Source organism: Accipiter gentilis, chromosome 9 (assembly GCF_929443795.1).
Source record: "Accipiter gentilis chromosome 9, bAccGen1.1, whole genome shotgun sequence".
In the NCBI taxonomy this organism is placed as follows: domain Eukaryota; kingdom Metazoa; phylum Chordata; class Aves; order Accipitriformes; family Accipitridae; genus Astur; species Astur gentilis.
Genome location: NC_064888.1, coordinates 29,041,707 through 29,105,650, shown reverse-complemented (window position 1 = coordinate 29,105,650; position 63,944 = coordinate 29,041,707). Strand labels below are relative to the sequence as shown.

Genomic DNA, 63,944 nt, shown 5'->3' with positions numbered 1-63,944 from the left:
CTTTTTTGACCTTTACTCATGGTTAGCTGGGGGAAAGACCTGCTCTTGGTGATATGTGGGTATGGTGTGGAGATGGTCCTGGTTCTATCTTGGCACGTGCTCATCTGATGTCCTGGTTCCGCTCCCTGTGCCCAGCACAGCTCCCCTTAGGCTGGGCTTTCCCCTATGTGTGGGGCTGGAGTGTGGGATTGGGGTCTGACCCCATGGGAAGAGGGGGATGAGCTGGAGCAGGCAAATAACCCGTGCTGGGGCACAACCTGCAGAGAGCACAGGTACCCTTCAGAGAGCGTCTGGGGCGGGTTATCTTGGAAGCAAGGATGTGCTCAGCAGGGACCTGCCTTATCGGAGCGCTGGTTGCTGTCTCTCCTCGCAGCCCTCTCTGCCCCGGGGCTGCTCTCTGTCACTTCTCTTCTCCGTAACAGCCGGAGGCAGGAGGAAATGGGAGCCCCTGTGCCTGGTCCCTGCTGGAGCACACTGTTTCGGAAGTGTGGGGGGGGGGGTATCTGGCTTGCAATTACTGTGCCTTTGGCTTGTCAGGCCTGAAAGTGTGAGTGATGGGGTCTCTGCAGAGCAGCCCCTGAGCCCTGGTGGGTTGTGGAGTGCTCGGACCCAACAGCAGCCTCCCTGTCTGCGTGGGCTCAGCTGGCTTGGGAATGCAGGAGGGGAGCATGGGACAGCAACATTGGGCTACTAGTGAGAACCCCCAAAATTCACCTGGCTGGATGTCCACATCCAAAGCACTGTCTAAGCCCTCCCCTTTAATAACTTCCCTCTCCCACCCACAGCTGGGAGAAGTGGGAAGTGGGAAGAAGCAGTGGGAGACTCGCTTCTCCCATTCCCATCCACCTTCCTGCTTTGCAGCCACGTTACTGTGCGTGGTGGAGGGCTGGGGTGGCTATTCAGCACCTCTCCAGGATGTATGCTGGAGCTGCTCCTTCCCTGCCAGGAGAGCTCAGGTAGGGAGGAAAAACTGGGGGGAGGTGGGGGGAGGTGGGGAATCTGTTGTTGCATCTTGGCTGGGGTCAGTGGGCCCAAGAGGTTCTTGGGGCTCTGGTCTGGCGTGTCCTGCAAGTATAGCTGCAGCCAGTGGATTGAAGCCCCCATGCCTGTAGAAAATAAACCATTAGTCACTGGGCTGCTGCAGTTGCAGGATGGGAGTGGCAATTCCCCTGCAAGCATTTTGGGGGGGAGGATGCTACCTGTCCTGCCCAAGGATGGAGGAGCCAGAAATGAGTGCTGCTGATTCCAGCTCAACAGGGCTCACTTTTAAACATGGGGAGAGGGCAAAAGTAGTGAGCACATTAGGATGGTGTCCTCAGAAGTCATCCCAAACTCCAGCTCTCTCACTGCCAGCTTGCTGTGGCCTTGGGGAAGGAAGGGTTAAGCTGCAGGTCTCAGCAAAGCAAGTGCTCTCTGAAAAAGCCAGCCAAGCTACCCAAGTGCTGGCCTCCCCTCTGCCCCCACCCTTATCCATCTCTCTTATCTGCCCTGGGCAAGAGCAGGGCATTTCCCCTCCTCGGCTGATGAGGACCAGAGCTGGCGACAGGCGGAAGCCAGTGCTGACTGTGTGCAGGGCTTGGGGAGGCCATGGCCGTGGCGTCCGGGCTGCAGAGTGGCCTCTGTAGCTGCAGGTCAGAGGTGTGGAGGAGAGGTATGGTCCACCATGGGGCTGGACCCGCTGAAGAGGTCTCCTATCCCTGTCTGTCTCGTACCCTGGAGACCTCTGGAGGAACCCCATTTCTGTAGTATGCATGTAATGAGCTTCTGGGTCTCAACTCCTCTGGAGAGGAGGGCTCACATTGTAGGGGATGGCAGCTCTGCAGGGTCTAAGTTCCCTCTGAGCACTGGTATCTGAGGGCATGGCATCCTGGTTCGGGGTGGCATTGTGCAGTCCAGGCAAGCTGGGGCTTGGCTCTGCCCGTGCTGGGGGTCCACATGGAAGGGGGGAGGTGTCCAAGCAGCCCAGGTAGAGGCGTTTCACCCAGTGAGGGCTGCAGTGTGAGCAAGGTGCCAGGGCATCTCTGGCAGCACAGCAAGCTCTGCCGACATGAGGCAGGCTTGGATGGGCTGTTTAATTAAATGTGAAGGGCTCTCGCACTTCACAAGCTGCAGCCTGAGCGACTTCGGGAAAGAGGCCTTTTATTAAAAGAGAGAGAGGCTCCTGCTCTGCCAGGCAGCCATCAAATGGCACATTTAATTGTCTCGGCTCGTTTAGCTGTCGCATGGGGAGGGATGTGCTCTGAGCTCTTCAGCCTTCCCTGTATGTCCTTCCCGGCAGGCACACGTGCTGCCTGTGTCCCTGGTGCTCCCGCTGCCCTCCAGGAGGGCTGGCGAGGAGAAGGTGGGAGATGAGCCTCTATCCAAGGACAATACTGGGGGCTTGCCAGGGACTGGGCAGAGCCCTGGCTTGTTCGGTGCACTGATGGCCCAGCCTGCCCAGGGCTGAGCCCTGGGGTTTGAAAGGGCTCGGGAAAGCAGCGGGGAAGATGGGAGCCTCCTCTAGGCATGGGAGCTGCCTGGAAGACAGGGGGGTAACTAAATGGCCATTTAAAAGTACCTTCTAATTTATTCTCCTGGCATAAGTGTGGCAGAACGCTTCTGGCTCTGAAGAGGCCATCCTACCCTGGTTGCAATCTAGCAACCTCAGTGTATAAGCCATGGGGCAGGCTGGCAGTGGGTTAGGATAACTGTGCTGCTCCTCTCCTCTAGGAACCTAAGTCCTTGGAAGTATCTTCTGGGCTCTGTACCATCCCAGTACCAGGGAGCTGGCCTGTTCAGGCTGCGTATGGAGGGGAAAAGGACCTCTGGGTGGCTTTGCTTTAAATCTATTGGGTGATATGGAGGGATTGAACTTGGGTTCAGCTGCTGGTGCTGAGCCCATTGTCCTGGGGGAGAGTTGCAGCCTTTCCCTTGGCTGTGTGGGAACAGCCATGCCAAAGCTCACCATTTGGAAAGGGGAAAGAAAAAAAGATCAAGAGTGGGAGGAAATACAGGCTTTTATCAAAACCTCCTACTTCAAAGTTGTCCAGCTGAAGTGCTCCCCTTTGGTTTAATTTGAAGTGATGTTTCCTTCAGCAACTGCAGCTAAATGGCATCAAACAAGGCTGAAACAGCCGGAAAGCCTGGAAAGGAAAGTCACCATTTGGGAACGGCTTGAGGCAGACCTTCCCATTGGGGTCATCCATGAAAGCCTTTCCACGCGGATGAAAACTGCCAACGCTGGCATTTCTCATCCCTCGGCTCATGGCATGGGATAAAATCCAAACCCTTTTGGGAATGGGAATGGGGGTAATTTCCTATCCTGGGTGCCTGGGGGTGGCTCTACCCCTCTGAACTGGCTGCAGTGTCTGTGCTCATGGGAAAGGGGGAGGCAGGAGATGGAGACCTGGGTGCTACTCTGCCCCGAGGAGCCAGCCCATCTCCCAGGCTTGTAGTTCCCAGCCTGCAGCCACCCTGAAGCCAGATGCTGAGTGCTGCTTTGGCACCCCCTCCACATGGGTGAGAGCTCAACCAGATTGTGGGGAGCACCAGGGGAAGGGGCATGAATCCATCTTCCTGACAAACCCCTCCAAACCCTCCTGGAGCAGAAAAGGCTGGCCCCTGCTCCCGACGCCTGGGGAATTCCTGCGTGGGGGCAGCGGGGAAAACCAGCAACAGCGGGGCATGTGCTCCCCTGTCACAGCATCCCTTAACTACTAAAAAACTGCCTGGGAGACAAAGCAGCTGGCTTTTCCTGGGAGAGCCTGACATGTTCCTGTCTGCTGTATAGGAACTGATTTTCCCCATCTGGCTGGAAAATTGAGAGGAGCTACTTTGAAGGCAGCTGTGTCTTGTCCCCGCTGGTGACAGCGGGGCTGGGTGCCTCCTTGGCAGTGGGTCTGGTCACTGGGAGGACAAAGGTGGTCAAAACATGCCAGCAAATCTGAAAGCTTCTCTGGAGGCAGGAACGTGTCCTGGGAAACAGAGAGAAAGATCATAGTCATCTCTTCCACCTCCAGTGGTCAAAGCAAGGTTTTAATGGCAATTATTATGTTAGCAGTAAAGCCACTGGCCAGGGAGGAAAGTGAAGAACAAGTCACCTGTCACTGCACATGGAGGAGGGATGCTCAGAGCTGTCTGCCTGCTGGGGACTGCTCACAACAGTGCCTCCAAGCCTTCTTCCACCCAAAAGACTTGAGTGTTGTTCCAACCAGAGGCTGCTTTATGGAATGGAACTTCAGAAACCTGTGATGGTAGCAGATCTGGACCCTGATCCCAGATTTTCTTACATTAAATCTCAAAGGGGAGAGGCTCAAATATGTTTGTGCTTGCAGTGATGGGAACTCCATGGAGCAGAAGGCATCTGACCATATGCTCTTTCTCATGCTCTCACTGATGTTTGGGGAAAGGTCTCTGCCAATCTTATGTGAAGTCCTGAAGCTGCGTGAAGAGGCAAGGAAGAAACAAAACATTCTCCCATAAGATTTGGGTGAAAGGAGCTGTAATTTCTCTTCTCCCAGTCCAGCAACCCCACGTCCTCCACAGCAGATCTGTTCCAGCACTGGTAGGGTTGCTGCTTTCTCAACTCTCCCCCCTCCTCTGTCTCCCCCCGGCTCTGCTCCATGCACTCCCAGCTGCTCTAGGATGATACAGGCGGGCGCAGAGTTCATGGGAGCCGTACCTGTGCTTTGTCTTCATCTGTCACCCCTCCTGACAGTCAGATCCATCTTAAACTGGGAGCGAGAGGGGAAGAGAGGGAAGTAATAATTAACCTCTGTGCAGGCCGCTCCCAAAATGCTGCAGTCTGGTGATGCACGAGGAGACGTCCCTGACACTTTTATTGCTACTCCAGCGCCGTGCTGCGTCTGTAGGAGGTGATTTGGCTGGGCTGGGATACCTGAGACTTTCATTATGGTTGAAGAGCTGCTGGCACCTGCAGCACTTCCCTGCTGGGTGCATTACCAAGGGCTCCCCACCACCTTTGCTTGCAGAGCTGGGGGACAAAGCTCATTTGGGGTGTTTGCAGGCAGGCTGAGTTGGGGTTTTCATGGAGCAGTCCTTGGGGGGGAGGGGGAGGGGTTAGATTTAGTGATTGAAGTTGTTTCTGGTGAAGGTGGAGTACAGGTATGCAGGAGCAGAGCTGGCAGGGTAGTCTGGGATGGGTAGTCCCAGCCCCAGGGTGAGCTGCCTGGTTGTGTCTGAGGTCTAGGGCAGGAGCCCGGGTGTTATGGAGCCTGAGCTCCCATTACCTGTGACAGACCCTTGGTGGCAACCTTGTCCTGAACTGAAAAGTTTCCTCGATGAAGACATGAAGTGGGGCTGGGGACTTTTGGGCTCCCTTGTGATGCTGTGCTGGACCGTAATGCCATCTTGGCAAGGGACGGTGGTGAACATCCCCCTGGGTCCGTGCAGCCCTCTGCCCTGGGTGCCTGTGGGGTCCCTGTGCTGGCACCCTTGGGGTGGGGTGACCCCACAGCCACCTCCCAGCAAGGCTGGGACAGCAGTGACGCTAACACAGCTGACAAAGTCAGCTACACAACTGCCTGCTCGGGACCTGGTAGCAAAGTAGCCCAGCAATTAAAGAAGCATTAGTGGCCAAGCTCCATAAGATGAAAAGGCAACAGTCATTCTTGTGAACCCAGTGGAGCCTGGGGACAAACACAGCCTGACCCTGCATGGAAACTGGGAAAAGCCACCAAGGGGTTGGTGTCTGGCTTGGTTGTCTGCTCCTCGGTTCTTCTGCAGGATTGTTGGGCCGTCAATCAGAGCAGTGACTGTGTTTCAGTACATGCCGATGCCCGTTCAGCAGATGTTGCAGCCTCATCTTGTACAAGCGTGAGAGAAAATCAATGCCAAAAGCACTTGGCAGCCAAACCCTGGGTAGTGCTGATCCAAAGTGGCTCACGCTCAGACTGGTGATGTATCAAACTCCTGGTCCGCCACGTGGGAGTGTGGAGGCTGGGGAAGGATGGGGCAGCACTGGCCAAAGATGGGGACCAGGTGTAGGGCCAGATCCTTGTGTGGGATGTACTGTTGTGCAGTGTTCTGCAGTGCCCTGGACATGGAAGGTCCTGTGTCTGTGGAGGGGAGTGGAAAGGACTCCTTGGGGTGTGTCTTTGGGATAGCACTGGCATGTTGTTTGCCCATGAGATGGGTTGCAGCGGCTGTTCCTCCCAAAAAATGGTCCCAAGCAGCCAGGATTGTCAGCGGGCAGGAGCCCAGCATCAGGTCCCACTGCTGTCCCCAGGGTCTGCAGCAAGGGACAGCCATCCAAGGGCTGTGAGCTTCCCAGGATGGAGGGGCAGAGGATCAGCAGGTCAGTGCAATCTTCTGGGTGGGAGGATGAAGGTGCCACTGGAGCTGGCACAGGGAAGAGCCACGATGGGATTTCGGGCCCAGAGGAAATGCCTTGTAGGGTCTGGTGGACTGAGCTTATCGAAATGATCGTGAGGGCCCCTGGTCACTTTGTGAGGAGAAATCACCAAGTGCTGAAGGCCTGGCTCATGAAACTGAGAAAGGCAAAACGTGAATCTGGACCTGAGTTCAAACCAAGAAAAAAACACTTAAAAATAAGATCCATTTTGTTTCCCAGTTGTTTTAGCAGTGAGAGGGGCTGAAATAAGCCCATTCACCAAGATCCAAGGTGGCTTAGCCTGCTCTGGTTGTCTGCAGAGCAAACTGGGATCCTTTTCTGTGTGTTTTTGTCATAGAGTTGCTTTAAGCAACCCCAAGTTACAGCTGTCAGTATTTGGAGGCAGGCTGATAGGACCTGACCTGGGTAATTTCAGAGGCAACTGCAGAGGATCTCCTAGACTTGAATTCTGTAGTTGTAGCCTATCCTGGGAGGCTTCTTACTCTGTGTCCTGGCACCATGTCTTTATGAGCTGTCAGCCCCATCAGTGTCCCCAGGCTGTTTCTAAGGGGTCTATGAAAAACCATCAAGAAAGGTAGAAGTGGCTTCTGCGCAGGGAAAATTTGGGGCAGATTCCTAGTGGGAGACAGTCTCTGCATGTAAGAAGCTGTTGCTCATTTAAGTTGGAAATGGGGAAACTGAGGCATGGAGGATGAGACTGATTTTTCCCAGCTGAGGCAGAGACCTGGTAGCAAGCCCAGAGATGACTTGAAGTCTCGTACAGCTTCCCTCTTCTAGTTGCAAAAGCATCCACTGGGAGCAGGACAGCAGACTGAAATAAACCAGCTCCAAACTTTCCAGCTCAGCCTTCAAGGGGTAGTTTGCCAGTGGTAGAGCGGGAAAATGCTCCTGAACACCTGAAATGTCCGAACAGGCTGCAGATGAGGCCATGCACAAGTGCTGCCAGCTCCCTGGCTTTTGAGCGGCAGCAAGGCTTGGCCTTTCTCTGCACAGATGGGGGTTTAATCAGGCACAGTTTAAGCACATGGGTGTTCAGCACTAATCCAATTTCCCTCCATTCATTAGGGTGGTTATTCATCACTCGGGAATGATGAAAGGCTGCGAGTCTGCGTGGATGCTGGAGAGTGTCAGCACTGCTTGATGCCGGCATGCGGCCACGAGCCCTTCCCTCGCCGCTGAGCCTGACCACTGGTGGAGATGGCAAGTGAGCTCCTGGATAATCCCAATCTCTTCACAACACCCAATTGCAAGCTAGGCTTGCTCCACTAAGCTCCAGAGATCCAGTCATCCCAGGCTTGTTGAGCAGTCAGATGGGAAAGCAGCTGAAGCACCAGGTAACACACGCAGATGGAGAGGTGCTGGGCTGGGAGAGGACCTGAAGGGATGGAAAACCATGGCCCCGCTCTGCTCCATCAGAGCCTTGCATTGCTCCTGAGGGTTAATGGTACAGTAAGCTTGCTGGGCGAAACCAATCTCCCACTGCTCTGCAAGCCCACAAACCACTATGTTCAATAAGCTGGTCCCAACCTTACAGAGAAAGGCCACGGTCTGTGAAAGCAGAGCAATGGGGAGTGGGTGAAGGGATGGCTGGTGCCCCAGGCTGGGGCAGAGCTCGGGTACAACATCAGCTGGAACAGCCACGGATGAGGCTGCACAGGGAAGGCAGCTGCTTTGGGTGCATGTTTACTTCTACCAAGGGTTTGGCAGATGCACTTCCACCTCTGCTACCTAGTGCCAGGGCAGATGGGTCAGGAGGCTGCCAGAGCAGGTCCTGGCTGTGCCCTGGGACCCTGGCATCCAAGAAAAAGACAAGAGATGTGTCTCCCTCTGTCCCTTTCCCCCATATACGAAGCTCAGCAGACCTTAGCTTTCCAGACAAATAGCGAAGTTTGCACAAATGTCTAAGATGTTCCCTCCTGTCTCCCAACTCCTGTCTTCAGTGTGAATATTCTGGCCATTAAAGGAAAAAATAGTAAATTATGCTTCATGGTTGGTGTAAATTTTGGTGTGAGGTGAATGAAAGGAGCTGCAAACACTGTACAGGAGGAATTGAAGGCTGTTGAGCAGATGCAAGTGTGAGTGTTTCCCTGCTGCATTTATTCCCCTGGCCCTAGTAAATGGCCCTTGTAGCATGGCTCATGGGGATGGGAATTACTGCCCTGCCCCAGGGAGCTAACGGGTAACTACCAATTAGCGGCTGGAGAGTTATTGGATAATTCTGATTATTATGAGTTGTCTGGGGACCTCTGGGTCATCGCCACGGGGCACCTGGGCTGTGAGCAGGTATTTAACTGTGTTCTGGAGTGAACCAAAGTGACTTTCACATCCTGGCCAGCACCTGGTCCTGCAGACCCCGCTTGGTGGTCCCAGCGCAGAGCCCAGGAGGGGCAGGGGGTGAGAGCTGCTTACCACCCATGGAGCTGAGGTCCCAAGTTCCTGGCCACTCTGTCTCTCTGTCCTGTGCTCTCCTTGGCTGGGAGCTGGATACTAATGCACCTGAAATGCTGTCCCTCTGAACCTGGAAGCTGAACACACCTTTGGGGCCCTGAAATTGCCTCCAGGGTGCCTGCTGGTATGGAGTCTCCTTCACCTCCTCACTTTCCCCCTTTTCTGTCCTCTCCTCTGCAAGATTCCTCCTCCAAAGCACCGATCCCTCAGTCCCACCATCTGAACCCCCCATTCATTCAGTCTTCAGCTCATGGCATCTTTGAAACCCCCCTTGGCATCCTTTCAGCCCCCTGCCCACCCTGAGCCCACCTTCCTCTCCCTCCCCAACACCCTACTTCCCAAACCCCAGCCGAGCAGCGAGGCGCTAACACCAACACCCCTCTACCTTCCGAAAGGGCCTGGTGGTTGTGTTTGATAGGAGCAATCCATCTCCATCATTGTAATGACCGTTCCCATTAATCGGCCATAAACTAATAAAGTAAGCACTTTCCCCTCCACCCCCCCCCACAAACTTCATTAAGTCTTTAGTACATTAATATGTCTTACTTAGTGTCTGCTTTGGCCTCTGTTTGGTGGGGGGTTTTTTTAGCTTTTTTTCCTTTTTTTGTGTGTGTTTTTTTTGTTGTGGGTAGCATGGGTTTACCTGATGATGTTATTCCCTGCAGCCCTGAGGAAGCTTTGACAGCCCAGGTCATCCCTACGGTGGTGGGAGCACCACACGTACTAGCGAGCTGAGAAGAAAGGGACAGGGACAGGAATGGGGCGGGGGGGGGGGGGGGGGGCAGAGGGAGGGAGGAATAAAAGATCCTGTACACCTCCAAATTAAATTTGTGATGCCTGGCATCAGATGGGCCCGCAGCCAGAGATTAATTCGACTGATCAAGTTATAAAGAGCGCTGAGGCGGGTAATCAATCTTGGAGCTGTCAGGCGAATAGGCAGCAGTATTAACCTGGCAGGACTCGCACACACATACACACGCACACACGCAGAAGCCTTTTTAATTCCTTTCACATTGACTATTATTTCCCAGGCCTGTTTACTTTGGAAGGGCTGGGGGGGGGCTTTGCTCTCTCGTCCTCTGTCCACAGCAGCAATAGCCCCATCCAAGCGGAGCATCATTCTCCCGCCTCGTGGGCCCGCCACCTCCACGTGCAAAGGGGAAACCCTTGGCCATGAAGTTAGAAGCCTCTCGGGTCAGTTTTCCAAGGGACAACACTGGATTTTCTGCCTGATACTGAGAAGACTTAGGCTGGGTTTCCTCCAGTTCCCAGACCCATGGCAGTGGCATTACCCTTCCCCTCCAGTCCCTGGGCTGGGACTGGTCCCAGGCTTGTGATGCTCAGCCCAGAACACCCCCCAGGTAGGCACAGTCCACACATGTCCCTGGAGGGTCACAGAGCCACTGAGATGCTCCGGGTCAGCTGCAGACTGGAGGTAAGTCTGCAGAGCCATAGCGGATGAAGGCCAGGAGCTCTCTTTGGAGGTCTTCCTTAGGAATGGGGTGCCAATGAAGCAGACTAGAAGTGATGAATGCTGGGCAGGTCCCTCTTTGAGCCTCGGGAGTGACAATGCCGCAGGCAGCAGAGGAGGGCTCTACCTGTATGGGCTGGAGAGCCCTGTACTGGCCAGGTGCTGTGCAGAGACCTTGTCTGGTCCAGCCTCAGAGGCAGACAGGGCAGGTCCTACAGGCTCAGAGTTGGGAGTCTGAAGAGTCTTGGATCAGTTCTGCAGAGAGAAGGAGACTCACAGGTGAGAGCAGGGGCAAGTCCAGCCAGGGACCTGGGAACAGGCTGTTTCAGGAGGACGGTAAACTTGGGCCAGTTGCAAAGATGACAAAGAGCAGGAGTTTGGGGTGCTCAGCCAGCAGCCTGCACTGCAGTGGGTCTGGGAGACCCCCAGTGCCCTGTGGGATGGTTGACTACAAATGTGCACCCAATTGCTGGTTGTTCATAGCAAACTACCTGTGACATTAGGAGGCAGTGGGACCTCCTTACATGAGGAGAGCAGGATATTGTCCCCTGCTAACTCCTCTCTGGCTGGGGACACCTCAGGGGATGTAGTCAAGGAGCAATGACTCCCTGAAGAAGCCGCTGCGAGCAGCCACCAAAACCTGTTGGGGTTTTTTTTTTGCCAAGCCAAACACACAGTGCCCCATCTGTCACCCTCCAGGAGCTGGGAGGGGACCTAGCCAGGTGAATCAGCTCGTACTGCTCTTAGCTTTGAACCCAAGTACTGAGCATGGCCCAAATGCATGGGGACTGGGAGCTGGTTCTGCAGGGTCCTACTCCTGGTGGCCCCATGGACTCCATCCAAGTTGAGTGCTTGTTTAGTGAAAATGGCATGAGACCTCCTCGTACTGCAGCCCTTCTGGTTGTCCTAGCTGGCCAAGGGGCTGAGAACCCACGCTGAGCCCCTGGGCTCATAGTTCTGCCCCATGGACCAGGCAGGCTGGAATTTTGCAGTGGCTCTGGAGTCCTTTCTAAGTGCCAAAGCTGCAAGCCGTCAGCATGACACAAGCAGGACACATGGCTCAGGCTGCTGGGAATGCTGTGGCCTTTCTGGGATGCTCAAGTGGGTCCTTTCAGGCTGGAACAAACTGCGTGGGCTGCCGAGGGGTCGCTGAGAAATGGTCTGGGGTGGGAGCTGGCGTCTCTGCAAGAGGAGTTGCTTTCCAAGCAATGTCCCCCGGTCAAATATTTCAAAATCCTTTCGCTCCCACAGTTTCCATGCACATCCCCTTTAGGGGCTGTCAGTCAGGCTGAGATGGCCCTGCTGCAAGCCAGGGCATCCAGCATGGCTGCAGCTCGCAGCCAGCTCCCATATCTGCGCATCCAGCACACACGTGCATGCAAGGGCTGTGCCAAGGGTTGAGGGCGGCATTCGTCTTCAGGGTGCTTGGTGTGGGTCCCCAAAGGGGGCAGAGGCCGGGGAAGGATTGCTGGATGCTGTGCTCAGTGCCAGCACGTGTATTCTGCATCTCTCCCTCTCCAAAGGGAATGCAGGGCTGCCTGGAGCCTTCTTATGATGGCTGGTGTGTCCCCGTCCTCCCTCATGTCCCCCATAGAGTGGAGCAGAGGTGCTGGGACTGCTCTCTCCCACAGGTCAGGCAGGTGTCCTCTCTCCTCTGCTCAGAGCACATGGCCACAGCCATTCCCCCATCTCCTGTCCCCATGGCCCGATCCCTGCCATCCTGCAGAGCTCTGATTGATGCCACAGCTCCTTCCCCCAGACCTGCCAACAAACACCTGTATCCTCCACTGGCTGCACCAACCCTGCCAGCTCACAGGGCTGCAGGCAAGAGGGCCGCATCCTGGTGCCAAACCACTCCCGCTCAGCTCACGCCGGTGGATTTTGGAGTTGTTTGGTGCCAAAGTCTTCTCCAATTAATCTTCCCCCTCCCTGGCTCCCTCCCCGCCGTGCTGGGCCACGTCGGGGAGGATCCATCGATCTCAGAAGTGCCCAACAAAGCATCTGGAGCTCAGGCTAGGTCGCGTTTCCCAGCACCTTCTCCAGGTTGCTGGATACCGGTACGGATGCTGTCTTCATATTTGATGGGATTATTAGCATGGGGGTAGGAGAAGGGGGGAAAGAAAGCACTAATTGATCTGGTAATGAAGTTAATAGAAGCTCTTATGAGCTTGCCCATTAAGAATAATTAAGGAAGGGTGAGTGAGGGGAGAAGGGTGAACGGAAGTCTGCTGAGGCTGAGGTGGGCTCGTTTGGTGAGGGTTTGCAAAAGCTCTTCCACCCCACACCCTCTGCCCTTGGCCTTCACCCCCAAACTCTTTTCTGTCTGGGCTCTCAAGGTCCCAGGCAGGTCCAACTTTTCCCCATCTGGGACTGGGGCAGCCGGGAGCACAGCTGGTCCTGGGACGGGTGAGGCTGGGACCCTCCCAATCAATACGCAAGCAAGGCTGGGGTCCCATGGGAACTCAGCAGGGACGGTGACTGGAGAGGATGGAGGACTTCTTCCAAAGATCTCCCAGCAAAAAGTGAGCACCAGTTTTTGCCGGGCTTTTCAGGCATGCTGGGGCTGCTCTGACTCACTGGCTGGCTTGGCAGGAGCGGCATCCCTGCACCGGGCTGTGGCCATCATGGACCCTCCAAGCTGGGAAGGGCCAGGAAGCATCCTGGGCTGGAGACAGGATGGCTGAGCTCTGGCGTGGAGAAAAAAGCCAACCTCCAAGCACTCAGTAAATACAATTGTTGAAAGAAGAAAAGAGCAGCTCGGTGGGGTCAGGGGTTAATATGGACAGGGCTACTACTACAAATGGCAGGGAAAACAGGTGGGATTTCAGCGACTGATAACAGGAGGCGGTGGAGACTGGTGCGTGGTGGGGCTGCGAGCCGACACAGAGGCAGGACACGGGGCAGCGGGCTGCCAGGTACCTGGGAGCAATGGGGAGTAAGCTCCCTGCTCCTTCCTTGCCCACTGGACTGCAGGCAAGTGGCACAGGCTGCCCACAGTACGTCCTCCCTGAACTCCCAGAGATGCCATCCCCTGCTTTCCCCACCTCGCAGGGCTTGTTGTAGGTGTGTGCCTGGCTTGGCCGATGCTGCCAGCTACCAGCACTGAGCTGGATTCCAGAGAGCTGGGTGGCGTATGGCAAATAAACAAGGAATTCAGAGGATGACCGCAATGCTGCAGCTCTGTCTGCAGCAAAAAGCCATCTCCCAGCTGCCGGGCAGTGAGAGTACCCAGGGACCCTCGGCAGCGCTGGTCTGGCCGCCTGCTGTCGTGGTTTAACCCCAGCCAGCAACTAAGCACCACGCAGCCTCTCACTCACTCCCCCCCATCCAGTGGGATGGGGGAGAAAATCGGGAAAAGAAGTAGAACTCGTGGGTTGAGATAAGAATGGTTTAATAGAACAGAAAAGAAGAAACTAATAATGATAATGATAACACTAATAAAAGGATTGGAACGTACAAATGATGCGCAGGGCAATTGCTCACCACCCGCCGACCAACACCCAGCTAGTCCCCGAGCTGCGCTTCCATCCCCCACTTTCCTGTTCCTATACTAGATGGGACGTCCCATGGCATGGAATACCCTGTTGGCCAGTTTGGTTCAGGTGCCCTGGCTGTGTCCTGTGCCCCTTCAGCTTTCTCACTGGCTGGGCATGAGAAACTGAAAAATCCTTGACTTTAGTCTAAACACTACTTAGCAACAACTGAAAACATCAGTGTTATCAACATTCTTTGCATACTGAACTCAAAACATAGCACTGTACCAGCTACTAGGAAGACAGTTAACTCTATCCCAGCTGAAACCAGGACACCTGCCCAACCTTGAGATGGGGCTGGAGGCAGAAATTAGGGACTTGCCTTCCCCTGTGGCTCTGCCCCGGCAGTGGCGCACAGGCAGCCCGGGTTCGCTCTGCATGTGAGCTGCCCCAAAGAGAGGCAAAGCCCCCCTGGCTTCCAGCTCCTTTGCCTACTCCTGGCCTGCTTCCAGCCCATCCCTCTGCAACCAGCCAGGACATGCAGCTGGACCCAGGCTGTGGGGCAGGCAGGTACAGGTTTGCTTTGCGCGGCAGGTGGATTTTGCCACGGGCACCAAAATGCAGACACCAGGCAGCGGGGCTGGACCGGCTCTCCCACCACCACTGCACATCAGCTCTGCCCAGTGCTCTCCCCCAGCCCGGACCCCTCCACTTCCCCCTGCCCTTGGCCGTGCAGCTCAGCTCTGACCCTCTCTGCACATCCCTCATGCACCCTGCGGATGCAGCGCTGTGCCCGTGGGTCTCCAGGCAGCCCTGCTAGCCAAACCCACGCATGGCATTGACTTCTGTCCTGCCTGTACCACACAAAGGGTGACTTCATCCTTGTGCGAGGGGCATGGCAGCCCTGAGACCCTCTGCCATGTGGAGAGACGGGCTGGCTTCTCCCACCAGCGGGGTGCAAGGAGGAGTTGGTGCCTGGGCTGAGGGGGGGGACACGGTGGGTGCAGCCTGGAGCACCCAAGCCAGCCTGCGGCTGGCTGCGTGCAGCATCCATGGGAGGATGAAGCCTGCCCGCCTGCCCTGGTGCCCCCCAGGCTGACACAGCGGGTAAAGCTGTCTGTGTTTGTTTGCTTTGAGAAAAGGAGTGAAACCAGATCCAGCTGTGCTGCTGTTTGCAGCGAGGCTGGACCCAAACATGGGGGACACAGTAAACAGAAACGGGAGGCCAGTGCTCACCGGAGACACCATGTCCCTCTTGTGAGTGCCTTGGTCACTGGGAAGTGTCTCCATGCCATTTCTCGGGGCATCCATCTCAGCTCCTCTTATCCCCACCTTCAGTGTCCTGTCTGGAGCAGAAAATCCCACTTACTGGTGATTTTGTAGCATTGCCTTTTGATGTGCCAGGTAACAACACGGGCATGGGGACCAGGCTGGAGGTGTGACCCTGGAAAGGTCCCTGGACTCTCCCACCACTTCAGTCTATGTGACCAGCAGAGGGTCCCCACGAGGAGATCAGTGACATCTTAAGAGCTGCTGCAACACTAGCCGGTGGCTTGGGAACACCCATATGCTCCGCTGGGCCCCGGGGAGGGCAGCCAGGGCCAGCAGGCTCCAAATATTGATCATGGCCAGGATGCTCACAGAGCATCTTCCAAGCCCTGCCGTCGCAGAAAGCCACGGCCAGATGTCACCTCTTTAAAGACCCTGTGGGTGCAAAGAAGAGGTGCCTGCTCCTTGGAGCCCAAATAACTCAAATCAGCCCCTGTGTCTATCATCATCCATGGGTGACAGAGCCACAGCAGACAGGGCATGTCCTGTGTGACCATGAATCATCTCTGCACGGGGATGACACCCTTTCTCCCCTGTGAATACAGCATAACTAATGGGGCTTGGGATCCTTCGTGGTAATCCTGAGCAATGAATTACATTTAATTAGCCAAATGAATATGAAAATAGACTCTGCCCAAGAGTCTACTAATAACTTTCTATGTTAATGGCTTGGGCTGATATAACTCCTCCAGGCAGATCGCTGTGCCATGCTGGGGGGAACAAGAGCCCGGCCAGGCTGTGGAGGGAACTGGTGCTGTGCATGCCAGTGAGCAGGGCAGGGGGCTTTGCTGCCAAGAGGTCTGTGACCACAGCCTTTCCCCTTCTTTCCAATGGGTGTTGTGGGTCTGATGTGATCAACGCTCTAAAATACATAGTTACAGCCTAGCTGCATGGAGGCAGCTCAGTGGTGGCTTTTCTGGTCCTAAATTTGGTGTTGTGTTGATTAACAAGATCTAGGTCTGAATAAACAGGCATTTTATTACTGAGGCCAATGACACGAGAGGAAGGAGTCAGGTATAACTACAGCAGAGAGATCAAACAGCAAAAAATAGTCACTATTCAGAGCCAGCCCAGGAGCTGGATTCAAACCTCATCACATCGCATCTGACACCTATAGTCTTGGTAAGGGCTCAGCTACAACCCCCCAGCAGACGGGGGGACCCTCCAGCAGATGCAGAAGCATCTCTGTAAGGTTGCTTGTCATCAGAAACAAATCATTTGGGCACAGGAGGGCTCCTGCCCCAAAAAAGCAAAGCTCCCAGGCTGACCTGGAAACAAGTGCATCACAAGCGGCAGCCCTGGACAGGGTGAAAAAGGGCATTTGGAGTCAGTGGTTACCAAGGAATTATAATAACATTCAGTTTGTTAATTAATTAATGATAGTTAAGCCAGGATGTTGCATTTTTTAAATTTATTTTTAAAATAGCCTCTGCACCCCAGGCTAGTCTGCTCCCAGAGCATCAGAGGGCTGGCCTGATAAACCTGCAGACTCACATGATCGACGTGACCTAAGAACTGGCTTTGATGGCTTTGCATTAAATCACAAATGCACGGGGATGTCAGAGCCTGATTTTTGTGTGTATTTGGTTCCTTAACCTGTCTGAACCCCATTAAACCTGATTGAGGCTAATATGGGGCAGATCCACTCGAAATCTTTTACAGTGGCCTGGGGTCTCCCCAGTCAGTCTCATCTCTGTTTGATTTCTTGCTGCCTGGGAGCCCCCCAGCATCTGTAATTGAATGTAAGAGCTTCTGTCCAGGGGAGCGGCGCTGCATTAATCACTGCAACCTGGCAGAGCCAGGCCGATAGATCTTCCCAGCACGTAAAATAACTCATGTTAATCATTGCTTGTGATTTATCCCCTTCTCTGTCTCGTACATGAATTATTCAGGGTGGTGCTGGGGGAAGCTGGGGCAAGGAAAGCCACAAGAAAGTCCCGTGGCTGGCGCAGGTGGCCCCTCTCCCCTGGCTGGGAGGGCAGAGCAGGATGCGGTGGGGCTCTCCCTCCGGCCCTGGGCATGTCCAGGCTGCAGGAGGTGCTTGGCCAGTGTCTTGACTCTCACAGGGGCTGCTGGAACTTAATTGCGCGGTCGACAGCCATGTGTTGAACTCTCCAAGCATCTCCACCTGGGCTTCTTGGGACAGGCTCTCCTCCCATCTGTCTTCGTGCTGGCTGCAGGGCTGTGTCCATCATTGGCGCCGCATTTGTTTTGCTGTGGGTATTTTTCTTTAGCCCCAATTATGCTCAGACTTACACCAAAACAAACAAGCCCTGAGACTTGGAGGTACCTGGCTGGCTCAGACAGGCTGGTGCCGCGGCGGGCCCCGAGGCTGATAAAGGACCCATGGTGTCGCTGCGCTGGAGTCTGGGCTTGCAAAATGTGACATGGTTTCTCTTGACAATTAATCACTGGGGAATGAGCAACATCAATTAATGGGCAATTTTAGGTCAGGGTTTCCGGGCCGGGCTCCTTTTGGCCCTCTCTCTGCTGCAAGGATGGGCATCCCCATTGCAGCGCCTGGATGCAAAGCCCTGAGGGAGATGGTGGATGAAGGTGCAGGTTGATCCCCCAGTGATGGCAGCCGAGGGGGTTATCTCCCTGGGCAAGTGGGAATATTAGCAGCAAAACCTGAGATGGGGAAAATGGACCCAGCTGGGGCGAGGACATGACCAGCCGTGCACTTACCACTGCCATCTGTGCCCCAGCCAGGCTGGCAGCAGGTGTCCAGTCTGAGCCATGGGGTGTTTTGGAACCTGGATGCTTTCAGGGACTCAGTTCCCTGCGTGGCCCTGTGTGGGTGCAGAAGCAAGGGCTGCTGGCTTTGGATTTCGGGGTGAATTGAGATGCCTCTAATGCCAGGAAATGCAAATATTTCTGGTCCATGCTTGCTTTAGGAAAGGTAGCAGTGAGGTGGCTGCTTGCAACACTTAATGGGGAAACTGAGGCACCAAAGCAGCTTTCCTAAGACCGAAAAACCCCTGAAGAAATGGGGGCCTCCCAGCCACACTGCATGGCAGAGGGGGCAACTCCCAGGGCACCCCTAGCCCTCTCCAGCAAAGCAGGTGGGTTGAAGGACGGAGATGGACATTCGCCTGCCCTCCGGCCACAAACCACATCCCACTGCAGCATGGCTGCCCAGCATCTCCAGTGAGCGCTGATCCGGGAGCTCCGAAACAGTTCAGTGGAGGAGTACAGGATGGGAGAGTAATTCAATGCTCTGAGTGTCCAGAAGAGATCCTGCTAGAAATACCCATCTGACACTGCTTGAGATAAAGCAGGGGAGGCGGCTTTACTTTAGCTTATCGGACACATTTCCTCTAGAGAGATCTCCATCAGCTCAGGGAGGAAACTACTGAGTTTTTGTGTTTTGGTGGCTTTTTTCCTTTTGAAAATTTTCAAGAGGAACAAAGATGGTTGGGAAAAAAATGTTTCACTTGGTCCTTATTTTGTTGGTGAGAAAGTTTTAAATCAGAGAGGTTTTGTCTCTCTTTTCTTTTAGTACCAGATAGAGAAGATTTTCACCACCACCACCCCCCAGCTGAGATGAAGTAAAAAATACTGCCTGGAGAATGAGGTGGAAGAGAAATTTTTAAGTTGAAGAAGAACAAGTGACATGCTTGGAAAGCTGTATTTTTCATAATTATCCAATCGAGACAAAGCGAAGTGCAAGCACAACATGGGAATTTCCCCCACTACTTCAAAGCTGATTTAATGAAATTCCATTTTTCAGGGAAAGAAACAGCTCATCGGAAAGCATTTGCAGACCTCCCCATCCCTGGGAGCTGACCCCATCCTCAGGACCTGACCCCCTGCCTCCCACCCAGGCTCTTTCCCTGTGCTGGGGAGCTGCAAAAGGACATTGCGAACGCCCTCACCCCATGAAGACCGGCAGGGGCTTTGGCTGACCTTGCCTGCCATGCAAACTGCTTCACTCCCTGCGTCTGCTGTCACCAGTCCTTGCTGGGCAGGTTTTGGGGTTTCGGTGCCCTCCAGCTCCCCCAGTCCCATTGCTGCAGGAGAGAAGTGGCTACCAGCCTGGCCCTCTTCCCCAGGGACATATCCAGGTACTGGGGCTCTCAGCAGGGACCTCCCCTCCAGAGCATCTCCTGCTGGGGATGTGGGGACCCCAATCTCCCCGACCTTCCAACATCCCTCTGGCCCTCACCAGCCCCAGATATGCACACAGTGGGACACATGAGTGGGATGCTGTGGTGCCAAGCAGGATGGCTGCTCACCTGGCACAAGCCCAGGGAGCTGTCATCTCGCTGCCGCCATGCTGCTAAGCATCAGGTGTTCAGCATCAGTGTCCCAAAACCCCTCAGCAGCTTCAGGGGATCCACCCTGTAAGCTGCAAGCATGAGCAAATGTGTCATGGTGCACCAGTGTCTCATAAAAAATTCTGCGAGGCTGCGAGCATGTTAAGTACCAGTTTTGGTACGCCAGCATTCAGGGACCAGACCCTGGGGAGCACAGCCAGCCAACCCTCAGGAGCTGGAAGTGCCTTCATCCATTTGACCTTCCAGCTCCTTTTATCATGGTTTCTGAAAACTGTTACCACTTGCTAGTGTTTTGCAAGTGCCCCTTTGCACCCTTGGTCTGGGAAAGGAAGCCCTGGCATGATGCTCTCCCCATTGATGTATCCTAGAACCACTTTCATTCATTTTCCTTCAATTTTTTCTCCAATTCCCTGCTCTGTTTCAGTGAGGAGACACTTCTCCATTCTCCCAGGTTTTCTGCTCTCATTTTCAGCTCCAAGTTAACCAGTCCCAGCCTTTGCTGAACACGAGGTTTGAGTTTGCTGGTAGTCATAGGGCATTTCCCACGGCCCTGGCACTTGCGACCATGATGGCTTCAGTGGGTCCAATGGGCAACAGCAGGTAAAACAGGCACTGGTCAAACACAGCAGCCTGGAAGGAGGCATCAGCAGGAGAAACAGCCATTGCTACTGCGTGGGTAGGGCTGGGATGTGCTGGCCCAATGGCGATCTGGGCCCCTTGCCAGCCTGGCAGCAGCATTAAGTCCTCAGAAAGTGAAATTTCCAGGATCTCGGTGACCTTCAGTGCCCAGCAGCGCTGGGTGTGTGGCCAGGGTGGGTAGCACGTTAGGTAGCTGATTGGGATGGTGATGGATGGGCAAGGTTTTGGGGACTTATTAATTTCCTGGCAGGGATCAGCTTGTCACATCCTATAATGCAATCAAAGTGGTAACACATCTCGCTCTGGGAAAACAAGGAGCACTCAATCGGGAGGTGGAGCGCTCAATCTGGAGCCAGAGCACCGCCTTGCAACATTCTCTAGCTGATAAAAACTCCCCACTGCTATGAGAGTTTAATCCTACTAAATACTGAGCACCTGGGGCACAGCTCAGCCTTGGCCCTATAACCGTCAGCAGGGGCACAGCTCCCGTTTGTCTGATTTCTCCTGGCTGCCCAGCAAAAGGTGGCTGTGCAGGGGATGCTAGAGCTTAGCTTAGTGCTGCCTTGAAACCCCACCATCCCTGGCTGCAATTGTCTTGGGAAGCCTCTGTCCTCTGAAAGTCTGGATGGGCTGGACCACAGGCCACAGCACAGGCTGTGGTCACCCTTCCCTCCCCTGATCTCAGCTGCAGCCAGCTTTGGGGCTTGCCAGGATGCCTAGAGCAGGGGCTCGGTTGTTCAGCAGGGGTGATGTCCCTGGGTCAGACGTACAGTGGGTGCAGCTGGGCTCCTAGGAGTGTGTGCTGGGTTACAGCCGGCACTGGTGCAGCCGGAGGATGCTGTGGGACAGGGCTGCAAGCCAGGGGGGGTCAGGATGGATGAGCTCATGCTCCCTCCTGGCCTGAAACTCCCCAAATCCCCAACCTCCTCTCCAAGAAGCTGCTGCTTCCCATCCTCAAAAGAAATGGGAGAGCATGGAAACAAAAAGATTTAAAAAAAAAAAAAGCCACCGTGGTGACAAACAGGAGCAGCATGGCTGTGCGCCAAGGCACTGCTCACCCACCCTGGGGGACAAGGTCGAGGCGATGGACGGACAGACGGACGCACGAGTGCCCCCTCCATCTGGGCCTGTGGAGGGGGGAGGACAGTTTTTCCGGCTGCAGCATTGTTCTGCAGGACCTGAATAAACACCCAGCCTGGGGCACCCAAGCAAAGGGCACGTTTCCCTCCTAGTGCCCAGAGCCTTCAAGGAAACCCCTTTTGTGTCTGCCTTAGGCTGACCCTCAGAAACCACCTCCGCTCCTTGCAGCCAGTGGTGCCTGCAGCAGCACCGCAGGTCCCTTGCTGTTGGAGAGGGTGGGACAGGACTGTCCTCCAGCTCCTGTGCAGACATCTGGTGCATGGTCTTCTCTGAAAGACCCAAGATCCCTCATCTGCTTCTTCAGAGCCTAAACCCTGCACAAGTGTGGGTGTGCTTGAGAAGTACTTTAATTTACCCTTTTAAAATGAATATTATTCAACAGTAATGATTTGATAACTATTTAGTTATTAATACTGCTTGTTTGCTACTATTGATTGCTTTGGTTTGATGTTACTTACAGTTAATGGGGGGCTGAGGGCAGGCTCAGTCACCTCACAGCAAGCTGCAGCATCCCAAACGAGGGGAGAGATGCTCAGCAGTGGCTGTCCCCAGGTGGGATAGGTCTGGGAAGATGCCACTCCCTGGGCTCATGCAAGCAGACAGGGTTTGAAACCTGCTGGTTTTGTGGCCGGCCCTGGCTGGGGGGCTGTGGCTGCCCTACAGAGCTGCACCTCTCTGCTTTTGGGAGACTTTCTGTCTCTGAGCCCACCCATCAGCTACTCCAGTGGGTCCAGGGCTTGGTTGGGACCCACTGGGCTCTCGCATCCTGGGGATGCTTTAACAGCACCGAGCAGGGGAGAGCCGGCTTCTTGCACCGGGCACAGAGCCTGGAGCTGGCACATTCCCCAGCTCAGCACGGGGTGCTGGCTTTGCCTGCTGAGGCTTTCGTGGGTGCAGCAGCATCTCATGGGCCCAGGACAGGCCCTGGGTCACACAGGGAGGGCAATGGCACAAGGATCCTGCAATGGCCAGGGATGCTGCTGTTCCACAGGGCAGCGAAGGACTTGGTACAACCAGCTCCAGAGGCACCAGCAATCAGGACTTGCCAGAACAGAGGTGATGTCAGGGATATAACTTTCCCCTACAATTCACGATTTTTCACCTGAGCATGTCAGTGCTTGGGAGCATCTGCATCCCTCATTTCATTCCATGCTGAATCAGATCTTGCCCCCGGGTAGGAAAGAGCTGGTCCCCACCCAGTCTGCTTCGCTGTGCTGCACTGGTATTGCCTGGAGAAGACAATGCTTTTCTCCCTGGCACAGAAGTTGGGGAGTGGAGGCTCCTGGCCAGGGAGCAGGTTAGCAGCCCGCTTTATGTCTGTTATCCAAAGCACTGAAAGGGCTGCAAATGAACTAAGTGAGAGACTAAGTAAATAAAGGATTGACCTTCCACCCCAGGGGCCAGAGGGCAGCTACAAACTAGTGCTAATGTGAAATAGAGAGCCAAACTTTGCAAGCTCTGGAGGAATTTGCCCTGGAAGCATCAAAGAAGGCAAAGGATTCGTGTATCACCCTGTTTGCATCAACATGGGGATGATGGCCCTGCCACCCAGAGGACCAAGCTCTGGGAGGGACGCTGTGTCCGCTCAAGGGCTGAAGCAGGAGAGGGCTACAGGGAAACCTCTGACTTGGAGGCCTGGGGCTGCTCACGCTTTCAGCGTGGTGCCCCGTGGGTGGCTTGGCACAAGCAAGTTGCTGTGTTTCCCACAGTGTCCTGCAAAGTCATTGTGGGGCTGCTGTGTGCCCTGCAGATGGATGGACCTGGAAGCTGGTGCTTTTCTGTTAACCTGTGGGCACTGGGAGAGGGGACTCCTGGAAAAGCTTGGGCTGTGCAGTACAGAGTTTTCAAAGGACTTTCTAAAAAGGGGCCACATCTAAATGTCTCAGGCTGGGCAGCCAACTTCCCCAGTTACTTTTGACCATATGCAAATGGACACGTGGCTGACAGTCATACAATAGAGGCAGAAGACCATGAGGGATGGACGTGTCAATAGGACATGGCAGATGGACACAGCCACTGGAGAGAGGAAGACAAGCAGATAAAGGTGAGAGCTGGAGATCAGCAGAGGAGAGTGAAGGTTTGATGTGGATATTTTGTTCTGACTGAGGGAAGTTGGACTGAGGGATGGCTTTTGTTGTTGCTTTTCTTGGTCTTGCATTGGGACAGAGGTGAGGCTCTGCCCATTAATAGCTGAAGATGCATGGGCTGGCACAGAGCACTTCTGATGAGCCCACAGGGCCCCCAAATGCTGGGTAATGCATGGCTGATAGCCAGACACAAATTCAGCCACAAGATCACAATACTGTGCATGAACCTCCCTAGGCCTGCTGCTTTATGATGTCCTGTGAGTGATTTACACCCTGTTAGCAGCTAACCGATCTGTGTGCTACCTACAGCACAACCAGACCCTCTGAGCTACTTAGGGCTCCACTTGCCATTTCAGCTGATCCCTGGGAACGGCTCTTCCTCCCTTGCAACTGATGCCACAGTACTGTGGTTGCCTTCCCCCTGGTGCAAAAAAATCCCCAATCCCCAAAAGCACCCTGTTAAGAACTTCCACATCTCATTGAGCTGTTATTAATAGGGGATTGTCTTGTGTCACAGCACAGGCATAAAATACATTAACATTATCACATAATCTTATTTAGCAAACACTTGTGTCGCTTCGCCCTTGGTAATTGCATTTGGGAGATGCAATATTTATGAAAGGGGAGAAGGAAGTGTCTTGACTCATCTCCTCCGAGCAGTAAAAATCCTGGGGAAAAAAAAATGCTGGGGGGATTGCGGGAGCCTGAGAAGGGAATATCAGAACTGCTGCTTCCCTTGCAGCGAGTTCAGTGTTTGATGGAACTCTGTCTAAGCTTGAGTTTTGCCACTGAGCTGCTCCTGGAACTGAGCGAGGCTGGGTTATGGTCCAGGTTTTGCAAGAGCTCTTCTTCCTGCACTAGGCTCTGTCAGACCCCAGCTCTGGGCTCTGTCAGACCCTTGCATCCCTCTGCAAATATTGCTGCGAGCTCTCTCACTGCCTTGCATTACCTTTTACTCCCAATGCCACCTGCGATGCTCTCTGGTGAGGCTGCACTCGGGGCTCAGCTCCGAGATGCTGCCCGCTAAGCACGGTGATGAATTAGGATTTCTCCTGGGACTGAAATTCACCCAACCAGCCCAGCGTTTCTGTGCAGGACCTCAGAGACCGATAGCAGGGTCTGAAGAGCAGAGTTTTATCCTGGATACCGCATTCCGACCCTGGGAGCTCAGATCTGGGTGTGCACATTTCTCTCCCCACCCCACCCCCCCATCTCTGAAGACCCGGCTCCCACCACTTCCAATTCTGGGGGAAATCTGCAGCAGCGTATGAGCTGCTGGAAGTTGTCCCTGTTTCTCCGGGCATGCTGTACGGAGCTTAGCTAGAGTAGTGGTACAGAAAGGAAAGAGCCGTCTTGGCAGATTATTTAACGCCTCGGACAGCTCCGTTCTTTCGGAGCCTTCAAGCGCTTGTCCCCAGAAATCAAAGCTCGTTTTCCCGCCTGCAACCACCCACGCCCCTTCGTGCCCCCGGTGTCCACGGGTGACCCTCACCGGCCAGCGAGGCACTGCGGGCTCTGCTGGGGTCCCGCAAGCTCCCGCTCCGCAAAGTCGTGGAGGGAGCAGTGACATGAAAGAGCGACTTCACGCAAAGCCCCGACCCTCTCGGTAGTGCGGCTGGCAATTCAAAGCCGCCGGTGGTGTGCGTGGGACTGAAAAACCGGTGTCACCTACTCTTCTCCCCGACTTATGTTTACACGCCGTGTTTAATTTGTTTGTTTTCTGTCGTGCACTCTCTAAGCCGGTTTTCGGGATTCCACCTGGGTGGTTAGAAACAGCGTCCGCAAAACCTTTGGGGTGGAGACGGCTTTGCCTTCGCCCCGTGCTTGCTCGGTGAATCGGGAGCACTGGAAATTACAACTAGTTACGGGTGGAAAATACAATTAATACAACAATGGAAAATGCAGTTAATTAATTAAAATTACACGTGTGGAGAATGCTATTTGCATAAATGGCCGATTGCGTTTAAACCCAGATAATCCCTTGCACTCCCCATCCCCGGGGCATCGGTCCCCCGGGCGGCGCTCGCTGGGTGTTTTACTCCGCGGGGAGCGAGTGGGGCGGGGATTAGGGTTTGGAAACTCCGAAACTCTATTTCTAGATCACACCCCCCCCCCCTTTTTTTTTTTTTGGTCACGATTAATCCCAAACACGCTGTGTTCCTCCGCACTTTCTGCGCTGCAAACGACGTGCGGCGAGTTTTGTCAGCGCCCTGCCAGGACTCGGATGTATTTCTGCCGGCGAAGGAAAAGCGTCTGAAGCCGCCGAAGTCCCCTAACTTCGGGGACCGAAGGGACCCCCGGGCAGGCCGAGGACTCGTCCCCGCAGCCGCCCACCTGTACGGCAGCTGCCTGCGGCGGGGGCTGCCCCTCCTGCCCGGTCCTCCTCTCCAAAGGCTAATGCAAACAGCAGCAAATTAGATTTAAGTTTACCCATCGGTTCTGCCATAGTTTGTATTTGCTTTTTGCGTGCTAATTAACCTCGGGGAGGGGAGGGGGGGGGATAAATAAATAAACGCGAGGATTTACCGAGGAGGATTTTGAGGTTTTTAGAGCTAAGCCCGTAACAATGTTTGCAATAATTAAGACCATTATTATTGGATCTTCCTGTTCATTAGTGAAAGCTACTTTGTTAGCGGAGACGGCAGGGCGTGCCGGCTCCCTGCCCGCACGGCGTTTGCGGAGCTGCCTGCGCCCCTGCCCCCGAGGGCTGCTTTTAAGATGAGGGCGGGGGGGGGGGGACGGGGAGGAGAGAGACACGGATCTGTTGGCAAAACAGGACTTTGTCTGATGGGGAAAAGGCCTAGGGCTCGGGGCGGGCAGGAGACAAAAGCAGCCGCCGCTCCCCCGGCGAGCGAACAAACAAGGCAGCTGCCGGCAGCCGGGGTCGGGAGCGGCGAGCAGCCCCCATGGGCGCGGGGGAGCCGCAAGATCGGGGGGCGATATCACGACTGCCACCCTCTGTGTCGCGACAGGCCTGGCTGTCGCAGGGGTCAGCGCTTCTGGGAGCGGGGGGATAGCCAGGAGGAGGCGGCGGAGCGACACGCGTGTCCAGCAGGCGTCTGCTCCCTTATGGCACGGCTGTATTAACTGGCACGGCGAGCGTAATTAAGCCGGGAGTTAATAACGGGGCAGAGCCCCCGGTGTCCCCCGCTGCCGTCGGTGCCCTCGGGGGTGGCGGCCAGACGCCGTTCATTAGCGGCGCTGGTGCGGGGCGGGTGGCCAAGGGGACGGGGCTAATGGGATTACACGCATTTCTGCACGGTGGAGAGAGGGGCTGGTGCCGCAGGACCAATAATTTATCGGCAGATGCTCCTCCGGCAACCGGCAACGTTGAATATTCATGGCACGCCGCCGGGCACTTCGGCCCCCATCGGCCACCACCCCGCTCCCTCCCCTCCCGCGGGTACCCACGGCCGGGGGGCTCTCATCCCTGCCGGGCCCGCCGGCCTGTTGCACGGAGCCGGTCAGTCCCGGGGCGGTGGGAGGTAGGGAGGCAGCCGGGGGGGTGGTGGGTGCTGGGCGACCTGCCCTTCGGGACTCCGCGGCACCCGCACTGCCTGCGCCCGTAGATGCGATGAGCTGCGACCGTTCTCTTCCTTCTCCCGAACCCATTTTCTCCAGGCAGCCAGCGGCTACCAGGAGGCCATGGGAGAGTTTGCGAACTGCTCTAAACACTTAGTTTTGGTAGACAACAACTGCCCCCGGGAGACGTCGTTGACAGCGCGGAGCCGGCCGCGCTCCCCGCCCGGGCCCTGCTGCGCTCCCCCGGCCCCGCCGCTCCTTCCCCGCTGTATTAACTCGTAGCCCCTCGGTCGTTTGTAACCATAAAGGGGAGAAATATTGTTGCGGGCGAAGTTCGTGCGATGCTGCGGCTCCCGCCCGCTCCCGCTGCGCTAGGCACTTTATACTCATTAAGTGCAGCGGCGCTAAGTCATTACTGTAATAAGGAGTTATGCTGAATACAAGGGGCCACGCTTCCAAAGCCATAAATTACAACTGTCAGTGCGTATTCGAGGGATCAACAGAGCTGGGAGTAATTATTTACAGCGTGCTTTATAGAGCAATTAAAAATTCCCCAAATGGTGTTAATTGCTTTTAATGCGCAGGAAGCGCGGCCCGCCCTTCCCGCGGACGCGGAGCCGGGGCAAAGCCCCCTCGGCCGGCCGGGCTCCGGGGACCCTCCGCAGGGGCTGGCTCTCGGTGGGAATTGCGGGAAACGAGATTTCGCGTTGGGAAGCCCGCACTGCCGCGGGAGGCCGGCTGGTTGGTGCGGGGCTCGCCCTGCTTCGCTATCGGCGGCTGTCGCGACACTTGCGACGTATCTCAGAGGAAGCGGCAGCGCTGAAAGGCAGACCCCCGACGGCAGCGGGGACCGCGTCCCCCTGCTCGGGGCAGCGGCGGGGACTGCCCGGCGGGGCCGTCGTGCCCCGGGGCCGCCTGGCAGGGCTCTCCGGCCGGCTTCTGTGCACAGTCCGGGCCCCCGTGGCCCCCCATGGGCACCGGTTCCTCCACCGTAATTGATTTCACAGGGGTCGGGATGGGAGAAAAAGAGCTGCGGGAGGTGATGGACGTGCAGAAGGGTGAATAATCACCCGGGGCTGGGGGAGCCCCCAGCCCAACGAATTAAACGAATTAAGAAGCGAGGAAGGGAAGGAGTCGGGGTACGCCATTCTGCTGATGGGGCGAGGGTGTGTTTGTCACCCTGCACCTGCCTGCAGCTCTCCTTTTAGGAAAATAGGAGGAACTTACAGGTTCCAGAAAGCACTGCTCCAAGTGCAGGTTTTGGAGTGAGCCCAGTGCGCTTTGCTGGGACCTTGCCAAGGTCCCAGACACACCGCTTTTGTCCCCAGCCCCTGCAGGAAGGCTTGTATTTCACAGCAGTCTCCTGGCCAGCAGCTGCAAGGCAAGGAGGCAGCTTGCAATGCCGAGCTCCTGGGAGCCCTGAGCTGTAGAGGAGCTCAGTGGTGAAGGGGACCCCTGGAAACCCAGCAAGGCAGAAGAAAAAGGGAAGTGGAGGGTGGAGTTCAGGCCCTGGCTGGGCTGCCTGTCTCCGCTAGCAGGAGGCAGATGCACCCGATCAATGAGACAACCTGAGAAAGGATCCCCAGGCCTTTGTGGGGAGGGAGAGGGGAGCTTTACGAAGCACGGGAAGGACCCTAGTCTCTATTGCCATCCTCTAGCGTGGACATACTAAGCCCGCAACCCTCAGCTGGGGGCAGGATTGAACCACTGATTTGGAAATGAGCCTGTCCCAGCAGCTGCTCGGGGCAGGTGAGGGGGGACAAAAGTTTCAAGGCTGGCAGGAATATGTAAGTGGCCATGGGTGCTTGAAAGGGGTGAGATGCTCTGGAGAAGTAGAGGCTAAGGGCGTTGTTCTCCTCCATGTACTGATTTTGCAGTAACTTAGTGCATGTGTCAGCTCCTGCATTGGAGACTTTCTTCCACCTCTGAAGAGGGCTGATCCAGCTTGTTGATATTTCCTGCAGGAAAAGATTTCTCTGGCCAGAAAAGAAACCCCACTGCCCTAAATAGCTCTTAGGGCAAACACCTGAGAATGCCTGTCTCCCCGGGCTCTGCTCAGTGTGATCTTTGAGTGATTTTTTTTTTGCAGGGCCTGACATCCAGAGCCCTAGCAAAGATGGACAAATCCAGCCCTCAGCTGGTGGGAGGATGCTTGCTGGGGATCTGCCTCCAAGCATCAGCCAGGCAGAGCCAGCTGGACTGGGGTGCCTCTGCCCCCTGCCCTGGGCATCCATTTGTAGGATCATTGGATGCACCTCCAAGCAGGTGCTGACCCTTGTAAACACTCCTGTTGGGATGTGAACCCACAAGCACCAAGACTGGCCCTGGTATATCCCGGTGTGTGAGCTTGCAGCACTGCGTGTCCTCTTAGAGGACTGAAGTCCTCTTTAGCCCTAAAATTAGGGAGCTGGATGCAAAGGCTATAAATTAATTGCCAGCTCTCATGAGATGGATTATTTCCAGAACCTCGTGCTCTACAGCACTTCTCAAGCCCCAGACACAGAGAGCCCAAGGGGAAACTAAGGTCAGCACCAATTTGAACAGGAGCATCTGAACCGGGTGTTGTCCTGAAGCTTAGCTGTGCAGTGCCCAGACTTCCAATGCCAGGAGCTGTGTGGCTTTCTTAAGGCTGCAGGTGAGGTCTGCGGCTTGTGCAGGGATTAAATCCTGGGGCTGTGCATCCTCCCAAAACCCATCAATAATTGCCATTGACTTCCAGAAGGCTTGAATCCCAGTTGGGACCTAGCCCTGCCCGCCCTTCTCCTTTGTCCTCACCGGGTGCTGGGCAGAGGAAGACCTGACTTACCTGTAGTCTGTCTCCTGGTCTGTTTTATTGCCTGAAGGCCCCTACCTTGGGCTCAGCAGCTGGGGGCTGTGATCCTCATTAGCCAGCCTAGCTCACTGGTGGTGACCTTGTGATTTCTCAGGGCCAGTCCCTCCAGGGCCCTCAGCATCTGCTCAGCCTGGGGGATCTCTGGTGCAGGGAAAACCAAAGGTTTTGCCCAGCATCGACCAGGGCCTTTGGGATCCGCAAGCAGCATCGGAAGACTGTTATTTATTGGAGAGAGGGCACCTCCCGGGTCTCAGCAGCAGAGCTGGGTCCCCTCCGGATGTCAGGGCTCGGTGCCAGGGGACTCTGTGGCACTGTGTGAGGCCAGCATGGCATGCTTTGCCACTTCCCTGTGGAGACAAACTGACATGCTCAGGGCTGGTGAGCAGGCTCTGCCCCACATCCCCCGTGTGGGAAGGGGTTGGAGAAGAAGCCCAGGCTGGTCCTGGACAAGGGCAAAGGCAGCTGCAGCCCTGGGGGATGAGAAGGCCCCCTGCCCGAGGGCAGCCTCCCGGCCCTGGCTGGCCCCAACCCTCTCTCCCTCCCTCCCTCCCTCCCCTCCCAGCTCCTCCTAACCACAAGGACTTTGGTTGATGGAGCTGGCGCCAGCGAGTTCCCTGAAGAGTTCAGAAGTCAAGAACTGAGGCAGGTACAGGGAGGGGGGGAAACCTGACCCCGGCAGGCAGGCCTGGGCGGTGGCGGGGGGAGCAGGCTGGCCGGGCACTGGGCACCAGCTGGGCACGGGGCTGAGGGGCGGCTGTGAGCTGCTGCTGCCCGCTGTGCCTCCACTGCCTCCCCAGTGTGGGACCGTGGTGGTGGGTGCGGTGATGGTGGTGGGTCTTGGGGTGTCACAGCAGGGTTGTGGCTGGGGTGAGGGTGGCAGGAACCCACGAGCACTGGTGTGTCAGTGTGTGTTTGTGTGTGTGTCTGGGGGTGTCTGAATGCATAGGTATAGGGGTGCATTGATGCGTGTTGTGGGAGTGAATGTGCATGTGTGAATGCATACAGTCGTGAAGGTGTGAGTGAGAATGCACATGTGTGTGAATTTGTGCGGGTGCAGGGAGGGTTGTAAGTGTCTGTAAGAATGAGGGGGCATGTGAGTATGTGTGCACAAACGTAGGTGCAAGCAAATGCGTGGGACTGTGTGGCAGCATGGGTGCCTGTGAGCTCATGAGGGTGTTTGTGAGCGTGTGTGTTTGTGAGGGTGAGGCCGTGTGAGTGGGTGTGTGTCTATGTGAGAATGCAGATGGGATATGTGTATGTATAGCGGTGAGTGAGGAGGTGTACCTGAGTGCATTGGCACGACTTCCTGTGCCAGTGCATTTGTATTGCGTGGGGGATGCCCCAGAGCGGACTGTCTTGCAGGACCTCCACAGTCCCCCGTGGGCACTAAAGCACTGGCACATCGAAGACATAGAGTGCGGCGTTTGCCCCAGCCGAGGCGGAGGGGGCCTGTCGGCTCCAGTCAGGAGTGGGGAGGTCGCAGCGGGCTGCCCAGTGCTGGCAGAGCACAAACCATTGGGGAAACCCTCGACTCTGCAGAGCTGGAGCTCTGGGCAGAGCCGGTCGGCAGCAGCAGGGCGGGGGGGCCAAAGCCGGTCGTTCCCCCGCCCCAGCGGCTGCTCTGCCCCCCACCCAGCTGCGCGGAGCAGGAGCACCGACGGGCCAGGGCCAAAACAAGTTTTGCAGCAAATCACGGCAGCGGCTTTCAATTTCTAAAGAGTATTTATTTACTTATCTATTTATTTATTTATCAACGAAACCACTCATCTCCCCGCGGGAGGGGGCGGCGGCGAAGGCGCGGCCGGGCCCCGGCAGCAGCGGGTGCCCCGGCAGCAGCGGGTGCCCCGTCCAGCCCCCGCCCCGCCGCCGTGTGTGCCGCTGCCCCGGGGGGAGCAGCTGGGGCCGGCCCTCGTCCCGGGGGAATGAGACACCCGGGTTCTCTGGGGGGAGGTGTGCCCCAGGCGCCCATCACCTCCTCCCGTGATATCCCCTCCACGGGCCTGGGCACCCGTGGAGGCCCTGCTGACCGCCCCCATTCTGGGGTCTGGAGATGGGGGGACCCCCTCCTCCTCCACGGCTTTTTGAGAGATGCTGACTTTTGAAATGGAGACACCCCCCCTTCGGAGAAAAGGGGCACGGGGGGGTCTGGAACCCCTCCAGAAGGGTATCCCCTGGCTTTAGGCCTCGCACGGGATCAGCTGGCAGCCCACGGGGATCGCGACCCAGGGCCCCCCCCCGCGGGGGCTGGCAGCCAGGACCACCCCCCCCTCCCAGCAGCCCAAGGCCACAAACTCCGAGGCAAAACGTCCCCCTCCACCGCCGGGTACCTGCTGCTCCTTTACCCACCCCAATGCCCTGCGCGCACCCAGCACTGACTTTATAAGGCCGAGGCGGCTGGTGGCTTTTTTTTTTTTTTTTTTTTTTTTTTTTGGGGGGGGGGGAGCTGGGGAAGAAGAAACTCCTTTTCTCGTGTGCTCTTCTCTGCTGTCATTCACTCGGCTCTTTTCAGCATCCAGCCAATGGAGAGTGAGGGCCCGGGAGCAGCAGGCCTTGGGTAGCGTGATTGATGGGCAAGCGGGGCGCTCGCACTCGCACTCCGCCGCGGCCGCGCTCCGCTCCGCGGGGCTCTCGGCTCCCCACCGCCTGCGGCGGCGAGGGGTCCCCGGGGCACCTTCGTGTGTGTGTGTGTCTCGGGTGAGTGGCTCCCGGCTCGGCGTCTTGGTTGGGTCTTGGCGGCGTGGGGGTGCCGGGTCTCATCGGAGCGGGACCGGCGCGCGTGGGTGTCGCTTCTCTGCTCCCGGAGGCTGTGGGGTCCAGCGGGTGCGTGCGGAGCGGCTGCGCCTCGCGTGTGCAGCTCCCGTGCCTCGGCCGGGCACGGCTGTCGCGTCCTGGGCTGCGGGGTTGCTCGGCTCCCGTGCCCCGGTTGCGCATGGCTCTGCTGTCGGGTCTTCGGGCTGAGCGTGTGGCTGCCGCGTCCCGGCCGTGCGTGGCTCTGCTGGTGCGTCTCGGGGTGCGCGGCCGCCCTGCCATGGGACCGAGCGCGTAGCCGGCGCGTCGCGGCTGTGCGCGGCTCCCTTGCGTGGCCTTGCCGCGTTTCGGGGCGGTGCGGGGCTGTGCTGCCCGGCCCGGCGCGGAGGTCCGGCCCCGGTGCCCCGGGGCGTTGTGTGCGGCTCCGCTGCCGGGGCCGGGCGGCGGCATGGAGCACCTCGGGGCTCACCACCTGCACCAAGGCCAAGCCGAGCCCATCAGCTTCGGCATCGACCAGATCCTCAACACGTCGGAGCCGGGCAGCTGCATGGTGTCGCACCCGCGGCTGCAGGACTCGGCGGACTACGGGCTGGGCTGCATCGTGGGCAGCGCCTACAACACGGTCACGGGTGGCTACGGGGCGAGCGGCGGCGCGGCCGGCGCCTACACCGGCACCTCCTGCAGCATGGGCGGCCTGCCCGGCTCCTACAACGTGAACATGGCGGTGAGCATGAACGGCAACACCTTGAGCTCGGCCGGGGGGGTGATCCGCGTCCCGGCCCATCGCCCGGTGGCCGGCGGCGTCCACCAGCCCCTCTCCGCCGCCGTGCCGGCGGTGAACGGCATGAACAGTCTCACGGGGCTCACCTTTCCTTGGATGGAGAGCAACAGGCGGTACACAAAAGACAGGTTCACAGGTGAGTCGGGCCACCGGGACCCCCCCTTCCCTCCCTGCTCCCGCCGCCCCGCTCCCTTCCCCGCCGCCCGGCCTCGGCGCGGCAGCCGCTGCCCGAAGGGGAAAGCAAGATCCGGCCCCGGCTGCAGAGAGCGGCCCGGATCGCCCTGGGAAGTCGGTCCCGGCGGAGGCCAGAAGAAAGGAGGGGTGGAAAATCAGGCGCATTCAGTCCCCCCTAAATGCATTGGTTTTGTATTGGTTTGGTTTTTATTTTTGGGGTGTTTTGGGGTTTTTGTTTGTTTGTTTCTTCGTTGTTCGGTTTTGTGGTTTGGTTTTGTTTTGGTTTGGTTTTTGTTTTTTTTTTTTTGGTGGTGGTTTGAGTTTGTTGTTGTTTTTTCTTTTCCTCTTTTTTTTTTTTTTTTTTTTTTTTTTTCCCGGGATACGGCCCGGGAAAGGCTGGCAGGGAGGAAACGGGATGGCAAACTCCGCACCCTTCCCGCAAGGCCCGGGCACGGCTGCCCGCTCCCCGCGGCCCCGCCACCCGGCCCAACACCCGCGCAAAGTTTCCTTTAAAATAGAGGGTTATTTCGGAGGCACAGCCCGGCCCGGCGGGAAAGGAGCCCGGCGGCCCCGGCCCTCGCCCGCCCGGGAAGGCCGGCCCGTTGCCGGCCGCTCGTAGGGCTGTTTTTCCCGTGCGTACCGTAACCGGGCTGGGTTTCTCCGCCTGCGGGTTTCGGCTCAGCCTTTCTCCCGCCAAAAGGGACTTTTTACAGCCCCGAGCAGAGCCGGGCTCGGGCTGGAGCCGCTTTCCGGACCCGCCGCCGTTTCCAGGTGTATCTGGCCTCGTCCTTCGGCGCCAACAAAGCAAAATCTCGAACAACGAAAATAAATTAAAAAACACAAACAAAACCAAAAAAAGCAACGAAATTGTGACGGGGGAAAAATCAGCCCCCGCTCCTGCAGCGCCCGCACCGGACCCTCTTCCCGGGGGCGGAAACCGAGGCCCGATTTTTGCAAGTTCACGTTTAATTTCGGCCCGATGGCGCTCGGCTGGGGCATGGCCGCGGGCGAGCAAACGGGCCGTTCCGCTGGCAGGCACTGGGCTGAATTGCACGGAGCCCCTTCCTGGCCCGGCCCGGCTGAGACACGCCGCAAGTTTTCCCCAATTATTTTTCGTTCCTGTGGGGAAAAACAAAACAAAAACCCAATAATACTAAAAAGAAACAAAACAACGAATCGCAACTCCCGTTTCCGGCTCGGGAAGTTATTTCCCGCGTACGAAACGCGGGGCCGAGGACGGCGGGTTTACCGCCGCACCCAAACGAAATTAAACCGAGCCCCGTTCGCACGAAGCGCGGACCCCCGGCCCGGCGCCAGGACCGGCTGCCGCTATTGCCCCCCCCGGCACTTCGCCGGGCAAGCGGCCGCCTTCCCCGCCGCTAAAGGCGAACGGTGCCCGGCCGGTGCCCCCCACCCCCCCGCAGCCCCCGGGGAAGGCGCCGGGGCCGCCGCCGCGTTTTTGCAGCCCGTGCGCGGATGTCGGCGGGGAAGCGGCGGCTTCGCAGCGGGGGGGTCCCCATCCCAGCGCCAGGGAGCCGGAGCCCCTCTGCTGATCTGTCGCTGCTTGCTTCTTTGCCTCTCATCCCCCCCTCCTCCCGTGTCCCCCCCAGTGGCCCTCTCACCCTTCACTGTAACACGCCGTATAGGTCACCCCTACCAGAACCGCACGCCTCCCAAGAAGAAGAAGCCGCGCACCTCCTTCACCCGCCTGCAGATCTGCGAGCTGGAGAAGCGCTTCCACCGGCAAAAGTACCTGGCCTCGGCCGAGCGCGCTGCCCTGGCCAAGGCCCTTAAGATGACGGACGCCCAGGTGAAGACCTGGTTCCAGAACCGGCGCACCAAGTGGAGGTGAGGGGCTTGGGGGCTCGGCAGACGTGGGGGGCAGGCGCTGGGGCAGCCCTGGGGGAGCGGGCCCGGCTGCTGCCGGCTCTGCCAGCGGCATTGGTGGGTCCGAGTTGGGGCGCGAGTCCTGCAAGCGCACGCACAGGGGAGTCACGCGTGTGTCTGAATGTGAATGTGTGTGTACACATGCATGGGAATGCCCGTGTGCATGCACAGCAGTGTGTGTGCGTGCAGCACCTGTGGATGCGAGTGGGGGGGGGGGGTGTAGGCCGTGTGTGCACACACCTGTACGTGCGTGCAGTGGTATGAGAGTGTGTGCACACTGGTGGGTGTCTGTGCAAAGCAGGACATGCATGTGTAACTCTGCACCTTGTGTGCGAATGCTTTTGTGTGAAGGCCACATACGCTTGGGTGTGCCCACGGACGGTGCGTGTATGTGTGTGCGCGCCTGTGTGTGAGTGTGCACGGGGGTGTGCGTGCAAACCAGACGCCGGCGTATGGATGCGTGTGCGGTGTGCATGCGGGCAGCGTGCGTTCCATCTGTGAGTGTGTGTGTGTGTGTGTGTGTGAGCACACCGGGTCTGCGTGCAAGTAGGTGTGCACGTACGCAACGCGGATGAACGCATGTGTGCCTACACACCTGCTCGGTGCGCCGTGCGGGGCAGGGGGCTGTGCGGTGGGTGCAGGCGGTACCACCGGGAGCCCGGTGGGTGCAGCGGCTCCATCGCACCGTTCCTCGGCAGCAGCCCGCGGGAGCCCTCGGCCCGGCCCGGCGGGGTGCGCCCGGGGCGACGGGGGGGGTGTGTGCGGGAGCCGGACCCGCCGGTGCGCGGCCGCGGGGGCAGCGCGACCCTCCGGCGCCGGGGCAGGGCCGCACCCCGGCGTGGGAGCGCGGCTGGGGCCGGATCCTGCTGCCAGGATATCGGGCTCTGCATAACGCGAAGATTTTCAGCCCCGCGGGGTGTACGGCACCTCCTCGCCAAAACGCTTTCTTTTTGTTCTCCTGCCGGGCGTGCCGGTGAAGCCGGGCAGGAGAGGAAGAGGAGGCCGGGCTCAAACGGAGCCTCCCGGGCTCTGTCGCCGTGACCCTGCCCTTCCCAGGCTGCAGCTTCCCGGGGGTGTCCCCGGGGAAGGCACCCCAGTCCTGGGAGCATCCCCTGCCCTGCGCCGGGCTGGGGACAGGCACCCTGCGGGCGGGGAGGAGATTGGGCAAGGGGCAGCTCCCCTGGCAGGTCAGAGAAGGGGGTGTTACTGGGTGCTGAGCCTTGGGCGCAGGCAGGAATGGGACAGTGATTGCCTGGGGATACTGGGATTGGGTAAGAAATGGGGGACGAGGGACTTGAATCCAAGGGTGTGGGTGAATCCCCCCTCAGCAAGTCCTTCCCTAAAGAAGGAAGATCAGCTCCCCCAGTGCCAGGAAGTCTCTAGCTGGAGTGATCTCTGTCAGCCAGGAGCAGAGTCCTGGAGGAGGAGCGCTCTTGCCGTGGCCTGCGAAACAGGGTCAGCTGTGTCTTCTAACCTGGTTTCCTAAGGAAGCGAGGCAAATGCAGCTTGGCTGGCTCTCCATCTGTCTGTCAATACTCTTTGCGTCTGTTGGCTAAGTCAGCCCCCTTTGGCAGAGAAGCAGAGGATACAAACCTATTCATATGTTAGGCAAAAAATAGCTGGGTAAAGAGAAACAAAACCCTGGTTCTGCCTAAGGGAAAGGCTACAGCGTGATCTCAGCCATAGTGTTAGACATGGGAGAATCCCCACTAGCCTGATCCAGAGGGACTCACGCTTGTAAGCTCTGCTTGTTTGCATCTGTGCACGCTGGGTGTTGCGGTGGAGATGCGGATACCCCGGCCGATGGCAGGCCTGGCTCAGTGCCCCGGGCCCCTGCGCAGGGTAGTGGGCTCTAAGCGGTGCCTGGAGCGCTGGGTGCTGGAAGGAGCCGCTTGCAGGCTCAGTGTGAGCTAGGCAGTGGGGAATATCTGAGAAAAGAAAGTTGCTTTAAGCCCTCTGAGGGATTTAACTGCTTAAATAAATGCATGCTAGGGGAGGAGAGTCTCTCCTCTGCTCGTTGCTTGGATGTCTCTGCTGGAGTGGGTGGCTGTGTGATCCCCTCCCCAGACTGGGGCTCTTGCTTGAGACACAGGCATCGAGGTTTAGTTCCTTCCAGGCAGATTTGAACAGGCAAATCCCAGCCTGACATGAATGCATGAATGGGCCAGCTGCTTGGAGCAGGGGGATATTTGGGTGCTCACAGCCACTGTGCTCCTGACCGCCCTGGACACGGGGCTCCTTCCCTCCCCCTGGAGCATCTCTTCATTGTGCAGGGAGTCATTAAATATTCATCGAGGCAGAGACGGAGCGGCTCTTGGGCTGAGCAGGGAGGGCTGATGCTGCTCTGAGCCCCCTCTCCCCGGGATGTCTGACTGAGATGTTGACACAGTGATTAGAGCAGGGACTAAGCCCTGAGCTACCTGCTCCCGGGCAGGAGCCCTGGCCGCAGGCCTGGAGGCTCAGGTGCCCCGGAGGCCCATGGCCCACATCCAGCCCTCACCCATTTCCCCGGGTGGGGACCTAGGGACCCCCTGCCCTGTGCTCTTAGATGTCACTGCAGAGCTCAGAGCTGCCACTTCCAGTCCCTGCAGCCAAAGAAGATGAGACATGTCACATCCCCCTGAGCTGCTAAATTAAAAAGCTGCCATTTCCCCTGTCACTGATCCACTGAAGCTGCCAGGAGAGCCTCAGCTGGGCCCTGGGGTGGGAGGGAGGGAGGGGGTGCTTTGGGGATCATCCTGGGACTGGCACTGTAAGCCGCCCCAGCAGTGTCACCGGAGGTGCCAGGTGATGTTCACAGTAAAAGCAGAGGTGATCGCAGGCTGCAGTCTCCAGACTGACCCTCTATCCAAGCAAGGGGTGGCTGGGATTTTCGTTGTGGATTTAAGTGTGTTCAGGCCATTTCTTCCTATCCCATCCCCTCCTCCCCGACAGCCCATAGCTGGGACCCTACCAGCACTGGAAAGGACCCCTGCAGGCCCCCTAATCCCCCCCTCGGCAGGATCAGCCCTGCCAGTGTCATTCCAGACAGATGTGTGTCCAACCTGTTCTTAAAAATACTGTCCTTCACCCTGCCCAGACAGTTTATTCTGGGCTTTGATTCTTCTTGCTGCTAAAAATGCATTTCTACTGTTTAGCTGACATTTTGCTGATTTTTGTCCTGCCTGCCGTGGGTGTGTTGTTACCTTCATCCAGAGTCTCGACAGCTGGCCACCGCAGCCCAGCGGAGGAGATGGCAGACCTGGGTGCTGGGAAGGGGATGCCCAGGGGGATGTTGCCTGTCTCCCAGCTGTGTGGCACGGCCAGTCAGTGATGTCTCACCTTGCTCCTTCTCCATCCTCCTCACTGCGGCATCGTGCGCTTGGCTCTCACTGCTGGGCACAGAACATGTTTGCAGGGAATCGCACCTTTTGCAACGCTGTTGTGTGCCCCTTTGGCTGTTTTGGCTCTGCTTGGATTTTTCCCATGGCGGAAAATAAACCAGAGCTGTGGGCTGCTCCTGGCTGTCTTTGATCAGAGCAATTCTTGCTGGGGCCAGTAAGATAGACAGCCCCACTCCCCAGTTTATGGGATTTACTGGCAGTTTGTGCAGGGGATGTAGGACCACGCTGTGGCTAGGCGCCCTCTTTTCCTACCCCCCTCCAGCCCTAAGCACTCAGCGTAACCTATTCTCTCTGGAGATAACCCTCCTTTGCTCCCCCGGGCTCCCCTAACCGCTCTCTCTCTCCTAGGAGGCAGACGGCGGAGGAGCGGGAGGCCGAGCGGCAGCAAGCGAACCGCATCCTCATGCAGCTGCAGCAGGAGGCCTTCCAAAAAACCATCAACCAGCCCATCCAAGCCGACCCCATCTGTGTCCACAACTCCTCTCTCTTTGCCCTCCAGAACCTCCAGCCTTGGTCTGACGACTCCACCAAAATCACCAGCGTCACCACCGTCGCCTCCGCTTGCGAATAAGGCTGGCACCTGCCAGCGGTACGTGCACCTTCTGCCGGCGGGGCTGTCCCCGGGGGGACATGTGGCATCCCTGTTTCTCCCCGGGGAAGGCTGGCACCCCACGGTCCTTTGGCCACATGTGCATCCCACGTGTCTGGCTGGGGAAAGCCTCCACGAAGACCGAAAGGAAGGGAAACCACCCCAAAAACTCTCCCCACCCGTGGGGTTGCTGGAGCAGCGATGGTGTCTCACCTCCCCCCAACCCTTTTGTTCTCTTGAAAGTCTTCGGTGCTGACCGTGAACTTGCTGACGTGCTGCCATACAAAAGCCCAGCCCTGACAGACACGACCGCCGGCGTGCGCCCAGCTGGGGGAGAAAAAACTTCCTTTGGATTCTGCTGGTGGCAGTGCAAAGCCTGGGGTCGCCCTTATATATCCATATATATATATATATATATATATAAAAAGTGTGTGTATATATATGTATATATATGTATACTTTGGACTGATGGCTTGAAACAAAAGGAGGAGGCTCCCTGGAAAGTGCATCTCTGCCGCGAACCTCCTCAGGTCGTCCGCGCCGGAGACGCTCGGGGATGCAACAAATGGAGGAAATAGCAGCAATTTCTGCTTGCGCCAGATGGGAACCCTTCGGATCTCACCTCGCTGTCTCTCCATCTCTCCTCCCCTTTTTCATTAATTTTTTTCTTGCAAAGGGGGAATAAGAGAAGGATCTGACAGACTCCTGAGGACGGTAAATATGATATCTCAATTGTATGAAGAGCCCAAACTGTCCCTGGCTGCCACAGACTCCGTGCCCATCAGCGTGTATTTTAATAACAAGAAGACCTTGGTGGCAGTTTGCGAGGGTAATGCAGTTTCTTTCCATGGATTATTTCCATATCATTTGCAAAATGTTGTCCAATGTTTTATTTTACCTGTTTCCCTTTAGAAGGCAGTTCCTGATGGCAAAGAATTGGTTTCACTCTCAACTGTTTAACTTAGTTGTTTCTTTAATTGTACCAAGGGAATAAGACAAAATTAAACAAAGCACTTCTTATAGCAAATGCCAGGAATATATAGATATATATATATACAGTATATATTTTTCAGTTACTTATAATCTAAAACAGCACTGCCAATTTAAGCAGCTAGTACAAACAAGCAATCAGAAAACCTATTTTCAGTGAGATTTTTAAAGTCATTCATTCATTTGGGTTTTTTAAGTTATGCACTTACAAGGTGTTTTATGTGTATTCATTTTATAAAGTGCTTGTGTAATTTATGTGGAAATGAAAAAGAAAATAAAAAAAAAAGTAATCTCCAGGGTACTGAATAAATCATTTAAAGCCTTGCTTTTCCCTGCCTATTAGTTCCCTGAGAGGAGACAGCGTATCTACAACTACTGCTGAAGCCTCTGCTATTTTTTTTAAATGAAAATAGAGTTAGCGTTTCCATATGACTTTGCTCAGGTCCACTTGGCTTTGGAAGCTCCAGAGGTGATTTGCTGTATTCTAATCCCCAGTCCTGTAAACATTTTCAGGCTTCAACCCAGCAGTGCATTTAGCACCCGCTTTAATCAAAGCCCTTCTGGGGGGCTTGCTGGGGGTGGCAGGAATTGCGCAGGGGCTTGGCCTTAAACTCCTGTTGAATAATTTCTTGAATGAGACCTTGGATTGGGGTCTAGCCTGGGCTGGGAGGATCTAGAGATGTTCGTGTCTGAGACTTTATATGGAAAGGGGAATTTGGTTATAAAGAAACGTGCAAGAGTATATTTTAGAAACAACCTTGCAGGGAATTATTCTAGGGACCCTGTTTTCCATTCGTGCTCAGCCTTACTCAGGGACGTCGTCCCCAGCTAGGCAAGCCTTTCTCAGAGGAAAATCAAACCAGTGGGAAAACTCCCGTCTGCTTCCTTGGGGGACAATCCCAGCCTCACAGCCAGGGAAGCTGGGTTGACTTCAGCCTGCTGTTTCCTTCCAGCACTGGGAATTACTGGGTAAAGGATGTTGGAGGAGAGGACTGAGAGGGGCGGCCAGCCACGAGCCGCTGGCGGGGACCGCCTGACGTGGCCCTGGGGGCCAGGCTGCCGTCTGGGACGTGGGCGACAGAATGCCCCGAGCCTTTGATAGCCGGCGGTCGATAGCGCTCCTGGAAGCTGGGTCCTCTGGGTGCAGCATGGCTGGGAGCTTAAGGCGGTGTGTGAATAGCCTGCTTTACGCAACATCTCTTGTTGCAGGGTAGGGCTGAAAATTTATGGTGCTGCAGGACTTTCCCATCCTGCAGTCCAATACATGAGTGAACACAGAGAAACATTTGGAGCGACGGAGAGACGAAAAGCCAAAAAAGAAAAAAAAAAAGATAAAACACAGGAAAATAAGTAAATACAGAAAACACACATTTTGGGAAATATCTTTAAAAGATGCCCTGAAAAAACGCTAAAATAAAATACCTTGTATTTTTTTTCTGAGATAAATTTCACAGAATTCTTTTGTTTGAATTCTGTTTCATACCACAGACAGATTTTTAGGAGCTGATTAACCTAATTATTTAATATGTGCCCAACTTCGGCTACAAAGATAATTCTGGGCTTAGGGCTTACTTCTTTGGGAGACATTGCTGTGTACAAATCTTTAATGGTTTACAGTTTGTTGCAGTGTGTGTTTTTGTTTTCAAGGTTTCTGCGTAGGAAAAAGCACCAACCACAAAATAATAAAAAAAAAGGATGATGGAGCTCACTGTTGATATTAAAAGTGTTTTCTATTTTATTATTATGACACATCAATATCTTAAAATTTAATTCCAAGACAGCCATTTTATAATATCCACATTATTCAGTTCATATTCCAAAATGTTCCCCAGCAAAGTTGAATGTATGATAATGCACATTCAAGGGCATGTGTTTAGATACAATATTTAGCTACACCTTGTTCTCAAAACTGTTAACTTCCTCCTTTTCTTATCAATCTTTCCTGTTGAAAAAAAAAAAAAAAAAGACTGAAAGAAAAAAAAAGAAATCTTGATACGAAATGACAATATATGTAACATTGGAACCAGAAAAATAGTCGTCCGGTCTTTCTTGTCCCTGGAACAATTGCTTCTGGAAGGGCTTTCTGTTAAAATATTTCTCCTGGATTCATTTTAAAAATTGATTTAGTGGCAGGAGGTGTTTTTGATATCTGCATATGTGCTTCCAGTTATTAATATGATGATCTGTACCTAGACAATAAAGTTGCCTGAAATATGATGGAATTAAATCAATAAGCAATGACATGAAACAATGACATATAATGGTATGTTTTGTAGACTGACATCACCTCAGCCATATCCTGGGGCCATCTATACCTCACTGAAGGCTGATTTAATTCTTCCTATTATATCTATTTGGCAACAGGAACAAAACTGCATTAAGACACCTTGAAAGTCATTGCCCCCTTCCCTCTATCTCAAAATACAGTGAAATGGGAGTTAGGAAGAAATGTTTGTCCACTGTTTGCCTGTATCTAGGAAATACGGACCAAGGTAGAGTGAACTTGGGCTGGAGGGGGAAAGCCTGCGTGATGCCTGCAGCCGAGGGCACACGGGCATCGCAGGAGAGCGCACCGTGGTCGTGCACGTCTCTGTCACCCACAACGCTGCCAGGGCCCAAGAGCTATTGATCACGTTGGGTTGGCTATGGATGTGCTGAGCTTTCGAAGGCGGAATCTGGGGCGGCGGGGGCAGAAAAGCACCGTCGTTGCACGAGCAAGCGGAGTATTAAACATCTGTGTGGAGCTGGAAGAGACGAAGCCCAGCTGGATGGGCTGCGGTTGTCTGGGTTTGGTCCCAGCTCGGCAAACTATGTGGGCAGGAGGGAACCAGAGGTCTGGCCCCCATTTAGCCAATTAGTTAAGCACATGAGTCATCCAAATGAGGATCAGTTAGTTTATCTCTGAGGAGGGACCGGCCCAGGGAAAGGTTGAAGGGTCTTTGCTGGAGCCTCCTGTCTTGAATAGAGCCTGCAGTTGTGCTTTTTCCTGGGCACGGGCCAGCGTGTTTGGTCCCTTGCCGTATGTGCATACCCCAGTTTCTGTGTGAGTACTTGTAGAGACCACATGCAGCTTTTCTTAGGCTGCATTATCCCATCTGTGGGACGTTTGTTGTATGTTTAATGCTATTTTTCCTGCAGCAGCATCTGCAAGAGTGACCTGTATATGGCATTTGCTAGAGGAAGACCCTGGCGAGTGCATGTGTCCTCTAACACGGTTTGTATAATTGATAAACAAAAGGAGGCTCTGACCCCACAAATACCCATATATAGGATCATTTTAATTACCTCACTGGGACTGTAGACCAATATTTTCAGATGTGCTCCTAATTAACCAACCCACCAAAAATAAAAAGCTTAAAACTGGGGCTACTGACTCGGCACAGGGCCAGCGGGAGCCTAGCCCCGGGGGAGGCAGCCCCCTCCTCGCCGCTGAGGACAGCTTGCACACAGTCTAGGGCTAGATGGGGTAGAAAACACAAGCCGATTTACTGACAAAACTGAAAATGGCTTTGCTGAAAACTGTTTGGGTTATAGTAAAACGCCAGCCCTGTCTGTGCTTCTGGGACAGCTGGAACCTTTTGAATTAATCTTTTTTTTTTTTTTTTCCCCTGCCAGAAGACTGGATGAGTGACACTGATTTCTTTGTGCAACAGTGAGGTTTGATGGCCACTTATTTGAAAAATGTTTGTGAAATAAGATTTGGAATTATCAATATATCCCAGGTGGAAATTTTGTAAATGAAAAGGTCTGATTTGTGAAAAAAAATTAGATTTTAAAAAACTTTTTTTAAACAAATATTAAGGGAAGAAGAAAAGCACATAAAGATATAGATTATCACAACAAGCTTCTGCTGGAGTCAAAGCAGATTGCCTCTCTTTTTGCAGATCTTTTGTTTGTGAAGCTAGCTGGGACTTTGATTTTTATTTTTTTTAATTATTGTTATTATTATTATTTTCACCATTGTTTACAGTAGGAAATTTCTGTTTGATATGTCAGTGCTTGCCCAAGATTAGGACAGAGGTTCTTTGCCTCTATTCCTTTTCATTGATCAAAACCTCCTTGTTATTTTGATAGTTTTAAATGGATTCTATACATTTAGTCAAGTCAAACTTAAAACTGTATTCAAAGAGGTTTGGGTGTTTTTTTTCCAAAGGCACCAAAAAAAATCTTAATTTTCCAAGCCCAGAAATTAATTTTTGCCCCCCCCCTTTTTTTTTTTTTTCCCCAGCTAGTTGTGGTAAGCATGGGGCTGGCTCTGGCAGTTTTTAACTATGTAACTCCTAATTACACACCAAACCTCCAGCCGAAATTCTGTGTGCTGAAGGTGTGTGAATCCCCTGTTGCAGAGAGCTGCAAACACTTCCTTGGGGCTGGGAATTCAGTATTTACCCTCAGCTCAGCTGCCCTTTGGCTTTCTGCTTCTAGAGCAAAAATAAAATGAGCAGAAATAGATGGGGAGTCCCTGCTCTAATTTTTGAGCAGGAAGGAGCAAGGCTTGAGGAAACTCGTTTTCGTGTTGCCTGCAAAGAATGTAAACCCGCTGGTCTGAGAGCTGCGGTTAACTGTCTGTCTTTTCTAGACTGCAGCCGCCTAAAAATAACAAAGCAGTGATTAAAAAATATCAATCAATATATACTTTTTTAAACTACAGTTGGGAAGCAGTACAAAGATGGGGATAGATGAAAACATGGAGAAAATCTCCGTTTCCCAGGGAGTCTCCTGTCTCGGCAAGAGCAGTTTTTTGGAAGGTCGCTTTGTTTAACAATCAGTACCTGCAGCTGCTGATGCTCAGCTTTTGGACACATGTCAGGGGTGGCCGAATTCCTCCTCTCTGGGTTTTCATCTAGAAAGCATTTGGTTTGCCATGCTGGTGGTCAGTGGGAGCAAGACCAAGCCTGAGCTATCGGGTACATTGGATGTAAATGTGCTGAGAGGCAGGGCTTGACCCCAAGAGCTCCCCATCTGAAGTGGCAAAGGAGAAAAAAGAGGTATAGGCAGGGAAGGGGCTTGCTCAGGGTCATCACGAGGGAGTGAGCACAAGTGCAGGGTTGTGGCCAGGCTTCTGCACAGTTCCACCTCTCCAGGGGTAAGAGCCTCCCCAGTTGAAGTGGCTGTTTTCACAGGAGAGCCCTGAGACCCTGGGGGAGAAGAGGGGGTCCTTTGAGGCCAGACCGGGGGAGAAGAGGAGAAGTGCCAGCAGGTCACCGGGAGCCACGATGTACCAGCAGGATGCTCTTTTGAAAGCTGCAGAAAAAAGGCACCAAGTCTCTGCAGGCCTGTGGCCTATGGGGGTGAGCAGTGGGGGGCACCTGGGACTTGGGGTCCCGGTCCGGCAGGAGCCTGGGTTGGGCAGAGGAAGGCTGTCCCCCAGCAGGGACTATACCCGGCCCGTCTGGCCCTGCTGTGGGTGGCATGTGCTGGAGGAGCTCATCACGAGGCTGCTGCTGAAATGCAAGTCCTGGCTATGGCATTCCCTGGTGACACAGGCATGGAACACAGCGGTAGCTGCTGGGCCACATCCAGGGCACTGCTCTCCTTCCAGGATTAAGCTCCAAGAAGTTTCATGCACACTTAGGACACTGTTGGGCTTCTGCCACTGCCAGGCTGTGCTCTCCTGCCATTGGAGGGACACCTGTGACCCCAGAGGGACACGTCCCCAGTGCCCTGCCCACCAGCATGGCTGCTTGAAGAGGCAAGCGAGGGATCTGTGGAGGGGGCATTCCTTACCACCCCCTGTCCTCACAGAAATACTTGAAGAGATCTGGCTTTCATTTTGGGATGGAGTGAAAACAAATGCTGAAACCTTATCGGTTGTTATGACAGGTCTGAAACCTGCCCTGGCCAAGGCTCATACCGCCCTGTCCAGAGGCAGGAGGTGGGATGCAGAGGGGAGTGTTGCTCTCCAGGGAGCAAGGCAAGAGGGGTCTGTTGGTGGACCTGCAACACTTCCCATGCAGTCTCCCTCCAGGCCTGGTCCTTTGAGGATCTGCGGGCACATATACCCTCGAGCAGAGCTGTGCCACACACCACGGGCAGAGGCAAGGCTTACAGCATTCAGGCGAGGGAGCGCAGAGCCCATGCCGGGACCCCAGGATGCACAAATGTGTGCCAGCCCCTGGGGAAACACACCACAGCCACGGCAGAGAAAGCCCAGGGACAGGCAGACACACCTGTAACGTCACCCAGCGGAAAGGGTTTCGTGAGAGAGCTTGTGGCTGCAGCCGCTGCCAGAAGAGTCGAGGAGTGAGGAACAGTGTCCTGTTGCTGAACATCTGCAATTCGGGAGCCAGTTTCTCTCCCTCCCCTGCTGACAAGTGGGATTGCACGAGGTAGATCCCTGCTCCAGCCCTGCTTGCCTTCCCAGAGGAAACCTCAACTGTGGTGGATAGCTTGGCCCAAACTGGCCCTGGTGGGGTGCGAGGAGTGGAGATCCCCCCAAACAAGAGATGGCGTGGTGGGGACTGGGTGAGTGTTGCCCGGCAGTGCTAGAGATGCTGCCCTGCGTGGCTCTGACCCCACGGTCCGTATTTCCTTCCTTGTGCCTGCCCCCGTGTCAGTCTCAGCAACGCCCTCCTTATTTGCCTTTATTTTAAGGGCCTATGGATGTTTTCTGGATGGAAGCCAGGGGACCTCAGGCCTCTCTGCAGCAGGGGGAGAGCGGGGCGCTTGGCCATCTGGTTTTCCCCCAAAGGAGAGAGTCTAGGGCAAGATAACCCCTCGCACGAGTGCCTTGAGACAAAAAGGAGTCAAAGCTATCGGTGTTCCCCCCCCAAAACGCACGGCACCACCCCTTCACAGGTGAACCTGGTGCACCGTGACCTATAGGTCCCAGAGTTGCAGGACGGTGCACACCAGCTGGAGCGAAACGATGTCCCGGCGGCCACATCTCCCGCCAGGTATGAGCACCCATGGGTGAGTTAGACAAGCACGACCGGGGCGGGGGGGGGGGACGACGACACACACACGACGGGGGTCACGGACACCCTGCCCCTCTACTCGCCCCTGTGCCGGGTGGTGGCGGGGCAAAGCTGCCGGCGGGCATCCCGGCCTGCCCCCCCGCCAGCCCTTCGGGGGCACCCGGGAGCAAACGGTGGGTACCGAGCTCCATCTAGGGGCCAGAGAGCGCCCGGCGCCGCCCGCGCAACAGGTCCCCCCAGCCGGCACCGGCGGCACGTCCTTCCCCGCCGCCCCACCTGCGCGGGTGGGGATGCTCACGGGCAGCCAAGCCCCAGGCTAGCCAGGGGGTGGCTCAGACTGGGAGCACTGGGGAGGCAGCTCAGGAAGAAGGGCGGCGCAGCCCAGCCCCGAGTGCGTCCTTCGGGGCCCGGCGTGTTCCCGAAGGGGTCTCCGATAAGGCCAGCGCTGAGAAGATGAGGGGGTGGATTCCTCTGAATCCAGTACTCCCCACCGGTATTTAGAAGTGAGACTTTCCCCGGCGTGTCCCATCTTCCGATGCTTCCATCGTGCGACGGGCAGGTCTGAAGGATGTTTGGGTGGGCTGGGCAGCGTCAGGATGGAGCGTGTGGATGTGTGCGGGACCGCTGCTCAGGGGTTGCAGCCGCACCGAGGACACAAAGCCGAGACCCCCGCAAGCCCCTGACTCCCCGAGCTCCCGCAAGGCACGGAGAAAGGGGTCTGCCTCCCCCCCTCTCCTGGCCACCCAGCCCTACCTCCTGGTTCGTGGGGTGCAGTAAGTACCGTGGTCAAGCAGCCGGGGTTTTTTAAGAACAGAGAGGGATGAGCTTTGGTGAAAGCGGGTGGTTGCAGCAGCTCTCTAGGACAGCCAGGAAGCTGCTTGCATTAATCAAAACAGAAAAAATATAAACCCAAGAAATGCTAAAACGGATAAACAAGAAAGCAATGATTTTCCTCTTTGTGGCATAGGAAGTCAATAAAGCTCAAGGAAACCACCTGTATCTTATTATGACATATTCATATGTTTAATGCTATTAAAACGAGAGTCTGGGGTGAGCTGCAGGAAATGAAAGCACTTAATGGTGCAGACACAAACCCTCTCCCCTCCCTCCCCAAAGGTGATTTGAACCAGTTTAAGCAAATGTGTCTTCATCTCTTAAAATAATTATGTGATTTAGAGACACTTTTCCCTGGCTCACATCAAATGACTTTAATGGGGTCTGCTCGTGTGTCTGTGTGTTTCTGTTTAACAAGTTATTGCTCTTTAAAGCTGCATTTGTTCCCCAGTATTTGCCAGGAAAGTAATTCTCTCTGAGAAGGGCTTATTCGTGTTCCACCATCACTTGGCATTTATTCCACAGTGCATTTTGTAGCGAAACGGTGCCCAGAGGGCAGAGGCCAAAATGTGGTCTAGAAAGATATGCTGAAATTTGGGATAAACATCCTCTGGATGGCCTACGAGCTGTGAACCTTTTATCTGTTTTCTCTTTTTAGCCTGTTTTTTTTTTTTTTTTAAAAAAAAAAAAAAAAAAGGACGGTGTGCACTTTTGAGTGCACTTGCATGTGCAGATGCATTCAGGTGACTCTGTGGATGTGTGTATCTATCATCTTTGCCTAATAATTTTTGTCCTCTCTCACCCAATTTTGGCCAAATTTTGGCTGCTCCCTTGGCCCTCCTCAAGCTCAGGCTGAGCTCTGCCCTCCCTGCCTGTGTCCTCCTCACTGCCCTTCCCAAAATGGGATTTCCCCGAGGCAGAGGAGAGCTGGCACCCATCCCTGCCAGCCTGGGATGGGAACCTGAAGGTGGGTTTCACACCTGCCACCACGTGAGTGGCAGATGCCCTGGGTGGGTCCTCACAGGGTGACCTTGCTGTCCTTGTCCCACAAAGACCTTTCGTCAGTGTTGGGGACAAAAGGGCTGTTTTAGGGGCCAGGTGAGCATGCAGGGATGTAGCAGGAACCAGGCTACACTTCCACAGCCCCCAGCTGTGCCAGCCAAGCAGTGTTTTCCCCAGACGTTCAGGGTGATGCTGAGACTCCTTGCTAATATACAAAATGGGAAGAAAAGCTGGGAAGAGTTAGAAACAGTTCGGGTTTGGTAGAAAGGAAAGAAGGGGAATGCATAGCAAACCTGCTGGAGTGCATTGTTTTCTGCAGTGAGGAGAAAGCATTAGCACTGTAGGATAAAGCCCAGGTGAGCTCCGCTTGGTGCAGTCCTCGGTTCTGGTGGGATGGCTGGGGAGGCAGAGCAGTGAGCTGTGGGCATATCTGCCCTGAGCCATGCTCCTCGGGGAAGATGCTGGTGGGGTGAGCTGCTTCATCTTCCCATTGTGCTGGAGGCACTGGGAATCTCCCAGGCAACTGAGCTCCATCTCTGAAGCAGCTAATTTCTCCTCACAGGTGTATTTGGCTGCTTAGGGTAAGGGTAAAGTGAAATCTCACATGCAAGTTATCAGAGCAGTCTGGGGACCAAGGGGGTCAGTGACAGCTCAGCCACAACCAATCTGTATTTCTTGGAGAGAAATATTACCGGCCTAGACAACAAGAGGTGCAAGAGAGAGGGCTCAGCAGTTAAAGAATCAGGCTGTTCATGGCATAAATCTTGCGTTAACAGGCTAAAGAGACGGTCTCAGCAGGATGTTTCCAACGTCAGCCGCTGGTACGAAGAAAGAGGTGGGTACCACCGAGTGAGGAACCAGGAGGATGAGTTAGACGGTGCTGCCTGCAGAGTGACTTTGTCTAGCCAGAGCCCTGATCAGGCCATGGGGTCGTGGAGCTGAGCTGGCTCCAGCAGCGGCGGCAGGACAACCTCCTCCCCAGGCTGCTGGTGCAAAGGCCACTGGCTCTCTGGTGATCTGCTGGCTGCTGCAGCCCATGAGAGTCTCCTCATGTGCCTGCAAAAGGATCCCTGGGAACACTACTCCTGCGGTAGGATCAAGTCACTCCACCGAAGCAAGCACCAACATTGCACAGAAATGTCCAGGGCTGCAATCAAGAAAGTCTGGGCTACGCAGCCGTGCCAGGGCACTGGCTTTGGTTTGCAGGTCTCCTCTCCCAGAACCACATGGCCTGCCATTGCTGGGTCTCTCCAGGGGGCAGAATGTAACTCAGAAATGGAGGTAGGAATATGAAATGTTTCAGTGACTCATTTGGGTGAGAGAGTAATGTGTTTTGTGACCACAACAGATCCTTCTTACAATTCAGCTGACCTACTGGATCTCCCAGATACAACATTTTTGCCCCTTAGTTTGTGCTTCAGATTGCTTCTTCCTCTTGACTTGTAGCAAATCTCCTAGAGGGATGTCAGCATTTGATTAAAGGGGCCCTGTGATGGAAAGCCTACCCATCTATCCCAGCCCTACAAGGCTTCTAGCATGTTAAAAGTTGCAACTTTAATCCCAAATTGCTTTGTGTCAAATCCTGAACTCATCAAGCCTTTTGTGTTTCTTCAAGATCAAAGCAGCAGCTTCCAGTGGAAGTAGGTTTTGCTCCCATGTAGCTTGAATCTTTTCTGGAGGAAGAAATCAGATCAATTCTTCATCCTTTGTGTCCTCAATAGCTGTGATTGCAAACATCTGTAGTCCCTGTCCTGACATAAAGCCACCGAGAAGGGCTATTGCTCTCTGTTGACCTTCTATCTCTTTTCAAAATCAGAGCAAACCACTCCAGCTCCTTGTAAATGGTCTCTCCTGCTCTTGGCCTGTTACCTGCATCACCCAATACTCTGATCGGACCACATCCTTGCCTGGTGCCCTTGGGTGGTTATGAGAGAGCTGGAAGGTTTGGGTTTCCAAGGGGAAGGAGCCTCAGCTCCTTTGTGTTAGTCTGTTGCTGGGGTTATTCGCTGACAGCAGACTAACAAACTGAGCTGAATTCCTCCTACATGATCTCATACCCCTACAACGATGCTGAAATTGGGGACAGCATGGAGGTTTTTTGGGAACTATGGCTTCAGGTCTGCGGGAGTACAGTGATGGAAATATAAGTGTAATGGGTCCATTATGGCATTTGTACTGGAATGAGGCATTCCTGAAATGTATTGGTGCAGGCTGATTGCTGTTGGAAAGCGTGTTAGCAGCCTGGGTCCATCCAGTCCTTTTCCTTTCCTCGTAATCCCATTCCTCAGCTGGTTGCTGTGGTGGGTTGACCCTGGCTGGATGCCAGGTGCCCACCAAAGCCATTCTATCACTCCCCCACCTCAGCTGGACAGGGGAGAGAAAATATAACAAAGGGCTAATGGGTCAAGATAAGGACAGGAAAGATCCCTCACCAATTACTGTCACGGGCAAACCAGACTCAACTTGGGGAAAAATAATTCAATTTATTACCAATCAACCAGAGTAGGGTAATGAGAAATAAATCAAATCTCAAAACACCTTCCCTCCACCCCTCCCTTTTTCCCCAGCCACAACTTCACTCCCAGATTCTCTACCTACACCCTGCAGCGGTGCAAGGGGACGGGGAATGGGGTTTACGGTCAGTTCATCACATATTATCTCTGCGGCTTCATCCTCTTCAGGGGCAGGACTCATCACACTCTTCTCCTGCTCCAGCGTGGGGTCCCTCCCACGGGAGACAGTCCTCCACGAACTTCTCCAACGTGGGTCCTTTCCATGGGCTGCAGTTCTTCACTAACTGCTCCAGCATGAGTCCCTTTCATGGCGTGCAGTCCTTCAGGAGCACACTGCTCCAGCGTGGGTCCCCCACGGGGTCACAAATCCTGCCAGAAAACCTGCTCCATGGGCTCCTCTCTCCACAGATCCACAAGTCCTGCCAGGAACCTGCTCCAGCGTGGGCTTCCCACGGGGTCACAGCCTCCTTCAGACATGCACTTGCTCCAGCGTGGGGTGGCTGCAGGTGGATATTTGGTCCCCTGTGGACCTCCCTGGGCTGCAGAGGGACAGCCTGTCTCACCATGGTCTTCCCCACAGGCTGCAGGGGAATCTCTGCTCCAGCGCCTGGAGCATCTCCTCCTCCTCCTCCTCCTCCTTCGTCACTGACCTTGGTGTCTGCAGTGTTGTTTCTCTTACATGTTCTCACTCCTCTCTCCGGCTGCTGTTTCTGTGTGCCCTGCAACTTTTTTTCCTTCTTAAATCTGTTATCACAGAGGCGCTACCACTATCGCTGATTGGCTCGGCCTTGGCTGGCAGTGGGTCCATCTTAGAGCCGGCTGGTGTTGGCTCTGTTGGACATAGGGGAAGCTTCCAGCAGCTTCTCACAGAAGTCACCCCTGTAACCCCCCCGCTACCAAAATCTTGCCACACAAACCCAATACAGTTGCACACTAACCTGTTTCACAGTTAAAGATTAATTACAGGCTCTGCCTCAGCCTTCTTGCCAAGGGACACGGTGCTGAGTGACCCGGCCATTCCCCTGTCACCTCCAGCAGTGGGATGTGGGGCTGAAGGATGGACCCTTCCTGTGGAAGCACTGAGTTCTGCCAGCGGGGTAAAAATTATTCATTTTAATGGTCTAAGGTGTGTTTCTCTGAACCTATCGGCCTGGGCCAGCCCTGCACGGATGCAAGCACCTGAACATCTTGCAGCTCATCGCAGCGAATGGGACACGGCATGAAACCTGGCCTTGATTTTCCCCTGGAGATGGGCATTTGATCATTCCAGCACCCTGCTCAGCAGTTTGTCCCGAGGCCCTGAAGACATATTCCTGAATGGGATAAACGTCTGCATGGATCTGAGCCCCCTTTGCCCATCTCCTGGCTGGAGGGAGGGAATGCTGTCAGATTTACAGGTGGGGAAGCAACACCTGGACTATAACAATCCCTTGTGGGTTAAGCAATCCCAACATTTATAGCAGAAAAAAGCCCCTGTCCCCACACCTACACGGTGGCCTGTAAGCTGCTTGTCATGATGGTTTCCCAGGGCAGTGCTGCTGCAGCTTTCCAGGGAATTGGGTGGTGAGAGGCTGGCAGTCACAGCCTAGGTTCTCCCCATGCTCCAACCTGAGGGATACCCTGGCAGGGAGGGTCTGAGCCTGTCCTTGGAGTGCCTCCCTTGTCCCCTGCTCCTTCCCTGCCCTGTTGCAGCACCTTCTCTCAGCAAAACCCCAGGCAGGGGGGGCTTGGTGACACCTCTTTATTTTGCAGACAGCAGCACACAGGGATAAGCTAACTAATTTGGGAAACGGCTCTGGCCATCAATTCCCTGAGTGATTTGGTGGGAGAGGCTTTGAATGATCAGCCGAGCCTCACGCACGCTCCCTGCCGTTCAGTTGGGCTTGAATTACCCTTTTATTTTACTTCCTCCTTGTTCTCATTGCCACACCACTCAAACTAAAATTATTCGCCTACAACTGCAAACGCAGGGATATATCACCGGGAGTGCTGTAGGGCTGTCGCCATATATAATGCTCTGAGCTCAATATTTATAGAGCTACATACGGCACAAATCATATCCAGAAAGCCTGTCGAGCTGGAGAGCTAGGTATAAACTCCAGAAATATCGCAAGCCATCGCTCACAAGAGACTGCCCGGCAGACCCACTGGCCGTACATCACGCTGTAATGCCATCCGAGTCCGCGCTCGGTGCTGGAGTGGATCAGAGGTCACTGCCAAGCTTTTCTTCCATAAATCCTGGGCACTGGCTCTCAGCAAGGTTAGGGGCTGGGAGAGCCCTGCTCTGAGCGTTCCTTCCTCGTGCTTGCTGCCACTGACACCCAGTTGTCCCACCACCGTGTGTGGGCATTTATCTTCGGGGTCTTGTCCTCCCTTTTCCCTCTCTGCTATAGGAACCAGAGGGGGAAGGGAGGAGGGATGTGATGAATCTCACGGCTCAACTGTACAAGCTATGGGAGCTGACAGCTCATCTGAAACGTCCTTTCTCTGGGCTTTGGAGGAGTCTGAGCCCCTCTTCTTCTCACCCATCTGGGTCACGTTCTCCCTCATCCCCCTGCCCTGTGCAGGGATGTGAATTTTCTGCAAATACCATATCAAACCCCATGTGGTTACGGGCACCCAGTAGCCTGCCTGCCCACATAGCAAAGGCACAGGCATCAGTTCCAAGATAGTTCAGGTCCCTCTGTCACTGCTTTCTCTCCTTCTCTCTTCTTTCCCCCCTTTCCAAAGTTTCTCCTTGGCTTGGGTGGAGCTGGTGCCTCCCTGGGGATGGGGAATGGTTCTTGACCAGGGCAGATCCTGATGCTCTCAGGTGTTATTCTACTGCATTTAAAGTCAATCCAAAGAGCAAAGCACAGGTAAGATAAGATGAATGCTCTGCAGATGAAGACTAACCCCTTCTCAGCTCTTCCCACGCCTGGCAGCCCCCATTCTCATGTGCTGGTGGTCCAAAGCATACCGTAGCGGATAGAGAAGATCCAGGAGATGAGATCCAATGCAATGAGCAGTTGAAGACTCTCTGAAGCAGGGGAGCAGTGACGTGGTGCTTTCTGGACAAATAAGCACTGGGGTTTTGCCTAAGAAATCATCAGCCAGACAGTCACTTGTATTTCTAAGCCGAGGATGATGGACTTGAGCTAACCAGTCTCTGGCTCTCCCCTCTCCCCCAGCAGTGTGGCAGGCAGACTCTGACATTAAGCAAAATAAAATCCAACCCTTAGCATTAAGTAAAACTCCCAGCGTGATGGGTTTGTGGCTTGCAGCAACAACTCAGCAGGGGCGTGTTAAAGCTGGTCTCCAGCGAGTGGAAGAATGAAGCTTTGCAAAACCCTGACGAGGCAAAGCTCCTAAAATAACAATTGAATTAAACTTAATTCATTTTCACTTAATACCCTAATAGTGCCTTTAGCAAATGAGGCTATTATTATTTTGAGGAGGAAAATGGGGAGGTGCAGTCTGGATGCAACTCACATCTCCTTACTGAAAAGAAGATGACTTTGGTGGAAATAAAAAAAGCCATGGGAAGAAATGCAGACAGTTCAGAGTTTTCCATTTGGCATGAAACACCCCCAAGCCCAGCCAGTCTCGTGTTCTTCAAGATGTGCCCCAGACTCCAGAGTGTGCAAAACCATCTCTTTTTTTGCCAGGTGCTGCGAATTTGCTGGGTGTGCCAGGGTTAGACACATGGTCATATCCAGCATCCATGGATGGCTGGCCAAGCCCTTCCTACCCCCCTCTTCTCCTGCAGCTTTTTGTGCATCTCTGAGGCATTTGAACCCCAGATGCCCACTGCTTGATCTCCCCCTCACCGGCCCGGCATGCAGGGTTTGAAGCAGTGCTCTCTTGTTTCCATGGATGGTGTGTCAGTGTGTCAGTGTGAGCCCTTCCCTTGTGAAAGCTGAGCTACCCCCCCTGCCCCACTGGCCCTGACTCATGGGACACGCAAGCATAAGCTCGGGGCAGCCCTGCACCCCAGCAGCCCTGGACACTCATCCCCATCTGGAACAGCCTCCAACCACATGCCTGCAGTTAGGCACGGCCGGGTCTTTATTTCCACCCATGCCTCCTGTTTGCTTGCACCCACCCTCATTTCTGCTGGGGGTCAGATTTGGCAAGCCCCTTGTTACCAAGATTTTCTTTCTCTGTTGGGGCTGCAGATCAGCGTGCCAGAAGCGGCGTCCCTCAGCTCTTCCCTGAGACCCCCTAGCAAAAAGGGAATATCTCATGGTCCCACACTTCAGAGAGGGATGGTCAACTGACACAAGCAGCAAACGGACCCTGTCCCCCAAACTTTCCTGCTCTGAGCCTCTGCAAACCAGAGGGAGCAAAGGCTGCTCTGAAATGGCCATGCAAGCACTGAACTACACTTCCCAGTAGGCCACAGAGCAAGGGCTCTCCTGGTATTAAAAAGCCTCTGTTTGACTTGCTCATGCTCGATGGGGCTGGGGACAGCTGGGGGATTTCAGGGTTTCAGGGCTAGAGGCAGCCGCTGTTCATCACTGCGTAAGCAACAGCAGGCATTAGAGCAAAATTAATTTCCTCTCTTAATGCAGCCCTCCTCTGTCACTACTGGCTTTACAGTCTTCCTCCCAGAGCTCTAGAAAAGAGCCCAGACAGGCTTTGCAAGGTCGCCTCACCCTCTGTCTTGCTCTGAGGCAGGCTCTGTTCCAGCTAATCCTCTCCTGACAGACCTTTTTGTCTCTCTTGCTCACAGAAACTTTTCTCCACCTGCCCTGCTTAGGGCAAGCAGCTTCTTACCTTTAAGAAAAAGAGGAAGAAACATTCTCATAAGACACAGCTTTTCAAAACTCTCTGCTCTTCTTATCAATTAGAACTGGTTAATTTTAGGGTTATTCTACCAAAACCAAATGAGAAGGTCCTTGGGACAGCGAGCACCCATCCTTCCCAGTTGCAGCCCCTCTGCTGCCAAGAGATGATGCTGCTTCTCTCTCTTGACTCCAGGCAGGGAGAAGTGATATTTAGAGCCTGTGTCTGCAGCAGGGGTGAAAGGCAGGTGAGAAACAACATTTTCCCGTAACCTGAAGAGTTAGCACATACCCATCTAGGTATTCCTCTGCACCTTTCTGCCGCTAGCAAGCCAAACCTCTTGACCCTGACAGACTTTCAGAACTATTCCAACTAAAATCCAGCTCTATTTTCAAAAGCAAGGATTAATGGGAAAACAATTAGCAGACCTGTAGAGTACTCCATCAAAATCAGACCGTCAGAGCTCTGTTTTTTTAATTCGTTGCAGACAGAGAAGAGTATGAGAAGTACAGAGTGAACTCTACCACCTCTGGGGCTGCCATGAGCAATTTGCCTTCTGGATTGCTGTCTAAGAAATTGATTTTCTTGGGCATTATTCCTTTGAAGAGAGATTCCTGCCTTGGGTGAGAGCCAAGGCTTGGAAAAAACGAAGACCTAGGTAGTCATCTGCCAGAGCTTGTGGAGGGACTCCCGCACTAACTGTGTGCCAGTCCCACACCCAGTAGGAAACTGCATGGAAACCCCTGGTCCTGTCCTGGTGAGGTGAGCACCCGAAGTACTGCAAGGCAGCATTGAGATTACTCTGCCTGTCTCACTGCGGACATCGGTTATGTGGAGGGGGTGGGCCTGGTGGCAGCCCCAAGTTACCAGTTAATTATTATTTCTTCTCACTTTGGGATGATCCCCTCTGTGTCTTTACATCTGGCAGCACTAACTGTCATTTTGCTTTCCCTTGAAATGTTCATGGATCAAATGGGGAAAATTCCTTCCCCCCTTGGCCATGGTTTCTGTACCCTGGGATGAGCAGGGCACAAGGAATGAAGGCAGAAGTTGTTTTGCAATCTTGCTCATGGGTGTCGCGGCTGATTCCCCTGCAGGGCAAAGAAAGAGAGAAGGAAGTGAGAGAAATGAAAGCTATTAGTATCAAACAATTAAGGGCTATGGTTGAATTAGGTGACGAACAAATGGCACTATCTGGGAAAAGCATTAGTGGATCGTAAAATAATATGATTTTAAGAAATGAGAAAAAGCAGCTGATTACAGGCTGTGTGACACTGGCTTTACATTGCTGCTTGTGCTGATGGGCTTGGAAGTTGTTTGGCTGCTCCAGTTTATTTTGCTGTGCTGGAAGGCACTGATGGATGAGGGGGATACAGGAGCAGCAGCCAAGGGTTTGTTTGCATCATCATTGAATCATAGTGTAATTCAGGTTGCAAATGACCTCAGGAATTCTCTGATCTAGCCCTCTCTCTGAGTAGGGCTCACTGCTGCTAGGTCAGGCAATTCAGTTCAGTCAGCCTTTGAACGTCTCCAAAGTTGTTGACCCGAAATTCTGATCCCTGGTCCAGTATTTGAGTACCCTTCATGTGGAAATTTTCTTTTCCTAGTACCTAATCGGAGTTTTCCTTGATGCAACTCATGTCCATTCCTCCTTGTGTCCATTGCCCCTTAGCCTTTCCCTGTACTCCAAGAAGAGTCTGGCTCCATCTTCTCTAACAACACCCCACCAAGCATCCCCGGCATGGATGAGGATGCCTGTGCAAGGGGATGTGTAAGCACAGGACACCTGGGGGTTTTGCCAGAGTCAGCATAAAAGAACGTGGCTTGTGGTACCCCCTACGCCCAAGGCTTAAACACTTCCACAAAAAAATGCTGCAGATCACAATATTTTCCTTCAAATGTTTATTTTTCTGAAGCTCTGTCACTGGAAGTAAAATGACTGTAATATTCATTTGTGTGATTCAGAGGTGGGGCCAATACCTGGGGGGTATAACTTGTGCCCATGTAACTGAGAGCAGAAAATAACCTGGGGACAGTGTGTCTGTCCATCAGCTGTACATACAGCATATGTCAGCACATATGTAGCACTTCATGCTGGCAGCTCTGCCACCCTCAGAGCAGGGTGCAGAGGATCCCCTGATCAGTGAAGGGGGGACACTGATGGTTTGGTCGACACCGAACACTGGTGGTTTGGGCACTTTGCTGCATTTTAGAAAGGGTTACAGAGAAGAGGGTTAAAGTCTGAGATGTGCTTGTGTCCCTGGCTCTGTGGATGGGATGGTCATGCAAAGGCATCTCAGGCATCAATAACTGAGCAGTGCTGCTACCCAGCCAGCATGCCCTGCTGCTGCTGGGAGAGCAGGGAGCGAACAGGCCAACGTCTTCATGTAGCAATGCGATGGGTTCACCGCTGCTCCAGGTACCCTAAAAAGCCTTTGCTGCACGTGGAAGTGCAGACTGACAGTACCAAAGAAAGGCAAAGACATTCATGAAGGCAGCTTTGTGCCATGGGGTGAGGCAGAGCAGTGGGTTCATCCCAGTTCTGTGCACGGCTGTAACTGCATGGAAGTGTAAAGCAGCTCCCAACACTTAAGCAGCTGGCAGGTGTGGGACAGGCCATAGATGGGGGAGTCACAGGGCTCGTTCCAGGTGTGAAGTCCTGTCAGCGGACACACAGTGACCCAGGGACCCTGCAAACCTCCCGGCTCTAGGTGTGAAGCAGGAGGCGGGAGAGTTTCTGCTAGAGGTGACCCTGGCTGCAAAGGAGCTCTGTAGAGGAGCTCTGTGCACATACTAGGGAGCGCTCCGTAGCTCAGCTTCCCAGGGCAGCAGGATTTGAAACATTCAGGCACTGAACTTCCTGTACTTGTCATGTCTCTAGTCACATTTTGCCTGAAATTCAACAGGACTTTTAAATTTGGAGGGACAGGGATTGAGAGCATGCACATGGGACCACCTGGGAGGAGCTGCCTGCTGCTTCCCTGCCACCCCACTGTTTCTCAGAGTGCTCAGGTCGTGTCTATCCCCGTGTCTGGCTCTGACTTTCCCTCGTGTCCCTGAGACCTATGGCACTGGTGTCACTTTGTTTTCAGCAGCAGTCCTCTCTGAAATCACTGTGAACCAGGGTGTGGGTCTCACAATTCCGGATGCATTACTGGGGTAGTATTCTGCTTCCCCAGCTCCTGGTATGGGGCACGGGGGGCAATACGCTTCTTCACACTGTGTCTGCTACGAGTAGTATCACAAGCCCTGAGAAAACGTGACTTGATTTCTCTTTGGCACACGAAGCAACTGCTCACCTAGCAGAAAGGATGCTACGGGGCGTTTCGCTCACACCCCCCTCCCGCTTTTTATGGTTTTACCTTTAGAAAGGGGTTTTCCCTTCTTCAGAACGCCTGGCAGGAGGCCCCACGCCCTGCTCTGTCCCACAGGGTGGGGGTGGACAGCCGTGCTGCGGGGGGGCCGGGGGTGGCGGAGGCAGCGGTGCAGCCTGCAGAGGTCCCCCTCGCCTAAGCTTTGAGAGGCGGCGGGCAGGGCGGCAACGCCGAGCCGGCACGGCCGCACGGGGGAACGGGGGGCGGCACCGGGACGGGGAAGCGGGGGGGGGACACACACGGGACACAGAGGGACTCCCCTCGCATCCCACTCGCCCCAGCTCCCTCCCTCCACTGTCCGGAGCAAAGCGGCGTTGGGACGCCCAGGGGTTTTTGGTAGGGATGCGGGGATGTGAGCCTGGAGAAGCGGTGGCTTTGAAGCGGGTTACCCGTAAGGCAGGAAAATTAGCAGCCTGGGCTGATCAACGCTGTAACTAGCCTGAATTTGGGGTCTTGGCGGCTCGCTCTGCCCTGCCGAGGAGGCACCTGGAGCAGGAGGTGGCCAAGGGCTCGTGCGAGGCAGCGGCACTTTGGGTCATGCCAAGAGCAGAGGCCAGCACTTAACAGAAGCTGAGGGGAGAGGAGTGGGACAGGACACCCATTCCTCCTCCCCAGTTGCTCGTGGGTCCAGTTTTTGTCCCGATCTCTGTGGTGGATGTGGAGCTCTCCAGCTTGCACCCGTGTCAGTTCTGTGGCTGCTTTGTCCTTGGCAGTGTACAGGAATTTGGGGAGCAATGACTGGCCCCAGCCGCACTAAAAGTCCCTATCTACCAAGGACACTCCAGAGAAAAAAAAAAGGGGCGGGGGGGGGGTATTCCTTCCCATGCCCCGTGGCAGCTAAAAGCAGGGGTACCACAAAGAGCTGGAAGGACACCCCCTCCCATGCCTGGCCAAAGCTGTACCCCTGCAGGGTGCACGCTGCTTCCTCCAGCCTCACTGCAAAGCCAGGCTGGGCACGGCAGGGCTGGGCAGGGTGCCCTGGGTCCCCACTGCAGCTTTTCTGTTCATGCTGACAGGCCTCCTTCATCGCTCCCAGCACATGGGCCATGGTAACCCCGGCCTGACAAGCTGCCGGAGCGCTTGGGTTTGGCATTTGGGGTCTGGGGACGGGGACAGTGCTGTGCACTGGTCTAATTCCCTGCTTTAAAATAAAAAACAAATAGGCGATAAGATGATCCTTCCACCCACAAGTCAGTACCTGTGATTTTTACTGTAGGAGCTAGGACATGATCTGCCAATACCAGCAAACTCCTCCTGAGCGTAGGCTGGCATTTAGGGCTGAGTGGCCTCCCCACAGCCAGCAAGACTTGTGCTCACAGTTGCATCACTTTTCCACCAAATACCATGTTCCTGCTCCCAAAGAAAGGACCAAACTTAAAAAAAAAAAAAAAAAAAAAAAGGAAAGGAGAGTAGCAGCCAGCTAATAGTGTAAAGAGAGGAAAACCCCATGCATGGGTCCTCCGGGGGAGTCGGAAAGGACTCAAAGTTTCTGCGGTGACTTGCCCTGCGCTGTCCTGTTCTCGCCCCTCTGTCCTCTGAGCATGGTGTCAGTCCCTTCTAAGGGGAAAGTTATTTCCATAATAAATGGAGTGGGGGCAGCTGAGAGGAATATTGGCTTTGTCAGGAAAGGACAGATCAAAAGTGATTTATTTGGGTAAATTCAACATCTCGGAAAACTCCAGTCTCGTTGTAATAATAATGTTTTTGAAGGTTAGGAGCATTTGTGCAACCAGCTGGTCCTGGTTCGGCATGGCCTTGGCATTGCCTTGGGCTATGAACCAGTCATGGACCCTCTGCATCTTCTTGAATGCCCTGAATGTGTTTCCAACGGTGGGTTAGTGGGTCTGTAAGAAAAGAGAAACGGGACTGGCGTTGGGAAGGGTGGGCTTGCTGTGGGTGGCGTGGAGGGGGCAGCTTGGTCCTTGTCAGGGGATGCATTTACAGATTGGGACACCATTCAGCGCACTCGTAATCCTGGAGGTTATGGCCCCAGTGCAGTGAGACCTTCCCTTTGCCATGGACTGTCCTGCCTGCTCCCCTTCCCCGGCCAAGCTCCAGGAGGGGGGGGGGGGGTCCCAGCCGGCCGAGGCAAGCATGGGCCCTGGGGGGCACAGGGGGATGGGGCAGGCACTCACCGAGCTTTCACCTGTGCCGGGGGAGGGGGGGCACAGGGACTCCCCTGGTTTGCAGGCTGCTGGGACCGACTGCGCTCTCTCGTGGGAAGGGTTGCTCCGGATTTAGAGGGAGGTGGACGCCGGGGGGGCGGCTGTGGAGCAGCAGCCCAAATCCCCCAGCAGTCAGGACACCTCGGAGCAGGGGTTTCGCTGCGGCCTCGGAGGTTGCCTGCATCCCTCTGAGGGACCCCCGCCAAGTCGGGAGAAGCCCCCCCCGCCTCCATCTACGGCCTCGTTGAAGCCGGGGGGGGCCGGGGGGGCGGGGAGGGACCCGGCACGGGGCTCCCCCGGCCGTCGGGCTGCGCTGCTGCACGGCGGCGGCTCACGCGTGAACTTCGGCCGCCCCCTCGCTCCCTTCACTCGCCGTGGCCGCTCGGTTCCCCCCAGCCCCACCCGTGCTTCTGCCTGCGGAGCCGTCCCCGGCGGGGCGGGGGGTCGGTGGGGGAGCGCTGCCTTGTTCGGGAAATGGGAGACAGGGTTTGGGAAGGAGGGAGAAAGGCTTTTGCCAGAAGAAATCGATATCCCGTGAAAAGTAATTATTGAAGCATAAATTTATCATAAGGGTGATCACCAATAAAACATCTCTTGGCGACGTTTTAATTTAAAATCAAATTCGAAAAGCCCCCCCCCCCCCCCTTCCAAAAAAATCCTTAACAAGCAGAAAAATAACTGCAGCCCTTGGAACACTTCATTATACGTTCAAAGAGAGCTCCATCATCTTCGCACCGACGCCGGGCTCTGCTCTTCTGATAGATCCAATGCAGCTGATTTATGGAAATGACTTGCAAATCCATAAATGTAGTTTGCAGTGACAGCCGTGCATATCACTAGTAATTCCTTTAAAGTATGCAAAGAAAAATGATTCATATCTGGTTGGACCCTGCCTTTTCCAAGGGTCGCCACTCTTGAGTCTTGATGTGTTTGTCTGTATTGGTTTCCCTCTTGATTTTTCTTTTTTTTAACTCGGTGATGGATGAGGCTGAGATCTTAGAGCTAAAACCCGGGACCTCGAGACCGCCGGCGAGGGAAGGGTTAAGCCTGCGGGAAGGTGGTTTTGTCCCCCGTCCCCGGGGACACGCGTGGGTCGGACGCGACACACACTGCCGCACTCGGTGTCGTGTCTCCCCCTCCCCGCTTTTCTCTGCAACCCCCAGGTTTCGGCCTCGGGTCCCGAAAACCTAATTGTGATAATTAATTAGTCCTCCATGTGTGATTGCTGGGTGACTCCGGGGCGGGCGGAGGGGGACCAGGGAGGTGCAGCCCGGTGGTGCAGCACGGTGTGCCCGTGCCTCAGTTTCCCCACCTGCAAGGCGGGCGGTGCCCCAGGCGCGGCGGGGGCTGTCGGGGGGAGCCGGCCTACAGCGATACTGCTGCAACCCCGCGCCGGGGGCTTCCCCGACTCCCCCCCGCGGCTCCTGGCTCTCTCCTCCTTGCCGCCTCGCACAACCCCAGCGCAGGGGGCTGGGCCCGCACCCGTCGGGCAGGGGCAAGCCTTCCCCTGGGGGGGGGGGGGGGCAAGAATGGAGCAAAATTAGGGGACCTCGGAATTTCTTTACTGTTTTTCGCAGTTATCCCAGGCACCACCACCCCCTCCCCTTTGTCTCCCCAAAGATCATCCTCCAGCGGTCTCTCTGCTAATGCATTTATTAGGCTTCATGATGCAATAACCAGAAGCAGCCAGAAAATGTAGCATATTTCCACATTATCATCCAATTTCCCTTCCTGGGTATTTAGTTCAACTCTTTAACACCAGCCACATAATTAGAATTTGGATTTCCATTAATTTTCCTTGGGCCTGCAACCATTTTAAGATCACACTGGTAATTAACGTGATACATCACTAATTTCACCAAGCACAATCTAAGTAGGCGCTCCCCCTCCCTCCCGGCGGGAAGGGCTGGGGCGGGGGGGGTGGGAGTGGGGGTGGGTGCCGCCGGGGGTCGGGGCGGCCCGGGGCCCCCGGCCGGGGGGGAGCGGGGTGGCTCTGCCTCCGCCCCGGCCCCTCCGAGGAGCGGAGCGTGTCGTGCCGCAGCCCGGCCCCGCCGCATCCTCCACGTTTGCTACGGAAAATACACTTTTCTTTCCAGTAAATTTAACAATTAAAAATATTTATCGGTAGCAGATTTACGTTGTTGTGTCTCCAGTCTTGGGGCATATTGGTAGACTATTAAGACTAATTAGCATCCTTTCTGCATGCAGATTTACTAAGCTGATTGCAGTATAACTCATCCCTAAAA

The 63,944-nt window shown here is 54.8% G+C and overlaps 2 protein-coding genes across 2 annotated transcripts; one reads left to right on the top strand and one right to left on the bottom strand.

Annotated features, from left to right (window-relative positions):
- Positions 1–26,683: 26,683 nt before the first annotated feature.
- LOC126042958 (serine/arginine repetitive matrix protein 1-like) lies at positions 26,684–32,772 on the bottom strand. Its single transcript, XM_049810731.1, has 2 exons — positions 32,164–32,772; positions 26,684–26,851 (listed from the first exon to the last, which is right to left on the bottom strand). The coding sequence occupies exons 1-2, from the start codon at positions 32,770–32,772 to the stop codon at positions 26,684–26,686; spliced, it is 777 nt and encodes a 258-aa protein (XP_049666688.1).
- On the top strand, positions 32,687–39,118 carry TLX1 (T cell leukemia homeobox 1). The gene is made up of 3 exons (XM_049810671.1): positions 32,687–33,239; positions 34,924–35,125; positions 38,896–39,118. The coding sequence occupies exons 1-3, from the start codon at positions 32,771–32,773 to the stop codon at positions 39,116–39,118; spliced, it is 894 nt and encodes a 297-aa protein (XP_049666628.1). The 5' UTR covers positions 32,687–32,770.
- Positions 39,119–63,944: the final 24,826 nt, after the last annotated feature.

Excerpts from the sequence above, each read along its gene's own strand:
- LOC126042958 (XM_049810731.1), bottom strand. The coding sequence starts at position 32,772 with ATGCCGCCGCCCGGCCCCGGCAGCGGAGCCGCACACAACGCCCCGGGG. Across the intron at positions 26,852-32,163 it reads GCGGCCGCGGCGGAGTGCGA|CCGCTGGCTGCCTGGAGAAA; the intron begins GTGCGAGCGCCC and ends GCCTCCTGGTAG.
- TLX1 (XM_049810671.1), top strand. The coding sequence starts at position 32,771 with ATGGAGCACCTCGGGGCTCACCACCTGCACCAAGGCCAAGCCGAGCCC. Across the intron at positions 33,240-34,923 it reads CACAAAAGACAGGTTCACAG|GTCACCCCTACCAGAACCGC; the intron begins GTGAGTCGGGCC and ends CACGCCGTATAG. Across the intron at positions 35,126-38,895 it reads AACCGGCGCACCAAGTGGAG|GAGGCAGACGGCGGAGGAGC; the intron begins GTGAGGGGCTTG and ends TCTCTCTCCTAG.